Genomic DNA, 50,864 nt, shown 5'->3' with positions numbered 1-50,864 from the left:
CTATTTTGTGCAGCTCGTTCTATTTGATTGAATGCCTCTATCATTTTTACATTAGTTTTTTCAAAGGTAATAGAAAGATCAATACTTCATATAAAATAAATAATGAAGATCTGAAATATGTTTCAAAAGTTAAAGATTTATGAGTGATTTTTGACGAGAGTTTGAGTTTTGTTGAACACATTAATTACATAACAGTTCAGTCTTCAAAAATGTTAGGATTTATTTTGAGACACTGTGGTAATTTTTCAGTTGACACTGTAAGAGGAGTTTATTGTTCTTTGGTGCGATCTAAACTTGAATATGGCTCTATAGTATGGTCTCCATAACATGCAGTTCATAATATGACTGTTGAAAAAATTCAACACAAATTTTTGAGGTTCTGTGCATTTAAATTAGGTCAAACTATTGTAGATCACGATTATTCATTAATAGAAAACAGTTTAAAACTTAATACACTGAAAAATAGAGGTAATCAAGTAGGATTAGTATTTTTGTATAATTTAATAAATGGAAATTTAGATTGCTGTGATCTATTACAGTGTATTAATGTTGATATACAAACTAGAAATCGAAGAGGTGATTTTATAACATTTTATATTCCTTTCCATCGCACAAGTTATGGCCAAAATTCACCTATAGATCGTTACTGTAAACTTATAAATGACAAACACATTGAAATTTTTGATATATCTCTGAATATGTTTAAAAATAATTTAAATAGAGTATTTATTTAATTTTTTTGTTAGTTCTAAGGTTATAGGTTACTTCCTTATGCTTGTCATGCACGGGGAGCTATACTGTAATATATATTATATCACATCGCTCTCTATAGTAATGAGTGAGCCTGCACATACGGAACCATTAGTTCCCTGTCTGCAGGCTCACTCATTACTATAGAGAGCGATATGATATAATATACATATATTACAGTATAGCTCCCAGTGCATGACAAGCTTAAGGATGTAACCTATAGCCTAGGCTATATTATAAAAAAATCACTCAGATGGGACAACAGGTTTAGAAAATTCGAGACATCAAAAATGCCCTATTTTTAAGGTGGTGCATTAATTTCTTGGAGAAGTGTATTGTAATTTAATGTAAATAATGTAATATTAAATAATTGTAATTTAATATAAGATGTAATATAAGTTCCTTAAAAATATATTTTTTATTTCCCACCATACATTCTCCACAGGTCTAAATATCGATGCTAGACGTCCACCGGAGGTCCTCTCAGGACGTTAGATGGACGTTCGGCAGCAAGACATTGGACCAAACTGGGACGTCCTATGAAGGTCCAATTGACGTTCACTGAACGTCCCCTCGGACGTTAGGTGGACGTCCATTGGATGTTTGGCAACGTGGCATTTGGACCAAAATAGGACGTCCTGTTAAGGTCCAATTTACGTCCCCTAGGACGTCCGATTAAGGTCCAATGTACGTCCCTTCGGACCTTAAGTGGACGTCCAACAGACATTCGGTAGCGCGACATTTGGACCAAAATAGGATGTTCCTTGGACGAAAACTAACCTCCCTAAAGTCCGTGAAGGACATCCTTGTGCTATTAGGGATGTATCTATGTAGGTATATAGTCTCTTTATTCTATTATATTCTACTCTATTTCAAACCTATTCTATATAAGTATCTACACATTACACCTATTATCATCATCATCATTCTCTTTGCCTTATCCCTATGCAGTGTCGGCTTCCCTAATTGCATTTCTCCACACAATTCTATCTTGGGTCATATCAATGTTAATCCCCTTTACCAACATGTCCTGCCTTATCGTCTTCTTTGGCCTTCCTCTCCTACTCCTTCCAGGAATCTGCACTTCAGCTATTCTTCGTATTGGGTGATTAACGTCTCGACATTGAACATGACCAAACCATCTTAACCTATGCTCTCTCATTTTGGCATCAATTGGTGCCACACCTAGACTTCCCCTAATATACTCATTTCTAATTTTATCCTTCTTTGTCACTCCACTCATCCATCTAAGCATTCTCATTTCTGCCACATGCATTCGTTGTTCCGCTTTCTTTTTCACTGCCCAACATTCAGTTCCGTGCATCATAGCCGGTCTTATGGCTGTTTTATAGAATTTTCCCTTCAGCTTCATTGGAATTTTTCTGTCACACAACACACCACTCGCTTTTTTCCACTTCATCCATCCAGCCCTAATTCTACTGCATGCATCTCCATCTATTTCTCCATTACTCTGTGATACCGATCCTAAGTACTTAAAACTATTGCTTTTCACAATCGTTTCACCTATTATATTATATTTTACTTTATTCTATACTATATATCTATTCTAATCTATCTATATATTTCATTTAATCTGTTACATTCTACTTTATTCTGTTTTAAATCAAATACTTTATTAGTAAGTATTATATCTACATATATATTACATCTATTCTATTTCAAGTTTATACTATACTATATATCTATTCTAATCTATCTCCCTATTTTATTTATTTTATTAATCTGTTCTATTCTATTCTGTTTCAAATCAAACACTTTACTCAAACAAAGAAACAAACGACATTCAAAAGCTTCTAATAAAAAAATCATTGCATTGGTACTACTGAAAATATTGACATTTTTACAACATTTATTCCAAGTTCCTTCAATTTTTTTGAGGACAAGAAAATTTTGCTTTCAAGAAATTCACGAATTTATTGACGTCAAGTTAATAACGAACAAATATGGATGTCAAATTGTGCTTTGAGAACACGTCAAATTTGGCCTTGAATAACTTGGTCAATTTATTGTTCAATTTATTGTTGATGTAAAGTCCACTTAAGATGATATAAGGTCCAAATTTTTACAGTGGTTGTAGATAGATAATGTCTAGTCCCGTGTAAAGTTTTATTGAAAAATGTATAAAAACAAGTAAAATAAAAACTAAAATCCAAACTTTTTTGGGTTTTTTTGTAAGAGTATTTTAAAAAAATTTAAAATAAATGTTTCTTTCACTCTAACTTTACAAAAATCTACGCGGGACTAAACAATGCATGTAGTTTCAAAATAAAACAAAAATTAGGTCTTTAAGTGCTTTGGTTGCAGAGCTATGTGACATAATGTTAACATTGTCGTTAAATGGGACTTTGGGTGCCCTTAAATAATTTAGGAGGCTAATATTGAAAAAGAAACAGGCTTTAAAGCCTACATCCAAGAAGGAAGAAGAAGATGTTTATATTAATGAGTAGATAATTGAATAACCTTTCAAATAAGCTATTGTTTATTTTTTAAGCAAGAGGAGTGATTCAATTTTACCCCGTAATGCTTGTTTCTAATTGGTCCAACCGCAGGCCAGTTTACTCCACTGTTATTAAATTTTCACACTTACGACATTTATGAAATTTTGGCACTTCTGTCATTTTATAGGTTAATTAAGTATATCGACGATTTTTTATGTTTTCTGCATTATTCCTTTAATTTTTAGATTTTTAGTTTACTTTTATATAAAAACAGTTGTTTTAGAACTCTTCAGCGATGTGTTGAGAAATAAAATAAATCATATTAAGACCATAATAAATTTTATTTCTAAAAATCTTCTTTCTATATTTTCCAGTTTGTTAAATTTTGTAAAATATATTTTTATTATTTTGATTTTTTAATTTTAATCAACCTATACTAGGTACACCACTGGCAACGCCACTTTGACGCAAAAGGTGCATGCAAAAGGTGCATTTTAAACGAGGTAAAAATTTTAAAAAATCGGCCAGCCTGTAAACTATTCACTGACCCTAACTGTACCTCTATTCATCAGATACTCATAAATCTTATCCAAGGCGTCACAATACCCGATGGTTTGGTTGTATCAGTGGAAACACATGGCACATATGTCTATTGAAAACAAAGCAATTATCTCTCAACCCAAGAGTCCCTATGTTTTCTTTGTAGCCACTTGACATCCTTATTAAGTACCATGAAAATTCTAAACATCCCATAATAGGTACCGACTACCGACTATTTATAGAAATTTAGGTTAAAGTGAAACAAAAGAAGATTATCACGTTGTTGGACGTTTTGAATTTTGAATTTTTTTAGATTTTTCAGTAGAAGTTTCAGTAGATCGGTAAATTGGAGTTCAAATCAGTAGGTTTTATACAGTTTTCAGTAGGTGAGTAGATTAAAGTTCAAATCAGTAGGTCTACTGAAAAATCAGTAGACCTGGTAACACTGACCACAGATCACTTAACTCTCTTTAGATGTTTCACGCGCGAGATTTCAGTTTCTCCAGGCCCCTGATTCTAAATCAAATTTCGACCAAAAACAAGTCGCTTTCAATATGGCGACTGTCGAAATTATTAGACACGGTTAAACACAGTATAGGTAATAGGTATTTAGTCCATTCCGAAGTTGTAGTTTGTTTTGACATTTCCGTTTTATTTAACCTAACCTATGTTTTGTGTTTTATTGTTTATTGTGTTGTATACAAGGAGTTGTATATTGAAATTGAATTGATTCTTGTTTCATTGAATATAGAGGAGTTGTTCTGTTGCAAGTTGTTCTAGTTTTGTTGTTTTAAAATCTGCGAAAAACTATTTATAGATAATGGTGAACTTAAACAAGAAATGGACATGCAGTTTGCTGATTACTTAATTGTGTACTCACAACACATAGGTACAGGCATTATGCAAATACATACCATTTAGAGGATACTTCATTCAAATTGGAGGACTCTGCGATATTGGGCTTCCTTAATAGTTTACCAGACGTAGACACTGTCTTTTTCTTGGTAGAAAATGACACCTGTTTCACCCTTTCTGAATTTTCTCAAGTCTCATATTTGGATCAACGTGAAATTTGTTGGCTTTCACAGCTTTAATTTGATTAACGGCTGTCATTAAAATATCTTCACTGTTGCATTTTTGACCTAATGCAATTACTTACAGTGCTGAGCAGATAGTATCTCATGTAATTTCTATCTATCCCTCGGTTTTTGATGTGTGCGTAGGTGCTGAAGACTCCAGTTCTTCCCAAATATCACTGCTTGGAACTTAATTATTTAGTGTGACTCATGTAATACAAAGGTAGTGAATGTGCTGGCAAATATTTGATTGAATTAAAGATTTGATTGAATTTAATTTAATAAAATAATCAAGGCAAGTACATGAGTAGGAATGGTAGCATATTTTACATAGTATGTAGCTGACAAGATAACATACATTAAACAGTTTCTCTGTAACAGTACATATTTTTGAGTTTGTTTTATTTTTAATTATCCATTTTTTAAATTCATCATTTCCTTCCACACTTTCAATATCAAATTTATAATTTGTGGCTACAATTAATGGCAGTCAATCAATCAGTCCTTTTTCCTGAAAGCCACAAAAATGTTGACAAAATTAAATCAAAACATATTTACAAACCTTTTGTTATCTGAATTAGTCTTTCCACTTGTTTATCTCGAGTGTAGTGTGTCAAATTATGCATGCTTTTATCTAGTTGTTTCACCTTTTTATAATACTGTGCATACTCTCCAAGTACATATTTGTATTTGTTAGTAATTCCTTTCTATAACAGTAGAACCCCGACTTAGTATTCAAACTATAATTTTTACTCAGGTACTCATAAAATTTAACAGTACCAGAATCATTCTCCAGTTGGAAAATTCAACAAATCTATTTAAAAGTTGTTAACTTCTAAAGTACTTTGTATAAATTTCAAGCACTTGTATACATACTTCCATTCTTTTTTCAACTACAGAAATTTTTGTTAGATTAGTTTTCCAGGCACAATCAATGTGCCAGGAACAAAATAATCGATTAGACACAGCTGTCACATTATCACTGCTGTCCATCCGTTATAAAAAGTTTCCATTATATCTCTCATAAACATATCTGTAGTGATATTATTAGGTAGAAATTGTAGTATTCATTCTATTTGAAATCATGTATGTCACAGCAACGCCTTCACCAATATTAGTTCCATAGGTACCATCAATACAAACAATTTTTTTTGCAAATGTCATGACAGCATAACGTTGTACATATATCATTCATAATGATAATGCAGAAATCTGAGCAATCTAAATTATGCTGACTATCCTCAGAGCCTTGAGGTCTGTAGTATAATACACTGGCTACACACTACGTTTTGCCTGAGACCATGTCTGCAGAGACTCATTTGCGCAGGTAAGAGCAGCAAGACGGTATCACATGTAAGCCTCCAAGCGCCGCCTGTACTCTCGTCAACATGCTGAAGATTTTACCTGTGCAGTTTTACTTGAAGTGTGGTCAGAAGTTCAGTCCGGCAAAAGTTTTCAAGGTGGACAGTCGAAATGAGTGATATTAGAAGCATTGCAAACCTATTCTTAATTGAAGAGTTGTACAAATTTTTGAGCTGGCATGCATTATGGAAGGTGAAAAGTAGAGAATGAAGCATACACTTTAATGATTGAAAAATTAAAAGAGGCAATATTTTATTTTTATATTTTTAGTTCATTCTAAAATAGAGAATTCTTTTAAATCATATAAATTTCTTTTACCATTTTAGTATTTAATTTTCCAATATTGGGGTACTACTGCCAAAAAAAATTTATATACTTATAATAATAGAATATAATAATTAATCAACTTATGTATTTCTGCTAAGTTCTGACACTGTTTTCTTGTGGCATATTTAATGTAGTATTATGTTCATATGGGATTGAGCCACTGTTGTAGGTGTAAAGAAAATTGCATTTCTTAATTTACTACTGATTGGTGTTTCAATTTCCACTCCGGAAGTCTTTCTACTCTCTACAAAAATTTAAGCAGAATTTTGGGCATGGATGCCAAATTTTTGTCGAAATAAAAGATGCTAATCGAATTTCTAACTGTCTAAGAAATTTCCTGCTATTTCTATTGTTGACACTTGACACACATATTTGTTGCATATTTGCGTTTGTGGAATAATCATATCTACCTGAAAAGGTATTTTGTAAGTTTCTATCAATTAAAAACCATGATTAATTTAAAAAAATTTCTTTATTAAACTATATCTACGTTCACAATATTTAGAACTTGAATTAAATTCTATAATTAAACTATATTATGAATTACACCATGGCTATTTTGGCATGGTACACTACCTTCATTATTGAAATACCATAAAAAAAGTTTATCCTTAGTTTGCTTGGCGTCTCTGGAAATACTTATATAATGTTATCTCTGCATATCAATGAGATTAGAATCTTCTGTTCTTAAACCATTCCTATTGTCAACGTCTAAGCTTCCAATGGGAGTATAGGTTGAAGCATATTTAATTCTCAAAAAGTTATGGAGTACACAATATGTCATGACAATGATATATACAGTTTTTAGATTTAAATTAATAGTGGTATGGAAAATTCAAAATCTGTTAGCTAAAATACCAAAGGCATTTTCTACAACTCGCCTTGTCCTTGACAGGCGGTAATTGAATATTTTGCGTTCATTTGTTAATTCTCTTTGATTAAACGGTTTTAAGAAATGTGGAGCTAAGGCAAAAGCTTCAACACCAATAAACACGTCACTAAGCATTTTATCTGAACCACTGAGGCGATCAAAGACTGGAATTTGTAATGTATTTTCTTTTAATTTGTTGTAAAATATTGTTTGCTCTATAACACCTCCATCACAAATTCTCCCATTCACGCCAAATTCGTATATTATGAACTCATAATTAGCATTTACAACTGCCATCAAAACCATACTATGAAATCCTTTATAGTTATAAAAATAGGAACCTTGCCCATTTGGTAGAATACTCTGCACATATTTGCCATCAACGGCACCGAAGCAATGGGGAAAGTTCAATCTTGCTTCAAATTCCTTTGCTATATGTTTCCATTATTCTTGTGGCTTTGGAATCTAACAAAAATATTTTTTTAGGATTTCTCTGACACAGTTTCCAGTACAGAACTGCCACAGGAATCTCCAGTGGAGTTGCAACCGCTCTCACGGACGTCCACAAATCAAGTTACAAAACTGTTACATGACTCTATTGGAGTTGCAACCGCAATTGGATAAAAGTGAAATTCGAATAATGCCAGAAAGACTATAACCGTCCAAAGTGATAGTGTGAAATTAAAATCAAATGATTACGTATAAATCATATTTATAATAATTATAAATAGTAGCTGTATTTTTTAAATAAACAGATTTGATAAGTTATATTATTTTTCTACAGTTGGTATGTTTTAATAAATATATTTTAAGACTACTGACAGTATTGTTGGTACTTTGGATCTTTTATTTATAGTAGAGGATCCAATATAATGTCGATCTGCACCGATCTGTTTAATAATGGATTAAAATTATTGGATATGTAATTTAGTATGGTAACAATTATAAAAAACAAGGGGTGCCCGATATAATTTTGTTCTGACTATAATTAACATGCATACATAATCGAAAACCTCTTATACCCGAAGGTGTCGAGGTGTACAAGCTCTCTTAAATTTTTTTCTACAAATGTACACCACTCTTTTCTGTCTCTAGCTAGTTCCTTCGGCTCACTCTATGTCTTCCCTCTTTCTTTGAGAATCTTGCTTATCCTATTGTTCCATGTTTTTCTTGGTCGTCCTGTACAGTGTATGCCAGTAGTACAGTCTCATTTACGCATTCAGTATTATTTTCTGTCATCCATGGTTTAAATTTAGCGTATTCCTTGTCATAGATACGTTTATTTGGTAATAGATTCTCAGTCGCTTTATTGGCTTTTTTTCAGAAATATCGAATTTCTCTTGCATTCTGACTTTTTTGACAATTTCACATAGAAAAACTTTGTTTATGTTAATACCAAATTGCTAACCAACATCACTTTTCTACCAACAGTACTAAATACCTGCTGCAATACAGTATTTCTTCTAATTTATTATATTATAAAATTAAAACTTTAACTGACGCAATGAACCGCTATGACATAAAATTTTATATTCACCACATGCATAATTATGTAATTTATAAGCTTGTCGCCCTTAGGGTATAAACATCTATTTAATGCCCTTGATACATAAATAACTGTTTAATATATAAAAAAAGTAATTTTTTAATTATTCATTAATTATAGTCAAAACAAAATTATATCGGGCACCCTTTTTTTTATAATTTGTAAACATACTAAATTACATCAAATAATTTTAATCCATTAAACAGATCGGTGCAGATGGACCTTACATCATATCTCATTAGACTATTAAAAGGCTATTAGATTAAATTAGAGGAATTAGGGATGGTGCCAAAAGAATGTGCAGATAAAATTCGATTACGAAAACGTCAAGAATTACAGAAAATTGGATGCATATGCAGTAGTCATATAATATTAAAAGTAAATAATGTCACAAATGAGGTTTCTATGACATTTCAAAACACATTATTATGGCGTGTTTTGGGCATGATATAGTGTTGAAACATATAGACCATTAGCACTAAAAACATAGGAATAAATCGACTTTTAAATACAGCACCTAGAGACTTTAAACTTTTCGTGTCTAGAGACTTAAACATGTCTATGGTCACGTCACCTTCTGGATGCACTACCTGGTGCCCAAGATCACTGCTAAGACATGTTGTCTTCTGGAGTGTGGAGGATTTTTGAGCACCGGGGGTCATTTCCACCCATTTTTCTATAGTATACCTTTTTTCTGACACCATCCTAAACACAATACAAAAAGTTGCAAATCTCTAGGTGCTGTATTTAAAAATCGATTTATTTTGTGCTAAATGCCCTGCTCTAATATTCGCATTTGGAATTACTGCTAATAATATAATAAATCCCTTTTAATGCACCAATTTAAATAAGACTCCTATTATCATTATAACAAACATCACAAATTTTAAAACAACAAAGCTAGAACAACCTTGGACAGTTTAAAAGTCTCTCTATATTCAGTAAATAAATAAAACAAAAAATCAATTCACAAGTAAGTGTAAAGGCAAAAAAGGCATAATATGCCTGTATATAATACAGGGTTGTTAACAACGCAACTGAATATTTCCGTAGAGAGCTCTTCAAAAATCCGTAGAAATCCGTAGTGCAGAAATCTGACAGAAAATGACACTTAGCAGACCAAAAAAAGAAGAAGAATGACACTTGACAGACAAAAAAGAAGAACAATGACACTTGACATACCAAAAAAAGAAGAAGAATGACACTTGACAGACCAAAAAGAAGAAGAATGACACTTGATAGGCAAAAAAAGAAGAAGAATGGCACTTGACAGACCAAAAAAAGAAGAAGAATGACACTTGACAGACCAAAAAGAAGAAGAATGACACTTGATAGGCCAAAAAAGAAGAAGAATGGCACTTGAAAGACCAAAAAAGAAGAAGAATGGTACTTGATAGACCAAAAAAGAAGAAGAATGACACCTTAAGAGTAAAAAAATCCTCATTTTAGCTTTTTGATGGCTGCAGCTGAAAAATCCGTAGAAATGTGGTCGATATCTGAAAATCCGAAATAATTTCGAAAATCCGTAGATCTACGGAAAAATCCGTAGAGTTAACAACCCTGATATAATATATTATATTATTTTATGATACACATATAGGTTATGTCAGAAGGGAAATGTCAAAACAAAGCTACAACTTCGGAAGGGACTAAATACCATACCTATTACCTATACCAAAGAATACATATCTCTCACAAGAACCGACACGGACGGCGATTCTTTTGTTGTTAGCATGTACTTAATTTTAGTATCGAGTTGGCAAGTGTACACGCGAGTACACTGAGAAAAGTCTCGCACATTTCTGGCGTGTATCAATAAAATTTTAGTTGCACTGAGAGAAAGGTTGCATGCAGGGCCGGCTTTTGTTGACATTCTTAATATGGTGGAATTATTTTTGATTTACAAAAGGTTGCAAATACAAGACAAAGTAATGGTGAGAATTATATTGATTAAAACCATGGATAAAATACCTTTTTTATCCTGATTTTAGCATTGAAAGACCAATAATAAAATATATTATAGTAACGTGACATTCACTAATTATTCTTTTTGGCTTATATTGATACAACGATACAAAATACAATTTGTTGTTTTCACCAATTTTGAAAAAGTGTGAACAAGTTGGTGAGAATTTGAACGACTTGGTGTGACCTAATAGGCTGTCTGTCCGTCCGACCGCGAATATAACTCCTTCAGTCACTATACCAGGTAGAATGACAAATGAGGTGTCAAATGAAAGCTTATAATCCATGGATGGTACTCAAGGTGAGACATTTGACCTAGACTGTCTGTCCGTCCGACCGGAAATGTAACTCTTCCGTCACTATACCAGGTAGAATCACAAATGAGGTGTCGAATGAAAGCTCATAATACATGGATGGTACTAAAGGTGGGAAATTTGACCTAGGACTTCCGGTTTTAGAAATGCGACCGGAAGTACTCTTTTAAAGTCACCGCAATAGCACAAGTGATATATTATTCGACGCGCATTCGCAAGACGAGAACAAATATATACTTCTGGTTTCATGACTGTCTGTCCGTCCGACCGCGAATACAACTCCTCAGTTACTAATACAGATAGAATGACAAATGAGGTGTCGAATGAAAGCTTATAACCCATGGATGGTATTAAAGATGAAAAATTTGACATCGGACTTCGGTTTTAGAGTTACAACCGTAGGCACTGCTTTAAAGTCACTCAAAATATGATATGAATGTAAAACAAGATGACAAAATTAGTAAAATCGTAGATCAATCGACGCAAAGTTACACGAAGAGTTCCAATATCGACTTCCAGTTCTACTTTCGATTACTTTGGGTGAAAACCTAGGACCAATTACTTGTTTGTCGAGATATTTCCTAATTCATTATATTCGTTATTTCGTAAAATAATCGAAAAATAACAGCCGTTGTAACCGTCACGGAATCCAATTCTTTTTGGATGACAAATGTTCGTGATCAACAACAAGAAACTGTATGTTAAAATCGAATGTCAATATTTTCAATTTTTATTGTCTTGGAAACCAGCCAAAACATTCCGTACATTCCAGCCAAAACCAGCCAGTACATTCTTTAAAGTCGAATATCGGGGTAAATAAATAAAAAACCAATAAGTATTGTACTATTTTATTTCTATAAATATAAAGATGTAATAACTGAAAAAATATATATAGTATACAATAAAAACTAATAAGCAATCGAGAAAAGAGAAAAGGTGATTTTTTTAATTAATATATTAATTAATATATATGGAAACGTTTTGATCATTATGGTCAGAAGCTTATATTCTATATGAAAGCAGCCTTTAGCTTTTTTTGTTGGAACGCAAGTATAATCAAGAGAATGTAAACCTATTATGAAGAGTGTATTGTCAATTATCAAGCATTAACTTGAATGTTGAAACAATTTCAAGTGATATATATCACTTGAATATATCCAATATTGGATCAAACTTTTTGAATTAGCTAAATTATATAATGTTACTCCTGAAAATCCTGAATTTCAAGTAGTCAGTATAAATTGTTTTATATATTTGACCTAAGTTATTGTTTTATACAAACTACAGAAACAATTTAATGAAACATAGTTTATTAAATTTAATTTAGGTTTGCTGATAAAAGTACTTTATGGAAGTTTTTGTGAGTATTGGATTCTCAACTTTTTAAACACAGCACGTGGCTTGTGGAATGAACACATATAAAATATGACTTTGTGCTCTTCCTGCAGATGCATTTGGTACAGTAGAGGTCAAAGAAAGGTTAGAGAATTTGTATGATATTTTAGATTCAAATTCTTTGTGAAATCCCAATACAAAATTAATTTTTTATACGATAGTTTATAGTTCATGAAAAAGCTTAAAATAATTAATTCACATAATCAAGATATCTCAAAAAGAATTAAATTGTATAAATGTTGGAAAATAACAATTAATAGTTGTAGGCTATATAAGAAAATATATATAGAAAATAAGTCTATACAAAATATTATGAGCTACAAACTGATACAAAAACAAAATACTAACGCCAAGCCAAGCCAAACAAACAACTGTGACAACAAACGCCGATCCTGTACAAGACAAATGTCACCAAAATTATTTGCTATTCATACAAATTGAGAAATGGCCGATCTGGCACATGCGCATAAAAATTTAGTTCATAGATAATCCGTTTGTGTCGGTTCTTGGGAGATATGTATTCTTTGCCTATACTGTGTTTAGCCGCGTCTAAAGTGCACTTTACATCAACAATAAATTGAACAATAAATTGACCAAGTTATTCAAGGCCAAATTTGACGTGTTCTCAAAGCACAATTTGACATCCAAGTTTGTTCGTTATTAACTTGACGCCAATAAATTCGTGAATTTCTTGAAAGCAAAATTTTCTTGTCCTCAAAAAAATTGAAGGAACTTGGAATAAATGTTGTAAAAATGTCAATATTTTCAGTAGTACCAATGCAATGATTTTTTTATTAGAAGCTTTTGAATGTCGTTTGTTTCTTTGTTTGAGTAAAGTGTTTGATTTGAAACAGAATAGAATAGAACAGATTAATAAAATAAATAAAATAGAGAGATAGATTAGAATAGATATATAGTATAAAATAAACTGAAATAGAATAGAGTAGAATATAATAGAATAGATGTAATATATATGTAGATACTTACTAATAAAGTATTTGATTTAAAACAGAATAGAGTAGAATGTAACAGATTAAATGAAATATATAGATAGATTAGAATAGATATATAGTATAGAATAAAGTAAAATATAATATAATAGGTGAAATGATTGTGAAAAGCAATAGTTTTAAGTACCTAGGATCGGTATTACAGAGTAATGGAGAAATAGATGGAGATGCATGCAGTAGAATTAGGGCTGGATGGATGAAGTGGAAAGAAGCGAGTGGTGTGTTGTGACAGAAAAATTCCAATGAAGCTGAAGGGAAAATTCTATAAAACAGCCACAAGACCGGCTATGATGCGCGGAACTGAATGTTGGGCAGTGAAAAAGAAAGCGGAACAACGAATGCATGTGGTGGAAATGAGAATGCTTAGATGGATGAGTGGAGTGACAAAGAAGGATAAAATTAGATATGAGTATATTAGGGGAAGTCTAGGTGTGGCACCAATTGATGCCAAAATGAGAGAGCATAGGTTAAGATGGTTTGGTCATGTTCAACATCGAGACGTTAATCACCCAATACGAAGAATAGCTGAAGTGCAGATTCCTGGAAGGAGTAGGAGAGGAAGACCAAAGAAGACGATAAGGCAGGACATGTTGGTAAAGGGGATTAACATTGATATGACTCAAGATAGAATTGTGTGGAGAAATGCAATTAGGGAAGCCGACACTGCATAGGGATAAGGCAAAGAGAATGATGATGATGATAATAGGTGTAATGTGTAGATACTTATATAGAATAGGTTTGAAATAGAGTAGAATATAATAGAATAAAGATACTATATACCTACATCCCTAATAGCACAAGGATGTCCTTCACAGACTTTAGGGAGGTCCGTTTTCGTCCAAGGAACGTCCTATTTTGGTCCAAATGTCGCGCTACCGAATGTCTGTTGGACGTCCACTTAAGGTCCGAAGGGACGTACATTGGACCTTAATCGGACGTCCTAGGGGACGTAAATTGGACCTTAACAGGACGTCCTATTTTGGTCCAAATGCCACGTTGCCAAACGTCCAATGGACGTCCATCTAACGTCCGAGGGGACGTTCAGTGAATGTCAATTGGACCTTCATAGGATGTCCCAGTTTGGTCCAATGTCTTGCTGCCGAACGTCCATCTAACGTCCTGAGAGGACCTCCGGTGGACGTCTAGCATCGATATTTAGACCTGTGGAGAATGTATGGTGGGAAATAAAAAATATATTTTTAAGGAACTTATATTACATCTTATATTAAATTACAATTATTGGATATTACATTATTTACATTAAATTACAATACACTTCTCCAAGAAATTAACGCACCACCTTAAAAATAGGGCATTTTTGATGTCTCGAATTTTCTAAACCTGTTGTCTCATCTGAGTGATTTTTTTATAATATAGCCTAGGCTATAGGTTACATCCTTAAGCTTGTCATGCACTGGTAGCTATACTGTAATATATGTATATTATATCATATCGCTCTCTATAGTAATGAGTGAGCCTGCAGACAGGGAACTAATGGTTCCGTATGTGCAGGCTCACTCATTACTATAGAGAGCGACGTGATATAATATATATTACAGTATAGCTCCCCGTGCATGACAAGCATAAGGCAGTAACCTATAGCCTCAGGCTATATATTATTATAAAAAAATCACTTAGATGGGACAACAGGTTTAGGAAATTCGAGACATCAAAAATGCCCAATTTTTAAGGTGGTGCGTAATGCACTGTATATATAGGTAAACTTATATACAGGCTGTAACAAAAATAAAATTTTTGTGTTTATTTAGTTGGCTATCTATTATAGTGTACAATCATCTAGAATATTTTGAACAAACTAAAAACATGAATATATCATCGAAAAAATAATAAAAAGGTCTTAAAATGCTTGGTTAGATATTAAGATCTAGTTAAAAAGAAACCAAAAACTGTATATTTTCTACAGAACGTAGATTATGAATTTTTAAGCCAGCTAATCCCATTTATACAGGGTGTCCCGAAAAGATTGGTCGTAAATTAAATCACATATTCTGGGACCAAAAATAATTTGAATGAACCTAACTTACCTTAGTACAAATATGCACACAAAAAAAGTTACAGCCCTTTGAAGATACAAAATGAAAATTCGATTTTTTCGAATATATCGAAAACTATTAAAGATTTTTTATTGAAAATGGACATGAAGCAATATTATTGCAGTAACATCTTAAAGAAAAATTATAGTGAAATTTGTGCACCCCATAAAAATTTTATGGGGGTTTTGTTCCCTTTAACCCCCCCACACTTTTGGGTACGTTCCAATTAAATTATTTCTGCGGTACCATTAGTTAAACACTGTGTTTTTAAAACTTTTTTACCTCTTTCTATTTTTTCGATAAAGCTCTTTTTATCAAGATATGGCTTCTTTTTAAAATGGTTCAAAATATACCTAAAAATGTAAATCATAAATAAATTTTCATATTATTAGTCTCTACAATCGTACTTAACCATATACAAATATGTGGTGGATTTGACAAATATTCAAAATATCACGATAAAAACTGACTTCAAAAAAGTACTAAGAGGCAAAAAAGTTTTAAAAACATTGTGTTTAATAGTACCACAATAATAATTCAATTGTAACTTACACAAAAGTTTGGGGGGGGGGTTTAAACGAACAAAACCCCCATAAAATTTGTATGGGGTGTCGGGTGTCCAAATTTCACTATACAGTGGAACCTCGAGTGAAATCTCGATTATCTGTCTCTCTATTAACTGTTAACCATTTTGTAAGAGAGACTAAAAACTTTTTTTACAGTCACCTCCTGTTTTCATATGATATTTTTTGACATGTTTTGTAGTAAATTCAATTATCTATTTACTACAAAACATGTCAAAATTTACATGTGAAAACAGATGACCCTAAAAATGGTTTTTCGTCTCCTACAAAATTCATGAAAAAGCAGATAGGAGGTATTGTCACATCACCGACGATATACCAGAAGTATATGTGGCCATACCAAATAATACATCCTTGATAAATATAAACATTTTTATTGCACAAAATATATATATTTCTATATATATATATATATATATATATATATATATATATATATATATATATATATATATATATATATATATATATATATATTTCCATAATCATCACTACGATGATGATTCATTTGTATTGAATTGTACATTGCAATTCTCTGATGTTTGGGAAAAAGGGCTTAAGTCAGAATTGCACATCGATAATGTTTTGATGATTTCTGGACCAGAAAAATCGGCTCTTTTTATTGGTACATACAGTTTAAGTCTGCAACACTTTTTTTATGGTCCAGAAATCATCAAAACATTATTGATGTGCAATTCTGACTTCAGCCCTTTTTGCCAAACATCAGAGAATTACAATCTGGTCATAACTGACCAATGAGCAATTTTAATTTAACCTAAATTACTACTGTTCCTTAAAATGAAGAGCTTACCCTATAGCGTCTCTTATCTAATCTAACAAGATCGTGCACTATTCTAACATACACAGGCACACAAGCACTACGCTCTGCTTTTCACTATCACCTATCACTCAAACTAGTTCAAAAGGCTTTGTCCTCTTCAATCTTCTAGTTTGTCCAGTAGTAGATATCGAGGAGCTGGATTTCCTCAATATTCTCATACTTATGAAGTTGTTGTTGCTCATGACCTCCTGCTATCTTCTTGATGACTATATTATCCAGGTTCCATTCCTAGGTCTTGATATTTGTTTATAAAGTAATATCTTATTATGCATCGACAATGTGGAGTTTCTTCCAACTAGTCAATACACTTTTTATAGGTATCTTTCTTTTGCCTTTCATAGCCACAACAAGGCTATAATACGTTTCCTTCCTGGTTTTTTTGTAGACCACTTTCAGCTGATTCTAAAAAATTAAAATGAATGGTAATTTTTCTATTCTTTACAATTAAAAATCAAAAGAAATAGGAAATAGGTACTACTATTTACAGGTAATAATATGCATAAATAATTCGTTTCCTAAAGAATACAGAAAATTGAAAACGTTTTTATAATACTTACATAATTGTTTAAACAAAAGAGACCCAGCCAGAGCAAAACTAACAGACAGAACTGCAAAAAAGCCACTAATTTCCATTTTCCCACCCCCTTATCTTATATGCATTTTCCAATCAAAATTTTTAGGTTGTCATGAACATGAAAGACTCAACCTCAACAAATAATAATAAACAAAAAGCTCTACAGCTCTACTTCCACTTCCCGCCAAATGGACACATGTTGGTGACACTGAATTCACGCCAAATAAATGAAAAAATAGAACAATTTTCTTTTTCGTCAATTTCTTCACGTGAAGTTTATAACGAACAAACTTAGATGTCAAAGTGTGCTTTTACACGTCAAATTTGGCCTTGAATAACTTGGTCAATTTCTTGTCCAATTTATTGTTGATGTAAAGTGGACTTAAAACAAGAATCTACAGGTCGAGCAAGTCTTGTAAATTTCACGATTGCGAGCCACGTTTCACGCAACCGTGTTTGCGTACTTGTGTTTCGAGTTGCGTGGTCGTGTGGAGTTATATTTACCAATTCGCGCAATCGTACTTGAGACGCTGTGTCAGGTGAGGTGTTTGAAAATTTGTGTAACTTGATTGCTTGATTCTGTGGTGTGAAGGTGGTTAAACTTTTGTTTTATTTTTTTTTGTTGTTGCGAATATATCGCAGAAAGTTTTTAGATGAAGTAATTGTATGATGAAGATAACACAGAAAATACAAGAGGGCAGCATACTTTGCAAAACAATTGTTACAATTTGAAATCAACAAATTGTTAAGTTGTTGTCTTGCAGGTAAAAAAAGTGACTTTTTAAAAAAATTATATCTCGGAAACTAAAAATTATTTTTATTTATAATTGAAACATGTAAAAGTATAGTACTCTCAAAAAAATTTCAGCCAAAAATATTCATTTTTGTAGAGTTGACTGCAATTTTTCGACAACAGCCCTTTTTTGCAGTGAGCAGCATAACAAGTCCAGTCTCATCTGAAATCAAAGTTTCTTGTAGTTTATACCTCTGGCTAGTGAATGAACAAAGGATTTTTTATTAGATGAGGTCATTTTTGTTTTATAAAAAAAACTACTTTAAAAATGAGAAAAGTTGGGGTCAAAAATGTGTTTAAACTTATGTAAAATCTTCAAATTTCATTTTTTTAAATTCCTTCGTTCATATTCTAGCCAGAGGTATAAACTACAAGAAACTTTTTGATTTCAGATGAGACTAGTTATGCTGCCAACGCAAAAAAACTTAAACTCTACAAAAATGAATATTTTTGGCTGAAACTTTTTTTGAGACTACCTTAAGTACTATACTTTTACATGTTCCAATTATAAATAAAAATAAATTTTAGTTTTCGAGATATAATTTTTTTAAAAAGTCACTTTTTTTACCCACAAGACCTATGTAACCCCTTAAAAAAATGTTTGGAAGAATATGTTTGATGGCCAAGATGCATACATATATTTAGAAGGAAAGTTCCTGATTTCTGTAGTATAATACATAATACCGAAGAGGAAGTAGCCCTAAGCGCCGGACTCCACTTGCGATTTGTAGTTGTGAAGATTGAACACATTCTTTCAAATAGAAGTCAATCCATGATTATTTAGTCACAAATGGATTGACTTGTATTTGAAACAATGTGTTCAATCTTCCTGATTACAAATCGCAAGTGGAGTGCGGCGGTAATAACACCAAAATATTCCATATAGGTCCATAGAAGGTACACAGACATTGAAAAATTCCTGGAATATCCCCGAAAACATGTTCCCTGAACATCCCAGGAAAATCCTGTGTCAGCATTTTAAACATTACCTGAATGTCTTATTGGAACATTCCATGAATGTTCTCTGGACATTCAAAATATATTTTGTAGACATTCCCTGGATATACCAGAAATACAGTGATGAGCGCTCTAATAACCGGCAAAATAGCACAAAAGATGTATTAAGTAGTGAGATAAAAAGACATGAAACTAGTTGAGCTGGGAAATAGCGATATTAACTTATACATTTAGATTGTATTGATTGTGTACCACCTTCAGACGTATCAGACGAGTTTGGAAACTACCACTGTCACAGTGACAGTTTTAGTTGACATACTCCTCCGATATGTGTAAAGGTGGGATCAATATAACGTAAATTTAAAGGTTAATTTCGCTAAATTTCCCAGCTCGACTAGTTTCATTTCTTTTTATCTCACAACTAAATATGTTGCCCATATTTTGCCGGTTATTAGGGCACTTATCACTGTACATCCTTGCTGATGTGACAATACCTCCTATCTGTTTTTTCATGAGAGATGGAAAAACATGTTTTAAGGTCACCTCCTGTGTTCATATGTAAGTTTTGACTTGTTTTGTAGTTCATAGATAGTTTAATTTACTACAAAACAAGTCAAAAAATATCATATGAAAACAGGAGGTGACCCTAAGACAAGTTTTTAGTCTCTCTTACAAAACTCATGAAAAAACAGATAGGATGTATTATTACATCACTGACGATATGTGGCCATACCAAATAATACATCCTTGATAAATATAAACATTTTTATTGAACAAAATCTTTTCATACATTTTTTTAATGCAATTTACTGATATTCCTAAATATTTCAAAAAAATGTGTCACATTTGCTTTGTAAACCTTTCTTTTGCCTTTCGTAGCCACATATTCCGTTTCCTTCCTGGTTTTTTGTAGACCACTTCTCTCAGCTGATTCTAAAAAAAATGAAATAAATGGTAATTTTTCTATCCTTTACAATTAACAATCAGAAGAAATATTATTTACAGATAATGATATGCATAATAATAATAGGTTTGTTCTAGCATCAGTTTGAAACCATCAGCGAATAGTAGACCAGCGCGAGTAGAGGGGATCGCACTGGTGACTGTATTATGTTCTTTTACTGACCAACTGTTTGCTGATGGTTTTTGACTAGTTTGACTGTTTGCTAGAACAAACCTAATAATAATAAATATTTTGTATTTTGACAATGACATCTGATGTGGAAGTCAAAACATTAATAAAATTATTTTTTCAAGTTAACTTTCACATGCGCGTCTTAAAATTGTACTTTTAATACTTATATCATAAATAACTATTAAAACTATCTTAAGAGGAAACAGTATCGATCAACAGGTAGCGAAAATGTGTTCCAAGATTGCGGCTGTAATTTTGAATATTTTTCAAGATATTTGGCACACATATTCGTAATATAATAAAGAATGGCGGTACAGAGCCCAATTTGAAAAATATATTATTATGTGGAAATTACTCTGTAATTAAATACAATATAAAAAAACGAGCTTTTACCGCCATTAAGAAGAACAAAAAAATACACTTTCTTCAAATACAACTTTTTTATCCGATTTTGTGTTATTTTGGAACTACTAAAATTTTTTATTTCATTAGTAGTTCCAAAATTACACAAAATCTAGGCATCGGATAAAAAAGTTTATTTGAAGAAAGTGTATTTTTTTGTTCTTCTTAATGGCGGTACAGGCTCGTTTTTTAAATATTGTATAATTACAGAGTAATTTCCACATATTAATATATTTTTCAAATTGGGCTCTGTACCGCCATTCTTTATTATTTTACGAATACGTGTGCCAAATGCCTCGAAAAAATATTCAAAATTACAGTGACAATCTTGGAACACATTTTGGCTACCTGTTTATCGCTACTGTATTACCTTAAAACATTGTAATTTGCTAAACCAGTATATTTTACTCTACTACTACTCTACTAGCTACATTTTCCACTGTTTCTAAAGACTTGTTTACATGGGTAGAGTTTTGAGGAGAGTAGAGTAGCGGTAGTACTCTACCAAAAATGGCTTGATACCATTCACATGAGGAGAGTACAAGTATAGTACTGATGCTAGTATAGTGAAACCGATTTTTGTATTTTTAAACACTCTTGATTATAAGTGCACCTTAAATTCTTAATTTTTTGCTTAAGCTCGTTTACTCCAAAGCCCCCTTTGCCATTCTTTCGACGATTTCATCCTCTGCAGCTTGCTGCAAACTTTTATTTCTGTAGTATACACTACCTAAATTCCATAAACACTGGTATTCGCCGTATTATAGCTCTACAAGTTTTAAAGTTTCATCTTCGGTGAACTTCATTTTCACTATTTACACAAAACACAATTCCAGCCAGAATGACAGCGCCCCCATGTACTCTCCTACCTACTCTATTCTGCCATAATTGAGCGTGTTCCATGGGTAGAGTGTGCAGCCGAGTAGACATTTTGGCAGTAGTGGTGGTCATAGAGTAGTTACTTTGCCATAGGTTGCTAGTCACTCTACTTTAACTCCAACTATACACTCTACCAGCTATTCTACTGTGCTGAGCATTTTTACAGGTAGAGTTACTCTACTCTATCAAGTACTTGCATCATTACTCTACCTGTGTAAACAAGTCTTAAATCTACTGAATGAAAATCTACTTAATCTTAATCTACTCTTAATGAAAAATGTCTAAAATCATTTACCCACCTAGTATTATTGTAGAATTTAAGACAGTCCAGTGCCTTATAAATAATTTCAATATGAATATTTTTTCCTTTAATTCTCCTTTGATACCACTCCATTTTAGATTTTGGGGAACTAATTTCATTGTGTTTATAGCCCATATTTATTGAAGGAACCCAATCTGGAGATTGTTATTATCGATTAAGTCGGCTGGTTTTCCTATAAGATTAAAATGTTAACATCTTCAAAAATCGTTACTGTTGTAATTGTAACTTACCAGATATAAAATGATTACAGCAGACAGGACAGGAAAATTTTCATTTCGCTAGTAAAACCTGTACATTGTATTGCATTTAACCATTGTTGTCTCTCAGATACCTTATTTAGTTCAGTTTAAAAGTGAACTTTATCTTGACTTTATCACAATTACTTTGCATTTCACACTTCAAAACACAACACCAATGAAGCATATTATCTTTCTAAATTAATACTTCCAGAGAAAATGTTAAATTAATCTTTGTACAACACAAAATTACAAAGAAATACAACTAAAATTATCTAAAACTCATTAAGAACAGATAGAATAAGATTTATCTTTTACACCCAGTAGCCATATTGACATATTGATTTAATTTTGACAGCATGTTGGAACGGATTTAAATTTGGTAAATATAACTCCGCACGACCACGCAACTCGAAACACAAGTACGCAAACACGGTTGCGTGAAGCGTGGCTCGCAATCGTGAAATTTACGAGACTTGCTCGACCTGTAGATTCTTGTTGGCCTAACTGGGGGCACATAACATAACATTACCTAATCCTAATATTTACATTTGTAAAGAATATCCTGTTTGTTTTTATTGTCGATTGTGCAGCGAAATTGTGTGCAGCAAATCAAATATAAAGTAGTTTATCGCCTACAGAACTGAATTAGTCCATAGCAGTTATCAGTTTTTCTTTCTTGGGAAGCTTATACATGTAACTTGTATTGTTGTAAATTGTGGGAGTAGGGCAGACAGGGAAATGTCTTATTTTGTACTGTTCCCAAGACTCCCCATGCAATACATTTAAATGAATTATCCAAACAAAGCCGGGGACAATGGATAAAAGCCACAAGAAGAACAGATATAAGGGAACTAAAATTAAAATATGAAAAGTAAACATTTTATAAGTGGTAAGTTTAATGTAATTCAATTAATAAGGATTTTAAATGTCTACAATAATAATAAAGATGTGATAATTCAAGCTTAATTATTAGGAAAGCCAGCCATGTTTCACTTCCATGAAGCAGAGAAGGGAGGTATATAATATACTGTCCCTTTTGTCTTCTCACTAATTTCTCTTTTGCTAATGAAACCTGTAGTGAGGGAGTGATATAATGGTGATGTTTTAGCAATTCTGTTGTTCATTTTTTTTTGCATTTTTTGTCTATTATAGTTTATAAATATTCAAAATCATTCATATGTTCTACTAAATTTCCGTCTAGGTTTATATGGATTTCTCTCAGTGTCTTGGAAATAAGTAAAGTTTTAGTCATTGCTAATTTTATTTTCATTCCTTTGTCTGCAAGTTCTCTCGTCTATAAATTTAGGTTGCTTTGTAAAGATTTCTCTGAACTTGGTATCAATGCAATGTCATCTGCAGATACACATTTACTCAGAGTTATACTTTTTAATCAATGGTAACCTATGTAAATCTAATTTTCGGGACTCTACTGCATTTTTTTTATTGGTTCATTCATATATATAATATAATGAATAGCAGTGAGCTTAAAACTCTACCTTGCCTTACTCCTTGTGTATTAGCAAATTTGTTTGATTCACAATTGAATGCTCGCACAATGTTCCAGTACATAAATTTTACTTGCATCAATTAGTTCTCCTCCAACATCGAACAGTTCAAGCCCTTTCCAAATGTGATGTCCGGGTACCTTGCCAAAGGCTTTTTCCATTGTCTTATAGTAAAGATATGATCTTGGACACTGTGCCCGGTCAGAAACCTTTTTGTGCATCGTCTAGTTGATGTTCCACTTTCTTTCTTAGTCTCATCTCCAGTGTTCATTCATAAATCTTAGCCAGTACACTTAGCATGAAATTACCTCGATAATTTGAACATTACTTTTTTACCTCCCTTCTATACCAGAAGAGCCATTACTGCTGTTGCCCAATCTTCTGGGATGCGTTTCTGTTTCCAAATTGTTATCAGTAATTTGTGTAAGTAGTGTAATGCAGATTCCCCCATATATTTCAACAATCGTGTTTTGATATTATCTATTCCTGCCACTACCATTTTTCATTTTTGCAATGGCTTCCGTTAATTCTTCCATGGTTATTTCATTACTCAACTCTTTGGAATATTTACTCCATCTATTAACTATATCTTGTGGTTGGGTAAGTGTTTCTCCATTTTATTTTTTTTATTTGCACGACAGTACTACCTGATTTACCTCTCATTTTTTCAGACCTTAATAGAACAATTTTTGGTTTGTCCTACTACTGTCTTGCTCCATCTTTTCTCCAAATCTCTCCCACTGTTCCAATTTAGCTTTTTTAACTTTTTCTTTCACAAGCTTCCTTGCTTATTAACTGTTATTTTCTAGATAAGCTCTCCATGGTACTTTCTTTTCTTTCACAACTATTTTTATCTCTTCGCTCCACCAACTAGTCCTTTTTTTTGACTACTTTTATTCAATAAAAATATTAAAATACTCTTGTGATAGTGAAGAGACAGTTTATGTTTCCTTTCGATCCAGAGGCGATACACAATCTCCAGACAGTTGTTTCTGCCTTACGGCGTCCCCAGTGGAGCTGCCTGCACACCTCTAAATCAAAACGAAATCAAATTGTCTATTTAAGTGGAATTTCAAAAATAGTTATCTACTATTAGGATGCTTCAGCGATATCTCTTAAAGAAAAGAGAAAAGTCCCAGATACAAAATTCACTATTAAAATAGTAAATAATTATTTAAATCTGAAACTTTTCTTATTGGAACCCCTTTCTGGTACATCCTTAATCTCTTTTTGACTTTTACAATTTCGGACTTTGAATTATCTTTCTGATCTTTTTTCTAGATTAATGAAAGCAGAATGTAACTGTATACTGCAGAGTCCTTTTCCCTTTCTTTATTCATCATCTCTTATCTTATAAATTGTAAAAGTCAGAGATTAAGGATGTTACCAGAAAGAAGTTCCAATAAGAAAAGTGTCAGATATAAATAATTATTTACTATTTTTATTTTAATAGTGAATTTTATATCTGGGACTTTTCTTTATTCTTGTGATACTTTCCACATTTTTATGATTTTTTTATGGTACACAATGTAGAATTTTTATTTATGTCTTTGTTTTAGGAACAACCACCAGATATTTAAAAGGTATAAAAAGAAGAAACTGCTGGAATTTCAAAACAAATGTGTTTGACTAGTAAAGATTTGGATAAATAACAGGAGTTACTTTGGGCTATAGCTACATGCAGATTTATTTCCTTGTGGCTTCCTATGTTAATTCTTGTTAATTATACACTTAAATATGTTTTTAGTCTCAGGAAGATTTTATATTTGATTATTTTTGAATAAACATTATTATTATTATTACCTTAATTTCCATTAAATAAATTAACTGTAATCAATAAAGTAATTGTTTAATTGTTAATAAATTATCAAGTATGATTCCCAAATATTTTATTTGTTTGACACCTTCTATGGGCTGATTGTGAGATTATAGTTAAGGTACCAAGGGTATTATAAGGATAATAACACTTGAGGTCAATGGTGTATATACCGAGGGCCTTTGGCCTGAGGGATATAAGTTGACTGAAAGCGATATTATCGTTAATACCCGTGGTGCCTTCAACATTTAATGTCCGACTAAATTATTTTTTATAGGCAAAAAATTGAAGGAATTTTGAATTAATTAGTTTTCAAATAAGTACATTTACCAGCAATAGTCGTAACGTAATTGTGGTAACCATAGTTTTACTTGGGTTGTTATTTGTCAACTTGACAGTATTTAACTAGTTATTTAAATTTAATACCCTAGGGCGTAATTTTTCAAAATAATGCCCTAGAGCCTAGGGCATTATATCATACTTAACTGACTTCGAAATCATGTCATTATTTATCAAACTGACTTCAAAATCATGTCATTATTTGTCAAATAATATACCAGACGGACATTAATATTATTACAGTAGAACCTCGATTATCTGTCAGGGCACCGGACCAAGGGTATGACGGATAATCGAAAAGACGGTTAACAGAACATTAAAAAAAAATAAAAATTCATAGTACAACTCTCAAATTTCATTTGTATGGTTTGTTTGACAATATAAGAGGGATTTGTGTTCATACAATCGAATCAATTTAAAATATTCTGAAATTTGTGTTTGTTTTACTGCTGCTTCATATTTTGCGACGGCTGAATTTCTTAATCGGCATAAGGCATAAGATCATGCAATCTACTTTATTGGCTTCTTCTTGTTGAGAATACCACTCGATGAATTATTGCATATGCGATGCAGCTTCTCTAGATTATTTACGCAAATCTTTGTCAGTTACAATAGGTTCATCAATATAGCTACAGTCAAGCTTCCTTGTGTCCAAGCATCAATATAGCTACTGTGTCAGCTTCCGAATAGGTTTGGTCCGCCTTTGTTGCCATTTCAATGAGTTCTTTATCTGTCAGCAATGGATAGCCGTTTGTGTCCTCATCACAAATCAAATTACCTTTTTTTTTATTTTTTTGCATTTAAATGATTGCTAATGTATAACTCAATACAACTTCTGTATGTACCCTGACGGTTAACAGAGGTGATGGTTAATGGAGAGACGGATAATCAAGGTTCCACTGTACATGATTTCAAAGTAAGTTATATTATAATGCCCTAGGGCGTTATTTTTCAATATTTATTTTGAAAAATAATGCCCTAGCTAGGGTATTAAATTCAAATAACTAGTTAAATACTGTCGAGTTGACACAATTACGTTACGACTGTTGCTGGTAAATGTACTTATTTAAAAACTAATTAATTCAAAATTCCTTAAATTTTTTTGCCTATAAAGAATAATTTAGTCAGACATTAAATGTTGAAGGCACCACGGGTATTAAAGATAATATCGCTTTCAGTGAATGTTTATCCCTTTAGACCCTTTTAACCCTTAAGATTGCTATCTAAAAAAAATACCAAGAAACTTTACAGAATCAACGATACTGATCTGGCTGTTATTAACACATTCACAGACACACTTTAGAAGTAGACACATCTTATGGAGTAAGTGGCTTCATATGCAGTTGTGTCTGTGAATGTGTTAAGAGGTAAAGATTGACGAGCTCCTGTATAGGATAATGCTACTGTTTTATGTTAAAAAAAGGTAAATTAGAATCGGACCAGGTTTTTATCGTGAGTAGATCAGAAGGTATAGTAGCAATATTTGAGTTGCTCCAAGTAATACTGGTATCATCAGCAAAAAGAAAATTTTTTCCATTAATTTTTAAACTAGGGATGTCATTAATAAACGTAAGGAAAAGTAGAGGACCTGATACTGAACCTTGTGGTTTGTAGAGGACCCTATTGAAATGTTAGCTATCCTGATCCCCAAGTATATGTAAATCAGGTTGGCAATATTGACAGTTGAAGTAGTCTAATAAAATGGTCGTCACGAAGCGTTGCATATGAATTATGTCTCCCAGTAAATATACCTAATTAATAAGTACTCGGCAAGCTTCCTTCTCCAAAAGGTTATGGACTCCAGTTTTACATGCCAAGAGTACATTCAATAAGAAGTAAAGTTTTTTAGTGTTGCTGTTTATACCGACCGGCAGTGTTGTGAGTGACCGCAAAAAAATGGCAGTCCAAGGTTTAAATGGCGCGAATTCAACCGTGAGTTTGTATCCGCAATTAACATCTACGAACTTTTCGTCATGGAAATTTAGATTAGGCAATCTTCTAGATGCCAAAGGTGTTAAAGATTTTATTACCACTGAAGTAACTGCAACGCAATTCACACAATTATCAAGAGACGAGCAAAATCAACATAAAAAGCATGATGCAACAGCAAGATCGATCATTGTCACATGCATTACAGATGAACATTTAGAATATATTCGTGACTGTGACTCAGCATTCGAAATGATAAAAAGTTTAGAAAAAATGTTTGAAAGAAAAAGTATTCTTTCTCGTTTATATGTGCGGAAAAAGTTGTTAACGTTGAAATATAAACAAGGTATCGATTTACAAAAATTTTTCGTTGAATTCGATTCTTTAATCCGAGAGCTTGAATCGACTGGAACTACAATCGAAGAAGATGACAAGGTATGTCACCTTTTGTTGACAATGACAGATACGTTTGACACCGTTATTACTGTCCTAGAAACTTCAAATGATAAACTATCTGTTGATTTCGTTAAAGCAAAATTATTAGATGCAGAATTGAAGCTGAAAAATAATGTACAAGAAAGTGAAGAATCCTCTTTTTATACGAAGCAATACAATAAAAAACCCCGATGCTCATTCTGTGGACTTGAAGGCCATCTAGTGTCCAATTGTTTCAGAAAAAACAATAATCGAGGTAGATTTTTTCGAGGAAATAACTATTCCCGTGGCAGAAGAGCCAATAATGATACACAAGGTAAACAGAATATACATGTAGCCGAAGACGAAGTAAGTTTTAGCACAGCCCTACCAGCTGAAAATCTCAAGAATGATGACAGCCAAATTTCGTTTATAATAGATTCTGGAGCATCACAGAATATGTGCAGCAATAAATATAAACAATTTATAAGTAATATTATTGAAATTGAGCCTGTTGGCATTAAAATAGCAGATGGAAGAGTGATGACGGCTCGTACAAAAGGTAAATTAAAAGTTTATTACAATGAAACTCCTATTAACATTGATGTTCTCATTTTAAATGAACTAGAATATAATTTATTATCAGTCAGTAAACTAAACAGTTTAGGTTTCACAGTAGTATTTAAAGAAAATAAGGCTGAAATAAGAAAAAAGAACTTTAAACTTATTTGCTATAAACATAAGAGTAACTTATTTGCTGCAAATTTTCAATTAAATAATTTTCAATCTAGTTTAGTAGCAAAGCCTAGCGATAAAGACTTATGGCATTTACGTTTAGGACACGTAAATAGAAGGGGACTACAATTGTTGGGACTTCCCTATTCAGATAAACTATGTGACTCGTGTCAACAAGGAAAAGCCACAAGGCAACCTTTTAAAGAAGTTATATACAAAAAATCCTCTAGAGTTGGGGAACTTTTACATGTTGATACTTGGGGACCATCCAAAGATCCCACATTTTCTGGTGAAAAGTATTACTTATCAATTATTGATGATTTCTCACATTTTAGTGTTGTATATTTAATGACAAGAAAAAGCGAAAGCGAATCACATCTTATTAATCATATTGAAAAATTAGCTGCAGAAGGCAGAAGAGTATCTAGAATAAGAATGGATAAAGGTGGAGAGATGTCTTCTAAATATTTTAAAAACTATTGTATACAACATGGTATAGTACAAGAATTTACTGCAGGGTACACACCTCAGCAGAATAGTATAGCTGAACGATTTAATCGTACTATTTTAGATAAAGTAAGAGCAATGTTTGTAGAAACAAATCTTCCAAAGAGTTTGTGGGGAGAAGCAGTTAGAACAGCTGTTTATCAGCTTAATCGAACTCCATCACGAGCAATTGAATTACAAGTACCAGCAGAAATATACTTAGGCAGACTTGACTTGTCTAAACTTAGAATTTTTGGTTCAAAAGTATGGTACTACAACCTACCAAAGCAAAGTAAATTAGAACCAAGAGCAAGTAAAGGTGTAATGGTTGGATACAGTGGTGCTGGTTATAGAATTTGGAATCCACTGACCAAGCAAATCAAAATTTCAAGAGATGTTGTTTTCGATGAAACACAGTATAAATATTCTCCAGAAATATCGTCGAATAATCAAAATGTTGAGGAAATTTTACCAAGCCAAAATGAATTGGAAACATTTGAAACAAATTATGAAGAAAGTACAGTCCAAACATTAAGAAACACTACTGAAATTAATTCACAAGATGAAGAACCAGTAAATTTACAAAATACCAAAATTACTTCCTCCAATAGAGAAATAAAACAACCTTCGAAGTTCAAAGACTATGAACTTTATTATGCATATTGCTTAGTTACATCAACACCAGTAACTTATGAAGAAGCAGTAGAGGAGGATGAATGGAAGCAGGCAATAGAAACAGAACTAGAATGTCTTGAAAAAATGAACACGTGGAGTGAAGCCACAAAAATACCTCATGATCAACAAATCATAAATACAAAATGGGTATTTAAAACAAAAAGTGATGGCACGAAAAAAGCTCGCTTAGTCGCCAAGGGTTATGAAGAAGAAGTGTTTTTAGATATATATTCACCGGTAGCTAAGATGGCAAGTGTAAGAATTTTATTATCACTGGCTCTCAATAACGACTGGAAGGTATACCAATTAGACATTCCTTCAGCGTTCATCAACGGAGTGCTACAACATGATGTTTATATTCATTGTCCTAAGGGTTATAAACGACAAAGCAAAGTTCTCAAACTACAAAAGGCTTTATATGGACTAAAAGAATCACCCAAATGCTGGAACCAACGATTCAACAAATGGGCAATCAAAATTGGTTTTAAAAGTGCGGAAAGTGACTGTTGCGTTTATACAAAGAAAAATGTGTGTATGTGTATATGGGTCGATGATATCCTATTGTGCGGTGAAGATAGCGATTCGATTCAAAAAATTATTGAAAGTTTAAAAAGTGAGTTTAATGCAAAAAATCTCGGTTGTGTAAACAACTTTTTGGGTATTGATTTTGAATATTCTGTAAATAAAAATGATGTAAAAATGTATATTTCTCAAAAACCCTTAATCAATAAGATAATTGAGAAATTTAATATGACGAATTGCAATGTTTGCAAAACACCAATGGAAACAGGTTTTCAGGTTGACAAAACTAATGCTGATAATCAAATCTCTGTCAATGTGCCTTATAGGCAATTAATTGGAAGCTTAATGTATATTGCATTGGGTAGTCGCCCTGACATAATGTTTTCAATCTCTTATTTGAGTCAATTTCTCGATTGTCCTGATGATATATTATGGAAAGCTGCTAAACGTATTATTAGATATTTAAAAAATACAATTAATTTCTGTCTTATATACAGTAAAAATATAAAAAGAAAACCTTTAATATTTGCATATTCAGACTCAGATTGGGCAGCAAATGTAAATGATAGAAAAAGCATGTCAGGAGGTATAGTATATTTTCTAGACAATCCAGTTTCATGGTATTCAAGGAAACAGAGCACTGTTTCATTGAGCAGTACTGAGGCCGAATATATTTCATCAACTGTTACATGTTGTGAGTTATTGTTCACAAAAAACTTAGCAGAAGAATTATTGAACGAGAAAATAACTGGTAGTATATTATATATAGATAACCAGGGAGCTATATGTATTGCAACAAATTCATTTAAAGGTAAAAGGTCTAAGCATATAGACACAAAATATCATTTCATTCGAAATTTAATTGAAAACAATGTAATTACTTTACAGTACATAAATACAAAATCAAACTGTGCTGATATTTTCACTAAAGCTCCTTCAAATGAAATATTCTCACGTCTCAGAACTTTGATCAAAATTCAAGAATGTTGAAAGTTTTTATAGATTAGTACTTTTATACTTTAGGCACAACTCATGTGAATTATCTATTTGCTTTTTTTTATTTTTTATCATATTCTCATGTTAATATTTTTTGAGTTAATGAAAGTTATTTTTTGAATATTTTTCTATATAGGTATGAGTTGTAACCTGAGTAATGTAGGATGTATAAGTATGTTTTTATGATTTCATTTAGTTCAATTTTTGTCAAGACTTGGTTAGAGTCAAGATTGTTGTTTAGTCGACAATTCATCCAAATTTACTATTTATGTAAATGTTGTATAAATTGAGAGGGGGTATTGAAATGTTAGCTATCCTGATCCCCAAGTATATGTAAATCAGGTTGGCAATATTGACAGTTGAAGTAGTCTAATAAAATGGTCGTCACGAAGCGTTGCATATGAATTATGTCTCCCAGTAAATATACCTAATTAATAAGTACTCGGCAAGCTTCCTTCTCCAAAAGACCCCACATACAATATTTTTGGAGACTAAAGTCTGTATTATTTGCTCTAACCAGTTGTTTCCAACTATCCAAGTAAGATTGAAACCAATTCAAAGAAATTCTTCGAATTCCATATAAATTTAGTTATTTTTATCAAAATTTCATGATTTACACAATCAAAAGCTTTGGCATAGTCACAAAAAACAGTGGCAGTGTGAAGATTATTGCTCAGTGCTTGATAAACCTCATGTAGTACAGAAAACATGGCATCAGCAGTACATTTATTATTTAAAAAGCCGAACTTTTGTAATAAAATGTTTTCAACAAGAAAGGACATAAGTCATGCTTTTATGAGTCTCTCAATAATTTTGGAGTACCGGTAGTAATGCAATAGGTATATACTTGCAGGAATTAGATTTTTCACCACCCTTATGAAGAGGAATAATGATAGCTGTCTTTAGGTACTCTGGAAATTTACCTTTCTCAAAAGAATCATTAATTGGCGAGATGAGGACACAAGGATCTACAGATCGAGCGAGTCTCGTAAATTGCACGGCTTCGAGCCACGCTTCACACAACCATATTTGCGTACTTGTGTTTTGGGTTGTGTGGTCGTGCTCTGGTCGATTGGAGTTATAATTTACCAAATTTAAATATAATCGTTTCTACTGATTCATAATATGTATACTATAATATAATATATTGAAGTTTTTAAATATTGCTAATATTATTAAAGTTTTTAACATTGTATTTTAATATACTTTGTTTTATTAATAATAATATTACCTAAGTATTGCACCTTGTTCAAAAAAAGTTCAAGATAAATACCGCGGTTTTTTCATATGAAAATGCAAAGAAAAAATATACAATTTGCAGAGTATGTAAATGCTTGTTTTTTGATAAAACAATACAAATTGTATGTAGGTAGGTAGAGTAGCAAAGCATTGAGTAGTTATAGCAAAAGTAGCTACGCCATCTGAGACATAATAAGGATGAAATTAGTTTTATATTTTCTTTTCTCATGGAGCATGCATGATGGAGAGTTTTTTAAAATACGTAACAAAGCATGTTGTTTTGTTATCTATGTTGCAAATATGTTGTTTTTTTTTCAAATTACAAAATATGTTGTTTTCAATACAAGTACCTAATTGTTGTTATTATTTACTGAGCATTTAGAATTTTGACTAACGCTCGATTTCATAATAAAGTTAAAGTGTGTGTTACCTTAAAAAAAGCAATTGTTACAGTTAAAGAAAACTTTAAATTTAAAGTCCACTTTAACTTTATTAATATAAAATCGAGCGTAAGAAATTTTATAAACTTTGGAAAATAGCATTTCAAAAAAAGTACTGTAAGTATGCTGTATTTTTAATTTTTTCTCAAAAAATAAAACAAAACTCATTTTAAAACATATATTAAATTATAAACACAACACTAAATAAATAATTTTTCTCAACGGTTAAAAACCACACTTAAAAGTTTTAGAAATTCACACCCCAGAATCAAGTTACTCAAATTTTCAAACACCTCACCTGACACAGTGTCTCAAGTACAATTGCACGAAGCTGTTGATGTTATATTTTTACTCACATTAACAAAGTATTCATTTAGATTTCCAGGGTCTTAAAGGAAAAATGTTTAAGCTGGGTGAATTTTATTTCGAAGATTGTTTATTATGGACTAAGTTTCTTTTGCAACACTTTTAGAGCTTCTCAGACAATTTTGATAGTACGATTTTTTAGCTGATTTTATAAGTTTTAAATAGGTTTTCCTATACTTGCTGATATATTCAGTGACAGAGCCATTGGAAAGTAAATTTCTTGATGTAGAGTAGTGAACGCATATTCATGGCTGATATGCGGATACCGGATACCTTTAGTAGTCCAGGGCCCAGGATTTGCGATGTTTTGGCTTAATTGTAATTAAAGGAAATGCTTTGTTGAACTTAAAAGCATATTAAAGCACATAAAAGCATATTAAAAAAATCACTGAAAAGTGATAATTTTAAAATTACAGGAAAGTGTCACTCGGAGGTTAAGCAAAATTAAATTAAAACTTGTAGCTACTTTAGTTTTTTCAATTTATAAATCTAGTTTAAATTAAACTAAAAAGAAATATATCTTTTTTGTAAACACATTTAACGGCTAAACAGCTGGCTCCGGTTGGATGATACTGCGCAGGACGAGTGTAATATCCACCACCGTCTCGGAGGTAGGTGTAGAAAAGTGTTACACTTTTTTTCGTACAGCATTTCAAAGAAACGAGTTGTACGCGTTCTACGACAGAAGTTGAGTGTATCGTGAAAAAAAGTGTAAACACTAGAAAAACAAAGAAACAAGAAAGTGAAGAAAGTGAAACAAGAAACACTTTTACACTTTTCTTACACTTTTCAAGAACTAGTGTTACACTTAAAACAAAGGAACAGACCTAATATATATTACAGTATATAGCTCCCCGTGTATGACAAGCTTAAGGAGGTAACCTATAGCCTAGGCTATAATATTATAAAAAAAATCACTTAGATGGGACAACTGGTTTAGGAAATTCGAGACATCAAAAATGCTCAATTTTTAAGGTGGTGCGTAATGGGCTGTATATTATACATATATTTCAAATCGACACCTTGCTCATTTGGAGATAATGGACAATTTCTTAAAAAGAAGATATTCTATCTATGTATACTTATTATATAGTGTAATATTATATTATAATATTATAATAATCATTCAACTTTTGTCTAATTTTTTTTCATCCGCCTTCGCTTTCTGTCTTTAGATAATTCAATATTAATAAATAGATTATAAAATACTGAGATAAATACTTTTTGCTTACAATAACCAACCCAATCTGTTTGACAAAAGAACCGTTATGGGTAGAGGTAATAAGTTAAGACGAACAAAAGGCGACCGCGGTAGCGAAACTTTCCTTTAACAATTGTAATTCAAAATTCAAGGAAGTCTATACTTTATAGAAAATCAAAAAGATTGGCTAGAATACAAATATGTACTTATACAGAGTGTTTGGTAAAGAATAGGCCATAGATTAACCTTAGATTTCGTAGGGTAAAATAGGTCGATTTAAGTTAACTTACGTTAGTACTAAAGTTGATAATAACCGAAATACAAGGTGTCAAATTTAAACTTTTATTTTATTTATTCTTGAATATTTCCTAACAAGCATGGGATAATATCACGGAATTTGGTAAGCGGGGTTTCTTTGGGACAAGAAATCTAAATTCAACACCAAAAATGATGTATTGCCCAGGAAATAATCAAGAATAAAATAAAAGTTTAAATTTGACACCCTGTATTTCGGTTATTATCATCTTTCGTACTAAAGTAAGTTAGCTTAAATCGACCTATTTTAAGCTCAGTAATCCAAGGTTAAGCTATGGCCCATTTTTTACCAAACACCCATAAGATTGAAAAATGTATGAAAAATATACCAGAAAGAATAAGAAATATATATCAGAGCATGAAAAAATATGTAAATGTAATAAAAAACGTAAATAATACCAATGTTTGGATACCAGTTGTCCTGGCTGGTGGTTTTGTCCATCATTCTCGGTGAGTTTGTCCTCTAGGCCATCAGGGATTGATAGGCTATGTCCAGACGGTGGTAGCAGCAGAGTCTGAATGCGTTCACTTACCAAGAAGTGACTGGCTGCAACGTGGAGCTCCAGTAGCTGTCTGGGGTTGATGGCTCCGAAAACTCCTCATCTGATCGAGGAATCAGGAACATAGACTGTTTCGGCACTTCAGAAAAACTCCAGGAGCAGGAATCCTCAGGGTGGTAGATTAAAATGTTGTGCGCCTATGTCAAAGGGGCACATAATAATCCATTGGATGGGCTTATGCATTGATGCTCTAAATGGCCCGATGAGGCGGTCGGACTCTGTGTTATGTTGTGAAACAGCGTCTTCAGTTTTACGTAATATATAGTATATGTATAAGTATATTATACTTTAATTCGTATATAATATAATTTCTTACATTATGAAAATCAGTGGTTAATGAATAAAACTCTACGCGGGAGCCCTAACGACGACAACGACTGAGAGATCAACTCTCCAACTTCGAACTGATATCGGTGGGTGAATCGAAAATCTATCGCCTATCGTTATAGTTTTGTGAACAGAGGAACCAAGTAGTGGGGGTGATTTTCAGACGTCCACAAAAAGTCCGTATTTCGTCCAGTACGGACGTCCAAAGGACGTTCGTATTTATTCCACCATCGGAAGTCCGAAGGACGTACATATTTACTCCACCGTATTCATATTTATTTCACCCGAAGTACGTCCAACGTCGGACGTCCAAAGGACATCCATTTATAGGCCATAGACATTAGGACTAAGACTGGACCTATTTTGGGCACGGCCACGTATATTCAACTTCAAAAAGATGCTCTTAAGATTCATTTTTAGCACAGATACATTGATAAAAATTATATTTTTGCTTACAAGAATTAATTAGCAAACTTATGTCATCTTGGTAACTAGAATAATAAAACATTGTAACAAATAATTTACAAATAAGATTTTCACACTTTACAAAAAAAAAACAAAAACATGTTTAGAATATTAAACTGTGCAATTTTGAATTAAATATAATTATCTTTTCGATGTAAACTATTTTATTAACATAATTAAGTTAATATTTTATTGAATTATTTTGCTATTTTATCCCGTAATTCGTATAATATGTCCAATATGGACGATCAGCAAACGTCCGTATTTCGTCCAGTACGGACGTCCAAAGGACGTTCATATTTATTCCACCCGAAGGACGTCCAACATCGGACGTCGTACATATTTAGTCCACCGAAGGACGTCCAACGTCGGACGTCCGAAGGACGTACATATTTAGTCCACCGAAGGACGTCCAACGCCGGACGTCCAAAGGACGTCCATTTATAGTCCATGGACGTTAGGACCAAAAATGGACCTATTTTGGACGTCCAGAGGACGTCGTGTGCTATTAGGGAAATGAATTAAATAAAATTTGACGGTCATAAAACAAACTTATAATACTGAGGAATATTATTTTTGATAAACTTGTTTAATAATCTGATTTATTTCTACACAAAACTGTCAAATTTTAACAAAATATATACTCACTTCCCTAATAGCACACGACGTCCTTTGGACGTCCAAAATAGGTCCATTTTTGGTCCTAACGTCCATGGACTATAAACGGACGTCCTTTGGACGTCCCACGTTGGACGTCCTTCGGAAGGAATAAATATGGACGTCCTTTGGACGTCCGACGTTGGACGTCCGTCGGACGGAATAAATATGGACGTCCTTTGGACGTCCGACGCTGAACGTCCTTTGGACGTCCATACTGGACGAAATACGGACGTTTTATGAACGCTTATATTGGACACATTATACCAATTACGGGATCAAATAGCAAAATAATTCAATAAAATATTAACTTGCGTTAACTTTACGTTAATGAAATACAGTCAAACCTGTCACTAACGGCCACTAAAATGAAAGAACTATTGGCCGATATAGAAAAGTGGTCGTTATTGCCAGTTTTTGTAGCCTAGATATACAGTACAACCTGTGTTACTGGCCACCTGTAGTAACGGCCAGTTTAAAAATTCCCCAAACCAATTATATCTAGACTACAAAAACAGGCAATACCGGTTACCTTTCTATATCGGCCAATAGCTTTTTCATTTTTAGCGGCCGTTACTGACAGGTTTTACTGTAATTAGTGTGGGGAATTTTTAAACTGGCCGTTAGTACAGGTGGCCGGTGTTGGCAGGGGGCCGGTAACACAAGTTTTACTGTAGTTTAAATCGAAAAGATTAAATCTTAATTCAAAATTGTATATTAAATTATTACAATTATAAACTATATAGTTTCCCAAGTAGCAATTTTTCGACGCATTGGTTGTCAGTACAAACAAATGCACTGTATATAACGTTGCCCGAGAGCATTTTAAGTTGTTTCGGCCAACGTCCCCTATCCCGACTGACATTGCGATGTTACAACTTTAAGTAATACCTTTAGTTACACGGGCAACTAATTTATTACCATTGTGAGAACTACATATCACAGTTCAGTTTTTTCAACAATCGCAACGACTTAAAAACGTTATAATGCTAAACTAATTTACGCCCTGGCCGACTCTGAAGTTGTCTGTCACGACCCTAGGTGTTGTTCTAGGTGTGTGACACCTTTGCGGCAACTTCAGAAGGAGAAAAAGAATTTACTTTATAACCTTATTTTTTTCTTATTATTATATGTTTTATTTTGCTGGAAATTTTCGATTTATTTAACAACCTGTTTGTTTGTTTTTTTAACAGCTGGTTTCCATTCCATTGTCCACTGTTTTATCAGTAGATTTAATAACCTTAATCTTTCAATCTTTGTATCAGCTTTGCTAGACGGGGTTGCCAGGTCAGTTTTTACTCTTTCAGTAGTTTTGCTTTCACAAAATCAGTAGATTCTTTTTAGGCCATGTAAATACAGTATACTTATACAGTAATCTGCATATCCGTCTTAACTGTCCCAAGAGGAATTCCAAAAAATTGGAAACCTAATTATTCCAATACAACAACTGGTAATTACCATTTTTTAGCTAAAATCTACTAAATCAAAAACTAAAATATACTTAAGGATTTTTGTGATATATTTGGGATTTTTGATAATAAAAACAACAGCTAACTTAAGGGGATAGGCGCAAAATGTCGCCCGTTAAAATGTTCAATGTATTTTAAATGTTTTCATTTTTTGCGAATCCTGAGAAAACTAATAAGTATTTTAAAAAATTTAAACGCAGAAAGAAAGATTACGTTATTACCGAGGACCGAAAGTCCCTGAAAACTTCTATAATGTTTATTTTAATAAGTTACAGGGGTGAAAAAAAGACAAAATGTAGTGTCATTTTAATTCCAAATATCTCATTCAAAAGAAACGTTTTGGTTTTTCTAAATAATGCAGTCTTTCATTCTGCGTTTAAATTTTTCAAAAATACTTATTATAGTTTCCTCATGATTCGAAAAAAATGAATAGGTACATTTAACAACTAGAATATTTTGTCATCCACTAATTTTAACAGCTGCATGTCTGGATCTAATTCTTCAAACAATTGTTTCGCATTTAACATTAGAAACACGTGAACACAACATTTTGTGTTTTGCAAAGTTACATATGTTTAGATATTTTAGTTTTCCATCGTTAGCTTCTAATAGGCTCACCGAATGCCAGAACTCTTCAATAACACCTGAAATACTGCTTGCACTGTTACTTGAAATCTGCAAGTTTGTTACACAAGAATCCAGTTTCCAGTTTCATTTCTCTGTAATATTCATCATCTACGTCCTGAATCTTATTTTCGGTAATGACCTATTTATTCTGAATCTTATTTTCGGTCTTATTTTCGGATTGGGAAATTGTAACCAAATGTGTAAAAATTAATTTAGAAAAGGGGTAAATACTATTAAAAAGCAAATTTTATTTTAGTCATAACAAAATGTTGAAATACAGTCGAACCCGCTTATTGGAATAGCCTTTGTGCAAGGCAAAGATATTCTTATAACCGAGATATTCTAATAACCGATCATTGGTGGCTAGTCGAAATAAGTGTTACCGAATATACGTAATAATATTATTTACATACTATTCCAATGTGTAGTTTTACATACTATGCCAATATGTAGTTTTATTACGCATACTATGACGATATGTATATCATATAATATGTACCTACATAATCAGTGTATGTAAATGGTTTTAGGTCTTTTTACGTCAATAATACAGTAGTGTAACTAGTACTTATCTATGTATGTGTTAAATACCAAATTACATTACATGTATGTGAATGAATACATTATATAATTAATATGAAATGTATGCAATATGTAGATATGTAAATATTTTCTTATTAAAATGCATATATAACAAAATTACTTTTTTTTTCTTGAGAAATTATTGGTAATTTTAGCTTTTCGTTGTTAATCCGTGTGGTCATCCTTAATCCATGGGTTGAATAGAAGTTTTATTGGCGTCAAGAAATGGATTGTTACATTCTTGTTCTTTTCTCTTCTTTTCGAATTTAACGAAGCCATAATTCCATCTTGCAAACAAGTAGGTACTCTGAGTGATTTCTAAATAAACTGCTTCTAACAATTTTATAACAGGCAACAGTGCCTTTGTGTAGACAAATAAAAATTATTTTATGACCCATGCATTTGTCGGCCATGCTAAAGATCGAATTGGTATTCGTAACAAAGTAATAAATATTTATTACCCTAATAATATCTAATCCAGCACTACAGGCCGTTGACGACAAACCATAATACCAAACATAATTTAAATTTTTAGTAAATTGTAAAAAAAATATTCTTTGACCTGCAAAATATGCTAATAAGCGGTATTATCTAGTTAGATGCTATTCCAATAAACAGATAAATTTATTAAGGAGTAAATGGAAATGTTTCGGGAACTTGAATTTATATTCCATAAACCGGGATATTCCTATAACAGGGATTTTAATAAGCGGGTTCGACTGTATACCAAAAATCTACTAAAAAATATTACCTACTAGAATATTTTAAAAAATATCAAAAATCTACCAAAAAAGTAGAAATCTCCTAAATGTGACAACGCTGTTAAGGAGAATGCTACACTTTTGACACTGGTCACATGATCTCTCTGTCACCCAATAAGAGGGTGCGTTCTAAAATGGTTGGGATAGTCAGCGCGGCCGGGCTTGGTTGGCGATTGGACTTCTAAGTTGTCTTATCGGTCTAGGGTTGGTAATAAGGTATTTTTTTAGTAATAAGGTAATATTGTTTAATGCACCATTTTGGTTTCACTTGAGATTTTTGGGATGTAAAGAAAATGAAAATACAGAATATAAAAAATGCAGGCATTTTCTGATACCTTTAAAAGCACCATCAATACATTAAATTTATACAGAACATCTTTAACATAAATTTTGACTTTTATATTAAAATTTGATTTTTTTAAATATGCATATTTTTTGTCAAAAATGTCGTAAAAAAGTAGCGCGTGTGTTTTTTAAAGGTGAAATATCCATATTTGACGGTAATCTGAGATGCGTTTATAAATTTCAGATCAGGTAATTTTGTTTAAGTCCTTTATGTATTTATATAAATTTAAATACCTAATACCCCAGGCCACCAACTGACGTCATATAACGTCGAGAAAACGTCAATTTTGGTTGAATATATACACGTATTTGAAAATTACGTCATATAGACGTCTTTTGTAGGTGACTTTAAATACGTACGATTAATGACGTTAAAGTAACGTTTAAAAAACGTTTTCTTTTCAGACAGTTTAAGTCTGACGTCACAAAATTGGGAGGAGCTTGTTTGTATTACTCCAAACAATGTCGTTAAATAATTTTCATAAGAAATTTCTCATTTATTGTTTACGTGGTTTGTGTCTTGTGTGATAAAATAAGACTTTTCGTTTAGATATTTAGTTGAAGAAACGTGTTAATTAAGAGATTTGTATTCGTTTTTGCTCAGTGAGTTAGTTTAATGCAGTATTCTTCTTGACAACTGTTTGAGGTTATGTTTATTTTCTGTTAATGAACTAATTATGTGTTATCGACTTTTATCGAGTAATTTGTTAATAAATTATTTATTAGTTTGTATGTTTTTTCAGTTTTGACACAGTAAGTAGGTATACTTATATAAATAGTGAAAATTCTATAATGCGAGGGCTGGTACAATCATGCAGAATCAATGTTAGATTACTTCTAATGCACAAGCGATCTTAAACAAATAGTAGTATATCTTCATCTACACATGAGACGTAGACCTATAGCTTTCATGTTACCTATTTTTTATACTACCTATTTTGAAACACCTGAAAGAGGTCACTTTTTGAAAGTATTAAAGACGTGAATATTACCGACGTATAAAAGACGTCACTTTTTAGACGTTTTAAAATCGTCACAATTATGACGTCAAATCGATGAGACAAATACACGTGATTTTCAACGTCGATACTACGTCATAGAAACACGTCAATTGGTCATTTTTATGACGTGTTATCTACGTTATAAAAACGTCGTTTGGTTGCCTGGGACGATGTCAAAATAGTTACTTACCATTTTGGTTTTCGCATTCACCATACAGGTGTTAAAAATATAGGTAAAAAAACATAACTAGTCTGACTCCTTGAGCAACCATTGCACGCGCAGGTTCTTTTTATAGTCGCTTCAGTTGTCTTATGCAACGCTTACGAAACGATGTTGCTTCATATGAGGTTGCCTAGGCAACGTCAAGACAACTCAAAAATCGTCCACCAAATTAGTGCAGAATAGGGTCGTCTTCTAGGCAATAACAACGTTGTAACAAAACGTTGCCACGCGGTAGACAACGTTGTCGCGTCGACAAATTGCTACTTGGGTTAATATCCAAAACATGTTTTTGATTGCATGTAATGTAATGAAAATCTTATTTGTAAATTATTGGTTACAATGTTTAACAACAGGAAATATTCAAGAATAAATAAAATAAAAGTTTTCCCTAACAAAACATTCCAGGAATTCTACTATCAAAGTTCTATTCCGTGAACATCTGATTAAATTATGGCTGGAAAGTTACCACAAGATATTCTATGAAAAGAGTACAATGTCCTCCTGGAGGGGTAAAATTTTCCATACTCTAATAGCCACTTTACACGATGCAAGTAATTGCGAAATTTATTGCACAAGTTCTTGCAGCAAGAACTTCTGCAATAAGTTGCAACTAGCTTTCTACAATAAAGTGATTACACAGTGCAAGTAATTGCATAAACTGACATGAAATACCATAAATTTTGGGTTATGTTGTTTTTATAAATTAAAAATGTAATTTTTTAAGTAGAGTTATCGATATATTAGATTAAAAATGTTAGATGATAATTTGAGAAAATTATATTTACAAAAGGAAATAAGTTGTTAAACATTGTTAAATACAAAAGAAATAAAAATAGAATATAGTTTCTTTAATCCCTATGTTGCATAATTAAAGTTATCCACCAGAATAATGTTATCTGTGAAGCGTGAAATTGGTAAAAAGTTCCTCTAGTTTTGTCAAAAATTGTTTAATTTGAAATTTCGGATGACAGAATATCAAAACAAACAGTGTAGCCTTAAAAGTTACTAAAAATATAGCCAAATTGCAGAAAAAATTGCATGAAAAATAGGACATGTTCTATTTAGCTGCAACTTCTTGCAGCAAGAAATTGCTGCAAGAAGTTGCAGCTTTTCTGTGCAATTTGCGTATGACACGATGCAATTTCTATTGCTGCAAGAAATTGTGCAATTAATTGCGCAATTAGTTGCATCGTGTAAAGTGGCTATATAGAGAGGCCATTTACTATTCAATTTGCGTTCATTTTCAAATTTGCCGCGCGAGTATTTATGTAGCGTCGCGTGGTCATTGGTCATCAAGTCATCAATTATTTCATTTTCATCATAAGAATAAGATAACCTAAAAATTTAGTAAAAATTTTGATTGGAAAAAAATGCATCGATAAGGGGGTGAAAAATGGAAATTAGTGGCTTTTTTTGCTGTACTCAACTGTACTGTTTAGTATGCTAGTTTTGGCTCTGGCTGGATCTCTTAAGAGGATCGGTACGTATTTTCGGCTGCAATGCAATTCAAATGGGGATTCATTTTTTTCGAATCCTGAGAAAACTAATAAGTATTTTTGAAAAATTTAAACGCAGAATGAAAGATCACGTTATTAGCGAGGGCCGAAAGTCCCTGAGAACTTCTATAATGTTTATTTTAATAAGTTACAGGGGTGAAAAACTAAGAGAAAATTTAGTGTGATTTTTAATTTCCAATATATCATTCAAAATAAACTTTTTATTTATTCTAAGGGACTTTCGGCCCTCGGTAATAATTAAGTCTTTCATACTGCGTTTAAATTTTTCAAAAATATTTATTGGTTTTTTCAGGATTCGAAAAAAATAAACACAATGCCGTGGTAATATTTTCCAAATCTATCTTTGTCTTACAACGCACTCAGCCGAATATAATATTGTCAGCATATTTATATTGTCAGTCAGACACTGACAATCAGTGACAATTTTAAATATTTGACATTGCATCGGGAATATGTTGAGTTATTGATTAAATATTATTGAAATATAGTGTATTTGATAAATAATTGATTTAAGACGTGAACTTAATAAAAAGTTATTTATTGTGTATTCTTTGTGGAAGATCCAAGCAGAGAATACATCAGGATAATATATTCTGTGATCCAATTATTTTGTTGTTAAAGATGTTCAAAATTGTAAGCGTTCTATAACAATATCTTATTAAAAAATCACTTTAACACTTTTCCTCTTTTCTCGATTGAGTATTAGTCTTTGTTGTACAAATAAATTATTACAATCACTGAATACATAGTTAGTGAAAAAATTATCACATTTATTAACTGAATTAATAATTTCCAATTATAAAAATAACAGTTATCCAAGAACATTCAAAACCCATCTCTTGAAATTAATAATGACATTTTCAAGTAGAATGACATTCTAGTAATCATAGAAAAAAGTGTTGTGTGATTTGGTAGAATGCGATCTTACCCTTCAAAAAATATGTCACGTATTTCAGCACCTGTTTAATTGGAAGGATACTACAAATCTGGCCTCCACATAAGTGGTCTGTAGTTTCTACATGATAGGTGTGAAATTTTAAACATTCTTGCTGTTGATTGGAAAGGGAGAGTGGCATAATCTAGCCTCCATGCTAGGTACATCATAGCCTCCATACGGTACTTCCAATATTTAATATTTTATTTATTCAAGTGGACAGTAAAGGTAAAACACAAAACAACTTTTATTTCTTACTTGTTTATTTAAACAATAATGTGACATTTTACATAGAAATATTAGTAATTTGGATTAAATAAATGTTTACTTGTCGAATTTTTCCACCGTCTGCACACAACAGCTGAACGGAGCCATTAGACCTAACAACAAAACGTGAAATAAAATGTGTATTTTAAAACTGTTGGATAAACAGTACCTACAATCAGAAAAACTTACCTTTAAAAAGGTACTCGATTATGAAATAACAAAAATATCAAAAAACACGACTGAATATCAGCTTTTTATGGTGACACAAACACATCACATAACCGACCATATAAAATAAGTGAACGACAACGAACGAACGAACACGAACACAGATTACAGATTCACAGATAGCGCAGGATTTGTCAAAAGTCATGTTCCACCAATCACAAGGCCGACATCAGCGCCTCTGACTAAATGGAAGGAAAATAAATACGATTACATGTTTTTTATTAGAGTGAGCGGGGCATGCTAGTAATGTTTACATATCCATACCAGTGTGAATTTTACTACGCGTAATTTGCCGTGTAAAGACAGAAAAAGTCGGAATACACGTAAAATATTTGCGAATTATGTACCCATAGCCTTAAACAATTATGTACAGTACCGGCGCTAGGGTATCAGGCGCCCGTCTGCAAAACTAGCATTGGCGCCCTTCAGTTTCTTTTAAATTAATATTTTGTATCACACCAGCAGAAAAAAGCCCATTTTGGCGCCCCCAAACAAGGGCGCCCGCCTGCAGTGCATCCCTTGCAGGCCCGTTATCGCCGGCCCTGATTATGTAAGTATTATAAAATCCGTTTTCAATTTTCTTTATGAAACGAATCATTTATGTATGTATTACCTGTAAATATTTTGATTTTTAATTGTAAAGAATAGAAAAATTACCGTTCATTTTAATTTTTTTTTAGAATCAGCTGAAAGTGGTCTACAAAAAACCAGATATAACCAAAATAAAGATATAAAAAGTGTATTGGCTAATTGGAAGAAACTCAACATTGTCCATGTATAATAAGTTATTACTTTATAAACAAATATTATTAAGACCTAGGAATGGAACCTGGATATAATCATCAAGAAGATAGCAGGAATCCCGACAAACAACTTAAATAAGTACAAGAATATTGAGGAAATCCAGCTCCTCGATACTACTGGGCAAACTAGAAGATTGAAGAGGACAAAGCCTTTTGAACTAGTTTGAGTGATAGGTGATAGTGAAAAGCAGAGCATAGTGCGTGATGTGGCTGTGTATGTTAGAATAGTGCACGATCTTGTTAGATTAGATAAGAGACGCTATGGGGTAAGCTCTTCATTTTAAGAAACAGTAGTAATTTAGGTTAAATTAAAATTGCTCATTGGTCAGTTATGACCAGATTGTTTTTTTTTTGTTTGGCAAAAAGGGCGTAAGTCAGAATTGCACATTGCTAATGTTTTGATGATTTCTGGACCAGCAAAAAACTGTTGCAGACGTAAACTGTATGTACCAATAAAAAGAGCCGATTTTTCTGGTCCAGAAATCATCAAAACATTATCGATGTGCATTTCTGACTTAAGCCCTTTTTCCCAAACATCAGAGAATTGTAACGTACAAATTCTCCTATCTGATTTTTCATGAATTTTGTAGGAGACGAAAAACAATTTTTAGGATCATCTCCTGCTTTCACATGTAAATTTTGACATGTCTTGTAGTAAATAGATAGTTGAATTTACTACAAAACATGTCAAAAAATATATGAAAACAGGAGGTGACCATAAAAAAAGTTTTTAGTCTCTCTTACAAAACTCATGAAAAAACAAATCGGAGGTATGTCACATCAGTGACTATATCCAGGGAATGTCTAAAAAATATACTTTGATGTCCCAAGAACCAAATATAACCTTTATATATATATACAGGGTGTAACAAAAATACAGGTCATAAATTTAATCACATATCCTGGGACCAAAAATAGTTTGATTGGACCTAACTTACCTTAGTACAAATGTGCACAAAAGAAAAGTTACAGCCCTTTGAAGTTATATATTAATAGCACCAAGGGCCTTAGAGGCCCATGGCTTGAAAAGTTTGTTTTTTTCTTCATTTTCACGTTTCTTTATGTACTGAGATCTTCTCTGGCTTGATATGTGATTTTTCTCCATTCCTTCCTCTTATTCATTTTTCTTTTCTGACCCTGTAACACCATTCTTTCCAAATCTTTTTCGACCTCTTGCTTCCATCTATTTTCCGGTCTTCCGGAAAGCTTCTCTTTCTTGAAGCTATAGTGTAGTTTAGTACCCTTTTCGGAGTCCTCGTTTTTGGCATCCTTTCAATGTGACCTCGTGATCTAAGTCTCTGTGCCTTTATCACTCATTTGAAGTTACAAAATGAAAAGTGATTTTTTCCAATGTATCGAAAACAATGTGCTTTTGTGCACGTTTCAATTTAATTATTATTGTAGTACCTACCATTTAAACAACGTTTTAAAAACTTTTTTGCCTCTTATTGCTTTTTCGAAAAGTCAATTTTTATCGAAATATTTTGAATATTTGTCAAATCCACCACATATTTGTATATGGTTAAGTACGATTATGGAGACTTGGTAATAATATGCAAACTTATTTATGCTTTACATTTTTAGGTATATTTTGAACCATATTAAAAAAGAAGCCAGACTCGATAAAACGTGCCTTATCGAAAAAATACAAAGAGGCAAAAAAGTTTTGAAAACACTCTGTTTAACTAATGGTACCTCAGTAATAGTTTAATTGGAACATACACAAACATTTGGGGGGTTTAAAGGAACAAAACCCCCATAAAATTTTTACGTGGACATATTAAAAAAGAAGTCGCAACTCGATAAAAACTGCCTTATCTGAAAAATACTAAGAAACAAAAATATTGAAGCGAATATATGTTAAAGCGTTTCGTAGTATCTGCTCCTTTTAACCACAAGGACAAGATGTATCAACCTGACTTCTGGCCAGCTGGTGTAGGGGTAAAAAGATTTCACATGAACAGGTATAAAGATTTATTTGAGAATAGAGGTGGAAATTTTTAAAAGTAAAAGCAAGCGAGTGTGATGAGGTCATAAAACCAAATGCTGTAGATGACCTTCCATTTAAAAAAGATGCTGCATCCAAGTGTCAAGAGCCTGATGGTGGTGAAAAACACAAGAATAAACTAAAGCTATTTCACATAAATATACATTCAATGAGGAATAAAACAAATAAATTTGAAATGTTCCTAGCTGACAAAAATTGTGACATTGTTTGTGTAACAGAGCATTTGGCACACAAATGGAGAGATTGAAGCCTTACATATAACCGACTATAGATTGGCTGCAGCTAGTTGCCGAGACAGCATAGGGGGAGGTTCAGCTATTTTTCTTAAATCCATGTATGATTTTAAATTAATAAATGAAGTAAATGCCATGACTGTTGTAAAATGCGTGGAAATATGTTGTATTTTCTTAAAAACATCTAAATTATATGTAATTTCAGTTTACAGGAAACCATCTGCTTCTTTGGATATTTTTCTGGAAATCATGGAGCAAGCATTGACTATAGTTCATGGTAAAGGTAATCTATTAGTTGTGGGGGACTTCAATGTGAATTTTCTGTCTACGACTCGAGAATGTGTTGAAGTATGTAGCTTGTTTTCCTCTTTTGGACTATCCCAGTTGGTCTTTGAACCTACAAGGGGGAATAATTGTCTGGACAATATATTTCTGAGTTTGGATCATCATGACTGTAATCTGGAGGTTGTTGAGACTGCACTTTCTGATCATTGTGGCCAGCTTCTGGATTTTCTTGTGCCTACTAGTGGTAATGATCCAGCACTTGTTAGATCTGTTTTCAGACCAATTACACAAAAGGGTAAATGTTCTTTTTTCTCATATGTTGAAGGTTTAAAATGGGAGTTTCTAAAAGATTCTGACTTGTCTGCTGAAGCTAAATTCTTTGCATTTCATAATAAATTAAGTAAGGCTTTCTTACACTCTTTTCCTGAAAAATCCTATAAAAAACGTAGAGATCAAAGTCGACTAATAAACTGGTTCAACGATGATTTGAAGTCCATGAGGGAAACACTCTACTTACTAAAGGAGCAGTATGATGAGTTTCCTACATTGGCTCAGAAAACTCTATTAGCAAATCACAAAAAAGATTACAAATTAGCAATAAAATCTGCTAAACAAAAGGCCAATGATAACCTTATTTCAACTGCATCCAATCCAGTTAAGTGTATGTGGGATATCATCAATGAACACAGAAACAAGTCTAAAAGTAAGTTAGAAACAAAAATTACACCTAATGAATTTAATGACTTCTTCACTAATGTCGCTTGTAACTTGCAAACCCAGATTCAACCCTCCTTTTTCAATCCCTTGGATTTTAATGTCACCATGTTTGGGGAAGAATTTTTCTTCCAAGATGTTTCTCTCGTTGAAACCAGAGACATTTTAACAAATATGGTGAACAAGAAAAGTAGAGACTACTTTGGATTCTCGGTTAACATAATAAAAGGAGTGAAACATCTCATTGCTGGTCCATTAACAACACTTATAAATCACTGCTTTAAGGAAAGCATCTTTCCTGATCTGCTCAAAAAAGCAGTGGTGGTACCGATCTATAAAAAGGGTGACAATGACGACCCATCCAATTATAGGCCAATATCACTCCTTCCTATAATATCAAAGGTATTTGAGAAATGTATGGCAGCAATGATTATTAAGTACTTTGAATCCAAAAATTTGTTCACAAATAGTCAGTTTGGTTTTAGGAGGGGTCTAAATACGACAAAAGCCATCATGGACTTAGTGATGAAGATTCAAGAGGCTTTTGAGCAGAGTTGCTATCTGTCGGCTACATTTTGTGACCTGAGCAAAGCTTTTGATTGTGTTTCACATGAACTGCTTCTCAGGAAATTGGAGAGATATGGGTTTGGAGATAGTAGCATTGCAATGATCTCCAGCTATCTCTCTGATAGAAAGCCGAGTGTGCAGGTGGGTAGATACCCAGGCAACCAACTGACGTCATATAACGTCGAGGAAACGTCAGTTTTGGTTGAATATATACACGTGTTTGAAAATTACGTCATATAGACGTCTATTGTAGGTGATTTTAAATAAGTAAGATTAATGACGTTAAAATAACGTTTAAAAATCGTTTTCATTTCAGACAGTTTAAGTCTGACGTCACAAAATTGGGAGGAGCTTGTTTGTATTACTCCAAACAATTTAGTTAAATAATTTTCATAAGAAATTTCTCATTTATTGTTTATGTGGTTTGTGTCTTGTGTGATAAAATAAGACTTTTCATTTAGATATTTAGTTGAAGAAACGTGTTAATTAAGAGATTTGTATTCGTTTTTGCTCAGTGAGTTAGTTTAATGCGGTATTCTTCTTGAGAACTGTTTGAGGTTATGTTTATTTTCTGTTAATGAACTAATTATGTGTTATCGAGTAATTTGTTAATAAATTATTTATTAGTTTGTATGTTTTTTCAGTTTTGATACAGTAAGTAGGTATACTTATATAAATAGTGAAAATTCTATAATGCTAGGGCTGGTACAATCATGCAAGTAGATGTATATTGTACTAGCAAATCCACCGATTTGATCGGTGGAGCGTGTCAATAAACGAGGGTGAATATTAATTAGGTAATAGGGTGAATACTAATTAGGTAACGCCAACACCATTGGATTGGAATATTAATTAGGTGAACATCCGCTAGCGAGGGTGCATATTAATTAGGTAAGAGGGTGAATATTAAGTAGGTAA

At 32.4% G+C, this 50,864-nt stretch overlaps 3 long non-coding RNA genes across 3 annotated transcripts; 2 read left to right on the top strand and 1 right to left on the bottom strand.

Annotated features, from left to right (window-relative positions):
- The first annotated feature begins 4,356 nt into the window (after positions 1-4,356).
- Positions 4,357-8,153, top strand: LOC126881533 (uncharacterized). The gene is made up of 2 exons (XR_007696896.1): positions 4,357-4,638; positions 7,872-8,153. It is a non-coding gene; the product is annotated as an uncharacterized LOC126881533 (long non-coding RNA).
- An 11,848-nt stretch (positions 8,154-20,001) lies between these two features.
- LOC126881556 (uncharacterized) lies at positions 20,002-22,887 on the bottom strand. Its single transcript, XR_007696912.1, has 3 exons — positions 22,387-22,887; positions 22,134-22,328; positions 20,002-20,351 (listed from the first exon to the last, which is right to left on the bottom strand). It is a non-coding gene; the product is annotated as an uncharacterized LOC126881556 (long non-coding RNA).
- A 41-nt stretch (positions 22,888-22,928) lies between these two features.
- On the top strand, positions 22,929-25,699 carry LOC126881546 (uncharacterized). Its single transcript, XR_007696904.1, has 2 exons — positions 22,929-23,284; positions 25,460-25,699. It is a non-coding gene; the product is annotated as an uncharacterized LOC126881546 (long non-coding RNA).
- The last annotated feature ends 25,165 nt before the right edge of the window (positions 25,700-50,864 follow it).

The sequence above is a fragment of the Diabrotica virgifera genome, chromosome 1, assembly GCF_917563875.1.
Source record: "Diabrotica virgifera virgifera chromosome 1, PGI_DIABVI_V3a".
Lineage (NCBI taxonomy): Eukaryota > Metazoa > Arthropoda > Insecta > Coleoptera > Chrysomelidae > Diabrotica > Diabrotica virgifera.
The sequence above is the reverse complement of the archived record's forward strand: the minus strand, read 5'-3'. Positions and strand labels throughout refer to the sequence as shown.